Consider the following 70,227-nt stretch of genomic DNA (forward strand, 5'->3'; position numbering starts at 1 on the left):
GAACAAAAGTATATAATAAGCAAGCATGACATCCGCCTGAAAGGCACTCACAGGTACAGATTATCCCCTTTATCTCGTTATATGATCCTTGGTCCCACATGTTGTTATTGCTCATATGTTACCTGCTTTCATTGTATTATTTCCATGGCTTACATACTCGGTACACTGTTCGTACTGACCCCTTTTCTTCGGGGGCTGCGTCTCATGCCACGCAGGTCGACAGGTTGACGGGATTGACCCCTAGGAGCTTTTCAGCTGTATCTCGAGAGGCGCTCCAGTTGTTTCGGAGCTTCTATTTTGGGTACTACTTTTATGTATATATTTGGACACAGCAAAGTCAGTTACTTGTAATTATATGTATCGTGTTTAGAGGCTCGTAGACAGATATGTACAGGTAGATGTTTCACAGCCTAGTTGTCTTTGTCACCATATGATATGTCAGTACAGTTGATATTGCTACTCGTCTACATGTATGCTATTATCGACGATGTTGTTAAGGAAAAAAAAATGTCAGTGTTCATACGGCCCACTTAGTAATAAGAACAAGACATATGATAGGGGGTGCTCGGTACAAGTGTCGGGTGCTCGTCGCGGCCCCTAGTTGGGTCGTGACAAGACCCGTTGGAGATTGGGCCAAAAATGGGCTTAATAAGTGTAACCCAACGGGTTGACATCCAATGCAGCCCAACAGGTTAATCAGTGTAACCCTCAGCTACTTTAACTCTCTCCACCTCTTCCAACTAGGTTAAATCACTTTTTTTTTCTCAATTTCAACGGATTCCCCTGTTTTCAATTCTCTCTCTGCTTGGAACATGTTGCTTCTTATAGGTATAGCAATTAATCATAACAATATAGTTGCTTCTTATACTTAATAATCAAGTATATGAATGAATTTTTCTGATATGGGTTTTAGTTTCTTGCTAAAATAATATGAAAATTTAAACTTTATATCTTATTTTTCTGCTTTTTTGATTTTCATTTCGTATATACTTTGAGTTTTTCTTTTTTTTTTTTCTTTGCTTCCAGTATGTTCTTCATAGCAGTGAGTCAGTGACCCTCTCCTTTTCCTTTTTTTCATGAATATATATATTTTTAGTTTTTGATTTCTGGTTCTGATTAAGAATTGCTTTTCCTCTTTTTATTCTCTTGGAATTGTCCTTTGCTCATAATTTTTTTGCTTGTCTTGTATATCAGCAATCCTCGAAATTGATGGAACATATAGATGAAATCGAAGAGTCAATTGAAGTCAGCTCTACAAGTGTATGTAGGAAGACTTCTAAGGTATGGGATCACTTTTGGAAGTTACCACTTGACACTAATCCGAATAGTAGGTTGAGGGCAAAATGTAAAGAATGTGGTCAGGTATATTTGGCAGATTCTACGGCTAGAACTTCAAACTTAAAGCGTCATCGAGCTAAACGCCATAGCCATGTGTCAGAATCGGGTCGTTATCCAGTTGTGAATAATGAAATGTTCCGTGAATTGATGGCCAAAGCTATAGTAAGGCATAATTTACCTTTTGCATTTGTGGATTATGAAGGGATAAGAGAGATACTTAGTTTCTTGAATCCTATAGTTTCTTGAACCCTACTGTCAAGACTATTTCAAGAAATACTTCAAAGGTTGATGTTTTAAAATTATATCAGAAGCAAAAAGAAATAGTTCATAATGAAATTGCAAAAATTCCTAGTAGAGTGTGCTTGACTACTGATTTGTGGACATCAATTACCTTAAATGGTTACTTTTGTTTGACGGCTCATTATGTTGACTTGAATTGGATTTTACAGAAGAGGATTCTGATATTCCGTCATGTGCCTCCTCCGCATACTGGTCAAGTTTTGGGGCCAATATTGATTAACTTTTTGAAGGAATGGGGAATCGAGAAGAAAATATTTTTGATAACCTTAGATAATGCAAGTTACAATGAGAAAATTGTGGATAGTTTGAAAGAGAACTCAAACTTGATGGATTCTTTGGTATGTGACGGGGACTTTCTCCATATTCGTTGTGCAAATCATATCTTAAATCTGATTGTGAAAGCAGGTCTAAAGTAAATAGAGGCTCCCATCTTTAACATAAGAGAAAGTATTAAATATGTGAAAGGTTCCGAGTCGAGGATAATAAAGTTTGTGGATTGTATCAAGAATCTTGGATTGAAGTTGACCGGGAAAGTGCGTCAAGATGTGCCTACGAGATGGAACTACACGTTTCTTATGATTGAGAGTGCAATTCCTTATCGTCGGGCCTTTTTTGACTTTAAATTACTTGATGTGAATTTTAAATGCTGTCCTTCAGAAATGGATTGGTATAAGGCAGAAACAATTGCCAAATTCCTAAAACCTTTTGATGAAATCACTACTTTGTTCTCGGGAAGCCAATATCCAACGGCCAATTTATTTTTTCAGAAAGTGTGGGAAATTCATTTGTTGATACTAGAAGAGAAAATTAGTCAACACTCTGATATCAGGGAAATGGCGGAGGAAATGGAAAAAAAAATTTCAAAGTATTGGGAAGAGTATACTCCAGTTTTATCTTTGGCAGTCGTTCTTGATCCTCGATACAAGTTAAAGTTTGTGAAATTCTGCTTTTCAAAGCTTGATTTTTTGACTTGTAACGCAAAAGTGAAGGTTGTTGTCACGCCCCGAACCATGGCCTGGACGTAACAAAGCCCTCGGTGCCTTACTGCATGTGACCGAGCGAACCACATGGCTTCTTTGAATCATCATGAGGCATAACATGAGCGGACTATAACGTGAATGCATGATGAGCCTTTATAAAATGCAATAAGTCATAATACTTAATCAAAATACTTGTTTAAACATGAGTGCGGAAATAACATTAATGAGCCAAAATGGCTATACGACTCCGAATGTCTGACATACCATAAATGACTTGTCTAGTCTATGAAACCTCTAACATAAGTCTGAACATGGAAAACATACTCGCTGGGACAAGGCCCCCAGCATACCTTAGATGCATAGTTAATCATAAAACAAAGAGTTGACCAAACCCCGAATGAGATGGGGCGCACCAATAAGCTGATACGAATGCTGTCCTACTGAGCAGATGCGTCGTCCTGTAAATCGACTGCATCGTGAAATGGAGCCCCGAGCAATACAAAGGGGACGTCGGCACATTAAATGTCTTGGTATGTAAAAACGGCGAATGAAATAACATGGGACATGGGATAACATGATAAGAAGCTAAAGCGAAAACTGGATATGAACATGAGCATGAGTACATATATATATATATATATATATATATATATATATATATATATATATATATATATATATATATATATATATAACATAAAAACATGATAAGTAGGGAGAGCATTTCAAACCGACAACATGATATCACCACGTGGATACGTGAGTACGGTACCTCGGGACCGGCGGAGCCCCCATACCTTACTCGGGGTATAAGGTGGTAACATGCCGATGGATCCATTCGGTGTAAAATTAAGGAATCGTCCTAGCGGGGGCGGAGCGATCCTTGTCCTACGGTGGCTACGCATAGTTTCGGGCTATACGAGCCTTCTCGGTAATTCGTGCAACTCCCAAAAATATGGACATGATATAATTGGTGAGAAGCCCATGATTTTCGTGAATTAACTTGTACTTGTCTTGTAATCATGATTTCACGAAATAACTTGTAAGCATGGTTTCATGAAATAAATTGTAAACATGGTTTCATGAAACAACTTGTATTTAGCATGTATGTATCTTGAGTCATGGCGTGAAGATAGTTATATAATACAATTGCATGAAAACTTGTAGACATGTAGGATATTCATGAAATAAGCATTTTTATTAAAAACATGCATGCAAGAACCCATGGAATACAAGATATGGGTTTTCATGGATTACGGACGGATTCTCAATAATCATAAAGAAATATTAAGAACTCAATGATGGAATTATAACAATTCATACATAATATAATCATGGACATAGACCTAGGGTTATCATGAGCATGGTATAGAAACCCTAGTTTTAGTAGAGAATCATAATTTATGGATTATGAGGCGTGGGGAAGAACAATGATGTTCCCACACATAGATAGTAACTCTACATACCTGTAAACGCTCCAATCTAACGAACTAAAATTGCTTCTCTGATGAAGAACACCAAAACTCTAGCTTTGAATCGCTTGAGATGGATATACCTTGGAAATCCTATGTTTTGGTTGAAGAATCATGTTACAATTCATGAATTACTGTTATAATTACTTAGGAATCGTTAGAGCGGTCTTACCTTGACGTGGGAAGATGAGGAGAAAAGAAAAGTAATTGCTTAGGGCTTTAGAACGAAGTTGGAATGTCTAATAACTAAAATTTCGAGTTATGTGTTGAATTTATGGCATGGGTCATTTTGGACCCCCTGGCTCACCGAGCGCGGTCTATGGCTTTCCCCTGCCTCGTTTTGGGCCTCGCTCGGCGAGCTCCCTTGTCCATTTTACACTTAGACAAATTTTTTTGACTTTGTCCCACTTTTGGATCCCTACCTCGCTGAGCGCGGTCCAAGGCAAGCCCTTTCCTCACTTTGGGCCTCGCTCGGCGAGCTCCCCTGTCAATTTTACACCAAGTCGATAGCATTTAGTAAAATGGGCATAACTCCTAGCACAGAGCTCCGTTCGGGCTTTATAATATACCGTTGGAAAGCTATTTCAAAGGGCTACAACTTTCATGTTTTACATTTTCTCAAATTATCAACGTATCTTCCGTAAATTGGGCTGGAAGGCAGACGTATCGAAAACTTAGTCGATTCTACCGAATCTGAAGAACCTCTCTATTAGCCATTTTGAGAAGATCATATCTCCTTGGTCCAAACTCCAATTGACCTGGTCCTTATATGCCTGGAAAGGTATTTCTATGCACTATAACTTTCATTAAGGAACCTTTTACAAATTCTCAATGAATCAAGGGGTTATGGGTGCCCGAATTAGGCTTGTCAACCACTTTCGTAATGCGTATAAACTTTCAAATTTCCTCCGGAACTCTTACGATATGAGTCTAACCTTTATTTTAAGATATGGGGTGTTACAGTTGTTGATTTTGCATCGATTATTTAAGGAGTATGTGAAATCTCCAGCAGCTAATAGCGCATTGGTGGAAAGTATTGTTGATGGATGTGATAGTGAAGTAAGAGATGTAATGGATGAGTATGACTTGTTTGAGAGTCAGTCAGAATCTAATTCGGAAAAAACACAATTAGATTTATATTTGGAAGAGCCTGTACTTGTCCGAAGGGGAAATGAAAATCTAGATGTACTTAAATTTTGGAAAGATAACATGATTAGATACCCTGAGCTATCAATGATGGCACGAGATGTTTTAAGTATACCTATTAGTACTGTTGCGTCTAAATCAACGTTCAGTATTGGAGGACGAGTAATTGGGAAATATGAAAGTTCAATCTTACCAGAAATTGCAGAAGCTAAGTTGTGTGCTCAAGATTGGCTCTACGGAAATGGAGGTAAAATTTATTCTTATTGATCTGTATTATGTCAATTTTTTGTTCTTACTCTTTCTCTATAGTTATCAATTCTTTTTTTTAATCTATTTTTAGTGGCTGATGATTCTGACGAAGATGATATTGAAATTGATGTGGAGAAGATTGTCGCTAGGTGCTGATAACTACTATGGCATAGGTAAACCAAAATAGAGACATTGTTGCTTGCCATCTTCTTGTGTATTGTTCTACACTATTTTCTGGATTATCCACAGAAAGAGTGGATTGTTTGTCGATTTGCAAATCTAGAACAACTGAGAAAAACTGATATCAGTGTGGCCAACTTATTAACAGAAAAACTGCAGTTTTACTAAGTCTATCTATCTCCTTAGTTTCCATTAATATTGCATTTATTTTTTAGGGAGTAGATTGTATTGTATATGTGACAATTATATTTTAGGGAGTAGATTGTATTGTATATGTGACAATTATATTTTAGGGAGTAGATTGTATTGTATATGTGACAATTTTAGGAAGAGTTTGCCCCTTAATGAACTTAGACTTGTCAACAACTGGAGATGACTTTAGCGCAGATGCTGAGGCCATTTTCTTGGTTTTACTTTTTCCTCAAAAGTTGGAGTAGTGTTACTTACTACAAGTAACTTATCTCAGCGTTCTCTTCAAGTCTCTCTTCTTGCCACACAAAATTGTCAAGCAGTGCCAAATTTATTTATAAGTGTGCTAAGACTGCAAGTGTGTTTCACCAAATTAAGGATATCTCATTTGAGGTTGTCGTGCTTTGAACAATGTCCACTTGCTTATTTCCTTTTTGGTGCAATTCAACTGGTTATGATATATGCATTATTTCCACCTCGTAAAGGATTTCCCATTATGCTATCATGGAATTTTCAAGTTATTAAACCTGAATTTTTCAGCATCTGTGCTAAATTGCATTAAGGAAAATTTGTCCTTGGAGCACAAGATTCCGATTGTCTCAATAACTGATTTAGTTAGGTGAATCATTAACGTATGTTCATTCCATTTCAGTAGCCCATTTCTTTCTTTATTCCCTTATTTCTGCATACTAGTGTTGAGAAGTTAGACTGCAGTTTCAGATGCCATATTTTCCTATTGCAGCCTTCAATTTGTACTCAGGCAAACACGGCCAACTTTCTTATTTGTTTGTCATATTTTACTGCTTGCAGATATAGGAGAACGAGGGAAAAGCTTGTTGAAAGAACTGCAGTATCACGTTTACCAACTAAATGGGGATTATTCCAGGCTTACTGCTACCGTTCAAAGCTTGATGGCACAGTTTGTGAATTGTTTGTCGATTTGCAAATGTAGAAGAACTGAGAAAGTGTTGCAGGAGACATGGAAAGAGGCACTTGAACTAAAGAAAATTTCAAGACATTGAAGAAATAGCAGTTATGTAATTCTATTTTAAGTTTTGGAGGAAAAACCTTTGATTTTTAATGTACTGAAAATGTATGAAATGAGTTGAATTTTGTTGAGGTATTCCGTGAGTTATGTTGACAACCAACCTTAACTTGCAAAGGTTCTTCTGATAAACATATGATGAATTACGTACTAGATCTTAAACCGATCACGACATCACGTACGCATATAATTTGATATACTGTTGTGTTGATAGGGTATGAATTCAAAGTTGAAGAGAAAGAAACAAAGGAGGAAAAAAGGGTCAAGTTGGGCGGGTTAGGTTATGACCCTTTATTTGATCCATTTTGACCCAACTCATTTTGATTCACACAAATTTTGGGCGGGTTGGGTCTTGACCCGTATGTTGCTTTGACCCGTTTTGACCCGCCCAAATTTGACCCAACCCGCCCAATTGCCACCCCTACTTTTTTACTACCCGATTCATTTCAATTTATGTGATCTTAATTATTATTTTTTTGAGTTTGTGAAAAAGAAATGACATTGTTTAATATTATGGAAAACTCTACGTACATTGTTAAAAAATATTACTCTCTCCATCTCAAAAAGATTGTCTTAATTTGACAGCACAAAATTTAAGAAATAAAGAAAGACTTTTGAAATGTGGTCCAAAATAAGCCTTAGATATTTGTGTGGATGTAAATCATCTCAAAAAGTTAAATTATTTCTAAATATAATAACGTGTCAATCTTTTTTGAGATAAACTGATAAAGAAAGTAAAATAATTTTTTTGGAACGGAGGGAGTAACAAAAAAAGATTGTCATCAAAATTTCGGGTCAACCTCATGCAATGATTGTCTTTGACGGCCGCCAAAATATCCTTAATTAAGTGGATCTAACTCCACTGGAATCATCCAGAATACGACCACTATACTAGCTTAGACAACGTAAGAGCCCCAATATCATCTAGCGCTAGCTAGTGGCTTCCCTTCTCCATGTCCACAACTCAATTTCTCCAGAAACTTCCCTGATCATCACTGTCAACCGTTGGATCAAATAATATTGGATGCCACACAAAATCCAAAATTTATCTGTCGATTGCCTTCCTACTTTCACTCTCCTCCATCTACTATTTTTAGCTAACAGGGCCCTATATATACAGCAGCATTGACCCCAAACATTTTTCCTCAGACCAGACCGACCCAAAGAACTTAACTCTGCGAAAGCAAAAAAGCTCAAAGGCCTCTCTGCTCTCTCATCTTCTTCCACACAAATCCTTCCTTATTAACCCTACATTTATCTTTCGTAATTTCCTTGCATATATAATCAAAACAAAAAAACTATAATTTCTTGTCCAAATTAATTATGGCTCCGGAAATTGTGTCAGTGAGCGGACAAATGGTAAAACCAACGATTCTAACCAATAATAATAATGCATCAAATACTAAAGCATATGTTACGTTCTTAGCTGGAAATGGGGACTACGTGAAGGGAGTCGTTGGTTTGGCTAAGGGTTTGAGGAAGGTACAAGCGGCGTATCCGCTCGTGGTGGCGGTGCTTCCCGATGTGCCGGAGGAGCACCGCCGTATATTGGAGGCTCAAGGTTGCATTGTTAGGGAGATTGAGCCTGTTTATCCACCGGAGAATCAAACTCAATTCGCCATGGCTTATTACGTCATTAATTATTCCAAGCTTCGTATATGGGAGGTACGTCGAATTTAAATTTAATAAGTTAGCCATAATCACCCATTAGAAATTGTTAATTAAATTTGAATTTTCTTTAAGAAGAAATTAGTATTTTTTTCATATATATATATATCTCTAACTTAGTCAACAAATGTTGAATTAATTGAACATGCATGTTATCTATACTTATCTTAGCTAGGATCATCTTTGACCACGTGTTAGATTACTCCTTCGACTATATAATCTATTAGAATGTGTGATACTGGGAAATTGATTAAAAAAAAAAAAAAAAAAAATTAGAATGTGTGATCATCTCATCTAAAAGCTTAAATTATAAATTAGAGACGCCTTCTTAAGCAAGAATATTCTTTATAAGGAGATGAGCACGTGAAGTATTCTTTTTGATATATTACGTGGTGGTTAGCTTCGAATTCAGGATGTTTTGTTTGATACCATATTAGAATTTGTGTGGTCGTGTCATCTAGTAAAAGATCAAGTTGTCAAACTTTTTATTATTATTTATAACTTAATTATGTCGTCGACATTGATGGGTAAATGGTTTCTTAGATGTCAACAGAAAACAGATGAGAATTTGGTCTATTATTATTTGATCTGTGATGTTGATTAATTAAGGATGTTTTATTTTGGTGTTGGTGCAGTTTGTGGAGTACGAGAAGATGATATACCTAGACGGTGAAATACAGGTGTACGACAACATTGATCATCTATTTGATTTGCCTGATGGCCACTTTTATGCGGTGATGGACTGCTTCTGTGAGAAAACATGGAGTCACACACCTCAATATAAAATAGGCTACTGCCAGCAATGCCCAGACAAAGTTAAGTGGCCCAATGACAATGAGGAATTGGGTCAACCACCTTCCCTTTATTTTAACGCTGGCATGTTCGTGTTCGAGCCCGACCTTGACACTTACAAAGACCTCTTGAAGACCCTTAAGATAACTCCTCCTACTCCCTTTGCTGAACAGGTATATATATATACTTTTTCACTCCTTACTATCTTCGGGGAATTAGTTGAGGTGCATGTGATTAATTAACTTGGATGCCTTGATTATTCAAAGAAAATGTCATTGAATTCGTTAATGATCAATTCATATATATACGCTTATACATTTTATTTACTGGACATGATGAAATATTGCAGGACTTCCTGAACATGTATTTCAAGAATATTTACAAGCCAATACCTCTAACTTACAACCTTGTCTTAGCAATGTTATGGCGTCATCCAGAGAACGTTAAATTGGACGAAGTAAAAGTTGTACATTATTGTGCAGCGGTACGTTGTATCCTACTTTACGTGCAATATCTACATGCAGTCACTAATATCCCGTGTTACATTTAATTAAATTGTTAAAGTTTGATGAAAGAAAATAAGCACTTATTTCTTCTGTCACATGTGTGACACGCTTACTCTTTTAGTTTATTTAAAAAAAAAAAAAATCTATTTTAGAAGTAATATAATTTAAAACTTTTCATTTTAACTTAATGACATGATGTTATGGTCGAAAATGTCTTTGACATAATTTAGACCTCATATTTCAAAATTCAGTCTCTTTTTCTTCTTGAGCTATGTGCATGTGTTAGCCAAACACTTTCACATAAAATGAGTGGGACGGAGTAGCTGATTTTGAATTTGTTATGATGATGGTGTAGGGATCAAAGCCATGGAGGTACACAGGGAAGGAAGAGAACATGGAAAGGGAAGACATAAAAATGCTGGTGCAGAAATGGTGGGACATTTACAATGATGGGTCCTTGGACTACAAGAAGCCGGTCAACCAAGGAGCGGATAATTCAGAACCCATAAATTTGCAGCCATTGATTGCAGCAGCTATGTCTGAAGCTGGTGCAGCGCACTATCTCACTGCGCCCTCCGCTGCTTAGGCACGGAGAATATATAGACCGGGATTTAACAAGGTTAAAGTTCCCCGATTTTTTCTCTTGAGAGGTAAAACTTAGGGTTGATTGCAGAGAGCATGCAGTTATCTTCCGATATATATTCTGTAATTTGAGTGACATACCTGAACCGCAGTAATGTATTAGATATATGTTCTCTTGAATGAAGAATATTTATGGATAGGAATGGGAAACGTGGATCTTGATTTTATATCGTTTTTGTTTTTTGAGTTCAATTTTGTTTCCGAAGAATTCTTTTTACTATCCCTCCATCCCATAATAAGTATCACTTTAGCAAAAAATACCCATATTAAGAAATCAATAATCCAATGTGAAGTTTATCAAATTATTCCTATATAATAAAAACAAATTACTTTTACTTATTGATTAGAGCATGCGCAAGAAGTAACCCTTTTAACATTGAAAATCTAACAATACCAAATTACTATGTGACTTTTTCAATCATCATTTAGATATTACTTTATTGTGGAAAAAAATTAGTCAATATATGTCTTAGTTTCCTAAAATGACACTTATTATGGAACAATTTTTTTTTTGACCAAGGTGATACTTATTATGGGACGGAGGGGGTAGCATACAAAGTCGTAAAAAATAGTTTTATGTTGAAAGAGAAGTGAACAGATTTACTAGAATAAGAACAAGAAAGAATCACTGTATGAGTATACTGATCTATCGGGAAAGACTAGATTGCACAACGCTTCACTCAGTGATCAACGAACATATGACATTAAAATTAAGGTGTAGCACTCTGTAAAGTACGAGGGACTAAGCTACAACTTTCCTAGAAAATTATAAGATTTCCAACTTATAACTCAACTGAAACCACAGGTACACGGTAAGACCAACTTCTTTTATTTTTCGATCTTGACAACACGTTCCAAATAAAAAATGGACCTTGTTCCATAACTCGAAACATAACATGGCCATGATACATAACTAAATATTATTAAACATTTTAACGTCAAGCTAGAGGCAGCTCAAGGAGTTGATAATGAAGAGGCAATATCAGCATGCCCTCCCACCATCCTCTCTGCCTTTTCTCCCCGTTCTCCTGTTACAGTGTACCATATATGGAATCATTACAAGGGACAAGTTTTGACTTCTATGAAGGAGATGAAATTCAGACAAATCAACCTATATATATCATTTATAAATTCAAAAGGACTACCGTCAGAAAGACTTTCTGCTTACCAGTGCGAACTCTTATCACATCACATATAGGAATCACTGCAAAAGAAAAAAGAAACAGAATCAATAACTCACCACATTTTGTAACATCTCCAACAAGCAAAGGTTCCCGAAAATCCAATTGGATGATGAAAAACTAACAATAATATCCCAATTGATGCCAAACTTTAATAGCCAATTTGAAATTCATGGTCTCTTTGACTCGTTTAAGATTTTCTTTGCAAGGACAAGCATGTCATGTTTAAACATTAGAAAGATAAAAAATTATGGAATATAGTTACTAAAGTTAGATTGTGTGCAGAAATGCTATTCCAATCCCCGGAATGCTGCTTTACCATGAAAAATTAAGAACTGCAGAGGAAAATATCGGAAGACTCTTCAAGCTCCACTTTCCTAATCAACTAGGCTTCGCCTAGTGGGCCACTTTTGACTTATTTCTATCTCGACTAATAGCACATCACTCTAATCCATATCACTTCCCCAGGGTGCAAAATTATGAAGATGTTCTTAAAGTTAGCTATGTTAATATAAGATAGTTAATGTCTTTAAATCTTTAGTTTTCTTTAGTTATGTCCAGAGACGGATCTAGAATTTGAAGGTGTCGGGGTGCCATACTTTTCTTCAATGTACATCTGGCTAGGAACGTGTTGGGTAGGGTTCATCTTTTTTTTAGTTTATTCGGATCAACTTAATAGGCCTTTTTATTATTTGCAAATATAAAATTACATCTCAAAAATCAAGAAACGAACATAATTAACATCTTAAACAAGGAATCACACCCATTAATAACAAGATAAAATCAACATTTTCACCAAGGGACTTGCATCTTTTATGTATATTAAAAAATAAACTTGCACAAGTAAAATAACATCTTCAATAAGGGAATTACACCAATCAAAATAAGAAAAATAATAGAAAAACTCTTCAATAGGTAATTACACCCCATAAGTAAATGTAGAATTAGATAAACTACAAGTTTTCAAAAATAAATCATAAATTTCATGTTTTTTTCTAAGCAATGCTTGTGAAATTTCCATCACAATTTAAGTAGTAAAGTGATTTAAATTGAATTTAACAATTATAGAATAGCACAATTTTTTACAATACACTTCCTCCGTCCATTTTTATTTGTCCACTATACTAAAAATATATGTCTACTTTTACTTGTATAGTTTGAAACATCAAGACATAATTTACCATTTTATAGCTATTTTACCCTTATTATTAAGTACTCCAATTCATTTCTCATTTTATTTATTGCTTATTAAGAGTGTCCCAAGTCAAATATAGATAAGTAAACATGAACGGAGGGAGTAATAAACAAAAGAAATTATAAAAAATAAAAATAAATTGAATTTGGATCTCAATCCAAAATTCCCATTGAGACCCAAGTTTTCGATTTAAATACTCACAGATTTGAGATTAAGAAAAATACTTAATTTAAGGGATTTTGAAGTTTCTATTTGTGTGTTCTCGCTAGAGATCACAGATAAAATAATAGAATAGAGGAAAGACAATTTAAATAATAAAAAGATAGAAGAAAATTGGGAGAGCCGAAAAGGGAATTACTGGTACAAAGAAACTAAAAAGCACAAAGAAAAACGAGAGTCGAAAAATGTTCAAGATAGATTCAAACTTGTGTCTACCAGCCATGACACCTTTGTCTAATTTGCGACTGGGGGTGGCAGGATCAAATATTTAACCTAGTTTAAGCAAATTGCAACATAGGTATATAAAAAATTTATCATTCTTTAGTTTTCTTTCTTTTTCTCCTCAGCTTCATTGTGGGAGGGTGGGGGAGGGGGTTCATTGTAAAAAACTAAATAGAGACTTAGCCAAAAGCAACGGAACCCGGCAAACACATACATGGGAACTGGTTACCACTGGAAACTTTAAAAAAAAAAGCGTTTTATGCTCTTTGATAGTTTTTTTCTAGATAGATACTTGTATCTTTTTAGTTTTAACATTGGAGAATAATTTTGGCCCATTAACTGACCACTTGCTAATCAATCTGGCCATTAATTTGAGCACACAAACAGCTCTTCTAGCGTCAGTATCCAATCCAGGCTTGGCTTGACATTTTCGCGGAATAAAATGAAACTAAGAACAAAGATAGGCTTCTTACATGAGAAACGCACTCACCAAAAAAGCCTTGAGAGAAAACATAGAAGAGTACATGTGTGTGTATCGATAGATCATAAATGTATGTAAGTATCTTCATAAGCTAGAAACTGAAATCATATTTTCTCACAAGGTGTTTAAATATTTAAGAAAGTAAGCATCGAAGCAAAGGAGAGATCAACGGATTTGGGCTTCAATTAAACTATTGTGAACAAGTCACCGATGGATTTTCTGAGAAGAAGATCAACGGATTTGAGATTCCTGCAGCCTTTTATCTTATTTTATCAAGCAAAAACTATGACTTAATAGTGGAATTATTAATATTCCCATGTAGGACCCTGGTCTATAAGTTCGACAAGTTTAAGGCTTTACTGAAATTCATCATTTTAAACCAAAAACCTGCATCAAGACAGAAATCACGGAAATAAAAAAATTTAACATAAAGTTCTCCATCTCCTCGATATCTAAGCAGTCACAAATAAACACGTAAGCCTTCTGATATGTTCGACAAACAGGTTACTCCTCTACTTTTGAAGGCTAATATTTTCTTGAAACAACACACCAAGTTAAAGATTATGTGTTACACCTTACCCTGTACTAAGGATATGTCATGAATCATGATAAGAAATATACAGCATACTCATTGAGGAAACATTAACTAAATTGGCCTTAAGCTTGGTTGGAGAATTTACATCAAATTAATATTTATATTAACATAACTACTGACAGAACTCCAAGATCATGAAGAGAAAAACTTACAGAAGATCTTTCCATCACCAATTTCACCAGTTCTTGCCTCTTCAATTATCTTTGCAATGACTCCTTCAACCTAATAAGACAGCATTACAGGGTAGATCAGAACAAACATGTAAATAACACAGGAAGGGTATAATATCCCAAAAAGCAACACTTACATAAAACTTGTATATACATAGGAGACAGAAATGATACGTTAACCATATACTTTTATAGTTTACACATATGGTTTTGAATTATAGTGCAGAAAACTTGATCAAGGCCTTTTAAATCCAAAAACCTGGTCTTTGCTGACAACAATCTCCATTTTAACTTTTGCTACAAACGTGTCCTCGGAGAATTCAGAGCCTGCAAGCAGCAGATAATTTTAAAAAACCCGAGGAAGAATCTCTTTTTAATTGACAAATATCAAGGATAACCTAAATAATCATTTAAAATTGATGAATGTCTCCATACCAGCTTGCCTCTCAGTCAAGCCACCTTGGGCGCCAAAACCACGAACATCCGAGACAGTGACACCACGAATGCCCATTTTCAATAGTGCCTTCATATTCAGAAAGGATGAGTAAATGATGGCATCTTTTGGTTTTCAGAAATAGAAGTATTGAAATATCTACAGGAAAATGTTTGCCTTCAATCGGGTTTGTGAAATGGAGTTCAATAGGTCACCACATAATACCTAGATTCCAATGTCTGGCCTTCAGCTTCACAATATTGTTAAATGTTTCTAGCGTTTCTGGAGGATTTTTTTTTTTTTTTTTTTTTTTTTTTTGTTTGTGTGTGTGTGTATTCTGCGAAGAATAGTTAGACTGTATACAAAAAAGAACAAGGATGAATTGCAAATAAATGTGAATCTTCTTATTTATGCTGCATTCTAGGTAGACATTCCTTCAACAACTGTATCAATGACACAGAGTCACAGAATAAAACCATAGTTCTGATCATTTGTATGTATATGCTTTACAAAGAGTTCGACAAACTGCAAAGAGGATCTGGAAAATAGAGATTAACCTTAGACTAACTATAAATCTATACCAAACTTCTCAGGTCTCGAAACCTGAATGGCATCAAAATTACAGAAGTGTGTCTATCAGTCAAGTTTTTGTTCTTACGTGTGCGTGGACATATTCCATGGATTTCTTGATACATATACAAGGTCTGGACAAAAGTTACTGCATTCACGTGAACCCATAAATAGTAACGCAGATCCGCCTTCGTTAAGAGTTGAGGAATGAGGCAGTCAAGAATGTCCGAATGTACCTAATACTAGTTACCAACAATTATGCAACTATAGAAATTCTATCATGGTGAAACTTAATGCTCATTGGCTTTTCAAACATATCAGTGCTGATATTAATAGAGCAGGCTAGCAGCATTTTAATTAACCCCTGGGCTCTTTATAACTTTGATCACAACTGAGATTGAAGCCGTGCTGTAAAAGTATTTTCCACAATAGGCTTTTCTCAGGGCCATCTCAACAACATTGGGGGCCTAAAGCCAAACTTCAAACAGAGCCCTAATTTTTTTTTTCTTTTTTTAAAGCAAAGATCATCTATATTTTTATTTAACATCTACTTTTCTAGCCTTTTCAGATGCAAAGTCATTAATTATTGTTTTATAATCGATTTGTTCTAGCAATTCCTTTTCAATTGATAATACATCGAATCCATTCAATCTCTCTTGAGACATTACTGATCTTAGATAAGATTTTATCAATTTTAATTTTGAAAAACTCCTTTCGGTTGAGGCAACAGTTTATATATAAAATACATCTTTAAGGAAAAAAGGGGGCCCAAAAATATTGGGGCCTCAAGCGATTGATTTATTGGCCTTTTAGTCGAGCCACCCCTTTCTATAATGTGATTAAATGTAAAATTGGGGTCGAGTAAAAACCCCAAAAAAAGGGTCTGGAAGTGAAGGAAATAAAGAGCCATAATTTAAGCAATCATGTGGGGATGCAACCTTAAGGATCACAAAAAGAAAAGATTCAATATTTCTAAAAGTGGAGTGGCTTACCGAAGAAACCTGTTGAATTCTCCAAGGTCTAGTGCATTCCAAAACATGAAAGACACAAAATTGAATCAGTCCACAGAGTAAAGAAAATGAGAAGAAGTGGATTAGCTAGAATGTAGAGGAAAAGTGATGGCACCTTAGAATAGCTTCGACTTTGTAAAACTTGGCATCGGCGACGAAATCTGAAAAAACAACCGACCCACCCACCATAAGAGAATGACTAAATCAAAACAAGACATGGAGGAAATTAAATACTATATGAAGTGGGTTTAAGAGAATTGTTGTGAAAAAGAACCTGGAGAGCTTTGGGCTCTGATAATTGGGGCATTTGGAAAGCGTTTGATGGTGAATTGGGATGGGAAGAAGCGAGGGAGCTTGGGTGGAGTGGCAATGCAAGTGAAATGAGGCAATTGTGAAGAAGAAGAAGAAGAGAAGGAATGAAGGGAGAAATTGGATTTGGAAAGTGAAGCAGAGGAGGCCATAATTGGTAGTGAAGAGACGAGGGAAGCAAAAGTTGTTAGATTAATCGATGATGTCTGTGCTGAAGGGAACTGACGCATTAATACCAGCAGTACCAGTACCACGGGCCATGCAACTAACCCTTAATGTATGGTTTTATAGAGACGTTCCATTATTTTTAAAATTATGTGGAGTATTGTAAAATTGTAATTTGTTATAGATTATTTTTATCGATGATTTATGATTTTTTTACGTATTTCATTTCTCCATTATACCTCACCCTACTCCCACCCTATCATGACCTATCCACCTTCCCCCACCCTCCACCATCCAACTCGCGTCCATCCCCGCGCCCCACCCTCCACCATCCATCCCACACCACCCCCACCCTACCACTCACCCCCACCCTACCACTCACCGCTCTACCACCCACTCCCATCCCTAACTACCGCGCGCCCCACTCCTCTCGCCACCCACCCCAACCACCACCCATTATCCTCACCACCGCCCAACCCCACCCCACAACAACTCACCCTCACCCTACCATGTAATTAATCCCTAGCACTAGCACTGTTCCACCACCCCCCCCCTTGGATAATTTTAAAGTTCCTTCTTTACCGAATTTTTCTCAATATATATATAAACCTAATTTCTATTAAGGTTAAGGTATTTTAGTAAACTTACAAGCATTGGTAAATAAACCAAACAATACAAAATGTTATTAAACCACAATAAACGATGCTGATTATCAAACATGGTAAATTCGTTAATACGATAATACAATACAACACACATCGTACTATACCATATTGTACATTAATATTACTAGAAACAACCATATTAAAAATTTTTCCTTGGATAATTTTGCCTTCTTTATCTGAGCGCGGTGTAATTCAATGAACTTATTAGCTTTTATCCGAATTATATATTTGTATTAAAATTTTTGTCAAATATATATAAATTATTAATGAAGAATCCAATAACTTTAAGAAATTAGAATTTCCATAAACTCACAAAACTTCTTTTTTTTTCTCTTGTTATTAATGGAAAAGTAATGGTTTAATGTTTTGCATTATTCTATCTGTCTCAATTTATGTGAAAATAAACGATTGACACAAAATTTACAGTTTAAAAAAAACGACTTTTGAAAGTTATGATCTAAAATAAATTATAAATAATTATATATTCATAAATTACCTCATAAAAAAGAATTATTACATAAATTTGAATGAATAAAGTAATAATTTTCCAAATCAAAAAACAAGGTGAAGAAAATCGAGAATCCTTTTTTTGGTAATCATTGTGGAATTGTGGAATTACTATTAATAAACAAAGAATTAAGAACAAACTAAGGAGTTTAGTTTCCTCCAATATCAAACTGCGAAAAGTTTTATTATGTCACCAACGCGATGACGTTAGTGATGCGAGACTCTTTTTTTGAGAGATAAAAGAAATCGTATTTCGCATATCTTACACTTTTGGATCGCACAATTTTGAGTTCACTTTTGTTAAAAAAAAAAACTCACACTAATGTCAGTTGTGTGAGGCACATTTTAAAATTTTCCCCAAACTGCTATCCATGTTAGCCTTGTGAGTCCAAATGCTGGAATCAGACTTTATGTAGACACCAGGTACCCATTTCACCCATAAATAATTTTTTCTTCATTGCTAGTTAAGCTTTCCAACTGAAGTTATGTTTCAATGCCCACAACCATTAATATTGAGTTCTTTATTTTTTTAGGGACACAGACTCTACCCCAATATATCATCGCGACCATCCTCTTTAACTACCTCATAGATATTTTCTACATTTTCGGTCTACTTTCTTCACTACACCTTGAGGCAAGATAAATAAGAAAACAAAACTGTAAATACCATATGAAGTCTGCCTGCATAAGACAATTGCCTTAAGTAAGTGATTTTGATCTTCACTGTGATCTTTTTAGTAAGGAGGTGATATTCTAGCTTACTCCATTTTTTTAGAAGATAGGAGCAATTCTGAGCACCTAATAAGAAATTAACCCTTAACTTGAGAGAGAATCTAGTTAAAGAAAACAAATGCTCCTTCATGGAATCTTCCATGCCTACTAGGAAGATGTGTGATTCGTCCATATTTACTCTCTTCGGTGGCTGCACAAGATGTGCCAAAGCTTGTTTTATTTTTTATTTAATAACTTTTCTTCTTTATTGCTTTATACTTTAGACAACTAACCAAAATTTATGTTAATACTTTCTTTTTATCAATTAATTATTGCACCTAAAATCTGTAGAGTTAAAAATGTAAGAGTTAGAATCTACTAATTTATGAAACAAAAATAAACCTCAAACAACTTATATCATTTGAGCATAAAATAAAGTTTTCCATTAAGAGAAGTGAGAATACACGGTTTGAAGTTTGAACAAGGGGTCGTTCGCACAAATGTCCACATTTTCGGGGTGGTCTTTAATTATTGGCCTTCAAATTCATTGTCTTTAATTTTTGCAGTATTTTGGCACGGTATACAATTAGATTTCCCTCGAAAATTTTATATTTAGCTTCGGCACATGTATCATAAAATTTCACAAGTTATATCGGACCAGACAAAATTTACATTTAGCTTGGACATAGCTATCATAACATCCACAAATTATGTAAAAAAAAAAAAAAACTAATATAATCACGAAAAACTGCCACGATTTATACGCCAAGATAAGCTTAATTCGGAAACTTATCTTAAAGCGACAAAAAAGTTCAGTTTCCAATGATAAAAGTATTACGATACTTATACCGAGCAATCGGGTATGAATATTTTCATTAAATGAATAGTAAAAGCAAAAAATTTAAGACAACATATATGATATCCAAAAATTAAAGACCAAAGCGTTTGAAGGGCCATCCAACAGAAAAGTCAGACAAGTTGTGGAAGAAACAGTCACGTAGGGCCCCAGTGCCTTTAGCGTGTGCGTTTTGCTGAACGAACCAAGACCCAAAAGTAGGCACGTACACGTGTCCACCTACTCCTACAGACTTTTATTTAACCGCCGGTTCAATGTTTGGTCTTTGAAGTTTCAACACACGAAATAGTTCCCTCTTCATACTTTCATTTCTAACCACTTTGACTAATTTCGCCCAATTCAGTTGTTGTTGTCTCTTTGTGTTGTGATATCAAACTTTAAAGATGGGAGCTGAAGCAGAGGTTATGGTACCAGTAGTACAACAGACAATAACCGTCTTGGATGTCCCCTGCTCTACTGATGTGGTCCGTTATTCTCTTACTTTCCCCTTTCTTTCTTATTTGTTGTCTTTTTTACGTTTTCCAGGATACCCATCTTTTAGGTACTCTTGTATGGGAGACTTCCTTGTTTCATTCCGTGTAAAGTTATCTTGATTGAAGAGATTTAATCTTCAAAAAACATAATTCAACATCAGTAAAACTTTGAATAAATAAAACCATTGAAGGGAAGCAATAAAAGAAGAACCTATTTGGCTCGTCTCAAATTACTTAAGCTTGATTGCTGCTGTCAAGTGTTGTAAATCTTACCAGTTGAGGTCTTGGCTTTAACTGTAAACATTTATGACTAACTTAGGAGCTTTTTTTTTACCCGAAAGGGATTAATTTAGGAGCTCTCATGGGGAGGCATTCTTTGTGCATAGTGGTTATTGTTATGATCAGGTTATTTATGGAAGCTGGAATGGTTGCTCAAGTGTTCCTATAGGTATTATGACATGATATTGATAATTATAGTTAATAGTGTGCCTGAGGACTGTGGTGCTCATTGGAAAAGTTTCCAGTGGCATTTAGAGGATGGAAACTGCGCAAGCATAGAATGTTTCTTTGTGTTCAATGAAGAAAATTATCTCTAGTATATCCCTTCCTTCCTTCCTAGGGAAAGTGTTTACGCTATGGTAGAGCAGCCCATAGTTAGAGAGGTTTTTTAGGAAAGACCTTCGGCTCAAGTACATATTTAGATGCTCAATGTGACAATAAAAATGTGTGGTTCTACTTATTTGGAAAAAATAAAATGTATAGGTCCAGAACTTGTCGAGTGGCGTTCCTCTGGGTGTTAATTAGGCAAATTGGTGTCAACTTTGTACAAAGGGGACCTTGGGCCTTACAGTAAACTAGGGCAATTTATGCAGTAAACTAGGGCTGAATTTATGCTTAAATGTACCTTGTTGTGAAGCTTTCTCCTGAATTATAAGTGTTTTTAGGCCAAGTGGTGATAAGCAATTGTTGCTTATATAAATGGCTCCACATTGTCTTTGATAAAGTGGAGTTACCTTCTTGGATGCTTAGATGTTGTTTATAGCTCATTTGCTGGCTTTATTCCTTCAATTACTCATGGAGATTATTCTCATTCTCTTAGTTGAACTGTCAGTGGCTCTATAATGTATGTTGAAGTCAGAGCATTTTTTGTGCAATTGGTCATAGTGGTGATAAGCAATTGTTATGTTTCTTCTCATTTCTTATATAAAGGCCATCTTTTTATGTAATGAGTGTTTCGAAGGAGGAGAGAAAAAGTTATAGGATTTGTTACAATAAGATTCCACATTTAAAGTAGCTGGTTTTGATACTCTTTGATAAATTGGAACATGCCAAAGACATTGTTGACCTATCTTCCCACAATAGCAAAAATGTGCTTAGATGTTTAATTGTGCATCTATACTGTTCAGTCACCTCCCACTTGGATATGTGCAGAATGAAGCCTGTTATCGACCAGTTAAATATTTATCGACAAGTTAAATATTCTTTTCTTTTTGAGTGGAGGAGAGAAACCAACTCCACCTTGTGGACTTAAGTATATTTGGCTAATGCGACTTTTTTTCATTATTTGACAATTTTCATGCTAAATATGTACATACAGTTAGTGCCTGGTATTAAACTCTCTTTTCATCTGTGTAATGATGCATCATAGTGCGTGGTATTAAACTCTCTCTTTCCATCTGTGTAATGATATATCTTTATCAATTCTTTCTTTCTTTCAGGTTCCTAATTCCCCAGATACTACAATTTTACAATTTGTTCCTAGCATTCGCTCAGGTAGCTTTGCAGATATTGGCCCGCGGAGGTTCATGGAAGATGAGCATATAAGGATAGATGATCTTTCTGCACATTTAGGCTCCCTAATCAGGTTCCCTAAGCCTTGTGCCTTCTATGGGGTAATTGTCAATTCTGGCACAGGTTATATATGGTCATTGGAGGGTTTGTCTAACTGATTCGTGTTCATTATTTTATAGATATTTGATGGTCATGGAGGACCTGAGGCAGCAGCTTATGTGAGAAAACATTTACTCAGATTCCTTTTTGAGGACACCAATTTCCCTCAGACATCAGAAGTTGATGACACATTTTTAAAAAAGGTGGAAAACTCTCTAAGAGAAGGGTTTCTTCTCGCTGACCTTGCTTTGGCTGATGAGTGTAGTGTGAGTAGTTCTTCTGGAACTACTGCATTGACAGCGCTGATATTGGGAAGGTAAACTTTTGATTCTTTTGTATGTGCTTGAAAGTGTTTCTTCTTTCTGTACAAAATTGGTCATGCTCATGGTAAGAAGCGGATGTACTACATAAGTTATGGGTTCATCGAACCCAATAATTTTGGCTTAGACCCTGTTTATGTGATAAAAAAATTCACTAAATAAATACAAATAATAGATTTTTTAATCCAATAATTGAATGAGTGGCGATGAATTCCGAACTCGAACTCATAATGTTTAATCCTCCGCTCATCGTCATGATTGCCTTTAAGTCTCACTCTTAGCCCTATTATATGCTCAATTCTATATCTTGGCACTCTATGACCGCATCATACTGCTTTCAATTCTCTAAAGTGGAATAAATAAGTTAACTTTCCTTACTCAAAGTATGTTGCTCGATGGATGAGCGTCAAACCTGTGTTTATTTTTGAATTCTGCATAATTTCTTTCCCTAGTATTGAACCATAGAACACTATACAACTTAAGAAGCTTCAGGGAGGAAAGGCTATAGGAGTTGATTCTGTTTTATGGAATTTTTGGAACCTGCATTTTTTACTATATTCTTGTTAACTAAAGTGCTACTCTGTCCTGTTGCAGGCTTTTAATGGTGGCAAATGTGGGAGACTGTCGTGCGGTTCTTTGCCACAAGGGAGAGGCAGTTAATATGTCCCAAGACCATAGACCGAATTATGCATCGGAGAGAAGACGTGTGGAAGAGTTGGGTGGATTTATTGACGATGGCTATCTCAATGGTGTCCTATCAGTGACTAGGGCCTTAGGGGACTGGGACATGAAAAAGCTGCCTCGTGGCTCCACCTCTCCTCTTATTGCGGAGCCTGAATTCAGACAGATCCTCTTGACCGAGGATGATGAATTCCTTATAATTGGCTGTGATGGGATCTGGGATGTTATGTCAAGTCAACAAGCCATTAATCTTGTACGCCGTGGTTTGAGACGGCATGATGATCCTGAACAGTGTGCTAAGGACCTTGTCATGGAGGCCTTGCGTCTCAAAACCTTTGACAATCTTACTGTGATCATTGTTTGCTTTACTGCTTCCCTTGATCATCCTGATCAACCATCACAATCACGACAAAGGCGATTAAGATGCTGCAGCTTCTCTGCAGAAGCCTTGTGCAGCTTACAGAGTTGGTTGGACAACAGTGGAAGCCGTTGAGTTTACAGGATTCTTCTGCAGAAATAAGTGGTAACAGCTGTTTGCAGCAGCTTTATTTGGTGGTGATAAAAAGCCAACCTCTGTGGTTGGGATGTTTTTTCTTCCTTCCTGCTGTTTTTGGGTGGGTTTTCTGTACGTACAATTAGCTGTTGAAGAGGAGGGGTCAGTTTGGTGGTTTTTGTCGTATGGAATTCTCATGTATCTCATTTTATTAGCTGTACATAACAACTAAATTCAAAATTACTAAATTTACCATTGAAGCATTATCGGTCTGGTCTTTTCAAGATACATAAAGTGTTCCTATATATATGAGGTAAAATTTGATGTTCTAATAGACAAGCACTAGGACTGCTATATGTAGTCCAGAAATATGTAATTTCTGTCATTTAGTTAAGGAAATTGTTTTGCACTAACCAAACTCCAAAGTATACAATAGGTCGTAAGAAGTTAAAAATACTATAATTTAGACATCCAAAACCTTCATGTGGTAACTCCTTGTGTATTCAAGGTTTTGAGTTTAATGATGCAGGTCTTCTTTCTGGGGTTTATTATTCAATCCTAAGGACAAGACAAAGGTGCACAAATAATAATATATGCTAAAGGTTGTCCAATGTCCACGACATATGTTTAAAGATCTTCGCATGCTATTATCTAATCTAAATTCTCATGTTGTATGCACGAGCTCAATCCAAAAGAAGAGCGCCACAATATCGTTACTTGGAGCTACCGTTACATTAACTTGTAGTTCAACGATTTTTCTTCATTTACTCACTGTTTTAGTTCTCACAAATAAAGATTTCAGGTCTAAACATTATTATTTAAAAATAAGCAAATTTAACCATCCACTGCGACTGGAGCATTTAAATTTCTATCCTCTTAAGTCTTTTTTTTGTGTAACTGATGGTGTGCTTTGTTGTAATAGTTGGTTCGCTGGAACTAAGACTGTCTGGTTCTAGCTTGAGACTGCTTTACATAACTCACACTTTGGAAATATGACACTATCCACTGCATGCTCCGATGTACAATGGGGTCACAAGGAGAAACAAAAAACAATGAAGGCATTTATTACTGTACTTCTCTGGAAGCAAATTTGTGGACGAAAAAAATTAGAGAATTACCTACCTATAATTAACAGTGTGGCTGGTTACTCCATTATACTTTCCAGGTAAGTTAGTTCATCTCCCACGCTAGATCTAAAAGTGACCAACAATTGTTAAAATTGCTCCTTCAACTTTACATGGAATTGATTATCTAATAGGTGATTTAGCCTTGAGCGGAGCGACCATCTACTTTTAAGGCTGCAAATCCAATTAACTATTCAATTCTTTTATACTTTCTTTTCTGCTTTTTTTTTTTTTTTTTTTAATGGGAAAAAAGATTATAATGTGAGGATTCGAAAGGTGAAAGGTCAGGTAGCCAATCAACTGAGCTACTAGATTCCTACTATACTTTCTTTTCTGATAAACATTTCTATCAAATAACTTTTCCACCGATTGTTTTAATACTTTCGCTGCTTTATTGATATACTCTGAGTGCAAAAATAAGAATTACTGCTCCCACCGGCTCAAAAAGAGTGTCCATTTAGTCATTTGCACACTTCTTAAAAAAATACTAATTCTTAGGCAAAAAAGGTAATTTAACTAAATTAACCCAAATTAAATAGATATTGAGATTTGATCACTTAACAGTTAACACTTAATAATGACAATTTTGAAAGAGTAAGGTTAATAATTTCTTGATTTGGTAAGTGACCACTCTTTTTTTTTTAAGGGTAAGTGGACACTCTTTTTATCAGGAGAGAGTATCATCTTAAATTTTATGTTAGTTGAATACTACTATTATATAAAATAAGATAAATAAACTAATAATGTTGTAGATATAAAGGATACTTGGTTAACCTTATGGGGTCGTTTGGTAGAAGGTGTAAGCTGGGATATCCCAGCACTAATTTTATATCATGTTTAGTTTGTATAAATTTAGGTATAAATTTATACCTCGTACCAAACATGTATATACAAAAATTAATGCGGATATCCGCCTATACCTTCTTATCCCACTTATCTCGAGATTATTTTATACCATCTTTTAGATGGTATAAAATAATCTCAATGATAGTGATAAATTAGTTCCGAAATTATAATCTCGGGATAATTTCGACTATCTACCAAACGACCCCTATAAGTTGGTTAAACTTACTTTTGATCGGTTAACTCAAACGGGCTCATCAAAATATGACTACTACTGATGAGTCTTTTAAAAAAATAAAATGTTATTATTAGAATACATGTGACGAGTTTAATTGAACCAAATAACTTAAAAAGACTAAAATTCTGAACTCATAAGCTTCAAATTTTAAAGCCTAAAATTCTAAACTAATAAACTTCCAATTTTAGCTCATGCTATGTATAAACAGCCCCTTTAATCTCCCGTTGAAAAGAAAAAGGACAACTACCAACCACTCTTTACTTTTCGGTTGTCGTACGCTATATTCAAGATGCCGCCTGTAGGAAAGTAAAACTAATATTGAGGAATAAAAATGGAAACTTCATCTTCTTTCTCCATGCCCTCTCTACTCTACTGATCAGAAAATTCAGTCCAGTAGCTCAGCTGCTGCTGCAACCACTTCAACTAATTTAATATTGAAAAAAGAAATTAAAGAAAAACAGAGATGTCGGGCAAAGAAAGGTTGGGGTTAGACTACTGGCTTCAATGGCAAGTAGGGGTGTGTGCTCTAATCTTCGCCATCCCAACGGCAATCGCGTTGAGGCTCATCAACATGCGAAGAAGGAACACTGAAGCTATCATCATCAAGTCCACTGATCTCTGGGTCCCCTGTTGGAGAAATCTGCATCCACTTTGGCTTCTCTGCTACAGAGCTTCCGCCTTTGTTGCCATGGCCTTCATGCTTTATCAGACTGTTGCCAACTTAGGATTCTTTGTCTTCCTATTCTACACACAGTACGCTTCTTCCTTCTCTTACTTGATTTGTTCAAAATTCAGCTAAGATTATGCAATTCAATAGAATTTACATACTGATCTGATATTCTAAATAATTGTTTTCCAGGTGGACGTTTACTTTGGTTGGGGTCTATTTTGCTGTACGACGCATATTATAATAATCCCTCTCTTCTATGCTGCTGATTATTTGTTTAGTGGTTCAAATTAGCTGATGATAATATGTGGTTGCAGCTAGGAACCATTATATCGGCCCGGGGATGCTGGTTGTATACACGAAATCCTCTTTCCCAGCCCGGAGAGAGAGATAAATTTCTTAAAACAGATGCTGAAGAGGATAACTATGGGCCATCCTCTGAACAACGGCTTGGATTTTGGGAAAACTTTATGCAAATTATTTATCAGGTTAGAGAAAGGAAGGATTTTTCTTGTGATTTCGTTTTGGTTGATGGACTAAATAAATTTGTCGGCCTAACTGCAAGAACAACTGCTTTATTCAGGAGTTGATTTCTTATCAGTCAACAAATAGTTATTATCTCAGAAAATCATTTTCTTTGTTGAAGGAAACTAGAATCTAAGAAGAAAACTGACTTTTTGAGATAATAATGGTTAGTTGAGCGACCATCTGAGAAATTAGAAAACGATATAATACTTCCTGAATTATCTCTGATAGGGTTCTTGGGACATCACTATATGGTAGGTACCAAGCAAAAGAGCGGCTCGATTTGCATTTAAAGAACGTTTCTTTTTGTGAAAATGAAAGAAACAAAGAAGCAAGATAAGGAAATTATCAACTTCTGTTTTGATCTTTAAGCTAATCATCTTTCCAAGTCACACGACAACCCGGATTAATAGCTAAAAGTTGTTTTTAGTTTGATCAACTCACTTGAGTTTACCGTTAGAAATTTGACACAAGCTTTTTATTTTATTTTATAGATTTGTGCAGGTGCTGTTATGCTGACAGATATTGTCTTTTGGTGTCTTTTGCTCCCATTTATGACGGGCGAGAATTTTAAGCTCACCCTGGTGAGATTTAATTATTTGAAATGTTTGCATCAGAATGTCACTCTTCCTCTCACCATCTAAAGAAAACCGTTCAAGTTTCTAGCTTCGATACGCATCTTTCAATGTCAAAAGTTCAGTATAACAATTTATTATGTGTTCCATATAGGACAGTCTAAATTATGAACCAAATCATTGTTATTTATCAAAGGAGTTTAATGTATCGTTTAAAATACATCTCTAACTCAAAGTAAATGGATGATCCAAAGATGCCTGCCCTTAGTTATTAGGAAACAAGTTGTGTCTCCCTTTTAAAATCTTACAGAAAATATGTGAGAGACAAAAGGCCACTGACTCTTAAGACACCCAAAAGTTACAAACTTGTGATTCCTTCTTAGCTCGTATGTCACTTTATGAAGTCAAAGCAAAGGAAATTCAACTTGCTATTATGGTTAATACTGAAATCCGCAAATACTCTTGTGAATAACAAAATTAGATTTCATGCTTTCAATGAAAATGTGAGTTCCATTGTAAAACTTGCACATGCGGCTCTATCGGAAGACTTTGAATACTGATGAGTTCATGCAATTGAGTGCGTGTTTTTTCTAGTCACTGCAAAAAAGTGGATTCTTAGCTTTTTCATAGGGACATTTTTAATTGGAAGGGGTTCAAGTCATTTTCAGGTTGCAGTTTATTTACTCAAATACTTATTCTAATTGTGAACTTTTGTTGGCATGGCAGCTAATTGGATTAATGCACTCTGTAAATGCTATATTTCTTCTTCTGGATTCAGTCCTGAGCAATCTTGTAAGTGCATCAGTTTCTCTTATCCCGTTTCCGGAGTCCCTAACAAGGCTTGCTATATGTAGTCAAATCCTGTAAGTCTAAAAGGAGACGGCTGTTTTGTGTTTCAGCAATTTACTTGGTTTGGTTTCACATATTTTATCCTGTGGAGCTGTTCTTATGTTGTTTTCCAGTGGAGTCTACACGCGTGCTGTTTATCTTGGTAAATAGACATGTACCCATCATGCACACTTTTCATATGTAAATGACATTTTTTTGTGTGATTAATTGAAGTGCCCTCTTGTGCAGGTGGCCTTATCCTTTCTTGGAACTTAACACTCCATGGGCACCTTTGTGGTAATTAAAAGGATGCCTTTTATGTTACCTTCTCGACTCCTTTACAATTTGAATATCCTAAAACGGGAAGTTGGTTTCAGGTACCTTGGCTTGGCTCTGGTCCACATCCCCTGTTACGGAATATACGTTCTGCTTATCAAGGCAAAAGGCCGAATATTCTCGAGATTGTTTCCACAGGCATTTCTTAGGTCGCATTACTGAGCTTCCTGCTGTTTCTAAGAAATTTCCATGTTCAATCTCTAAATCTTCAAGGATGAAGTTCTTGGTTATATACGAATGATATAGGATAACACGGGTACATGTTTTTTAGACCAGAGATGTTCACGATTTAATATATATGCATAAAAAGATAATTTTTTTTCTTATAAACACAATAACTTTTTTTTATTTACTTAGTGTCATTTTCTGATGTTCAAATGTGCCCTCTTCATTCTATGTGGCTATACCACTGGTTCAGACTTCATGGCATGACCACTTTCATTGGCATGTGGCGAGCATGCCCTCACAAATGCACCTTTTTTTGCTAATGTATCCTCCATCCTATGGCAGTGGTGCTGAGATTGCAATGGAGAAGAAGCTTACTTGATGCAGAATATAATGAAGAAGCCTGATTTCGAGGTAGCTGTTGTTGTTGTATGTATAAATGGAACTGTAATGCTTAGATGAGCTCATTTTCAGGATTGCTGTTAAACAAACTACCTCCCTTGCGATACTTCTGAATATATTTTAAGCAAAACAGAACAAATTTACACGCAACAAAATGTGTTTAATCAGAAAATAATAAAAGAACTTCTCTTTCATTACTTCCACTACGTACGTAAGCCTAAATAAGATAGAAAACAGCGACCGACATTTTGTTGATAAACGTGATGTGTATTTCTTTTTCCTTGGGAACCTTTACTTCTAGGGGCAGTACTATTGTTAGCTTCATTTGCTTTTTCACTTGTTATTCAGTTGTCATATTTTTCTCGATTCATGCTTCAAAATTCTTTTCTTGTCTTTCAAGCCGAGGATCAATAGGAAACAACCTCTTTACCCCCACAAAGATAAGGTAAGGCCTGTGTACATCTTACCTTCCGCAGGCCCTACTTGTGGAACTAACTGGGTATGTTGTTGTTTTAACCTTTGTTTTTGTACGTCTGTTTAACTTTAAAAGGCAAATGGCAAAAAAGTAAAATGCTCCAGTTTGCCTAAAAAATTAGAAGCAAATATCAACCGACTTCTGATGTAAAGATAAAGGTCTCATATGGACGCAAACCAAAGAAAACAAACAAAGAATGACCACCTTAAGAATATTGTTTATAAGAATTTTTACCTTTATTTTTATCTTAAAATTTGAAGGGAAAAATTTAAGATTGCAAAATGTCGTTAGTTTGTAGCTAACATATGTTGATTTTGTTGAAAATTTGAAATGAGCCAGTTTTCGACCCATAAATAATTTAATCCTTTTTAAAAAAAAAGATTTAAACGTGTAACTAACCTCGTAAAGTTTCACATCTGTATTCTGAAGCGAACATGACCCATATAATAATAAATTTAACAGTAATTTATGGGTCCCAAGTCACAACCACCATTATAAATTCCATGTTGACACCCCCACCCGCTTTCACAAAGTAAGGAATTCTCGATACAAATCTCTTTCCATGCTCTAGTTTGGCCTCAGAAAAGTAGAAGGTGATGATGATGCTATGCTGATTACCAAGGAGCCAAATAAAACTGAAATACAAAACAAAGATTACTTATCATGGTTATTTAATAGGCATTCTCGCCTTATTTTATAACTTAACCATGGTAACTTATTAAGTTTGACGTAATCATCAAGGACGGATAAATATATCTTATGTTTAAGTTCATATTCATAGCATCTTTATAGGTAATATGTCCCGTGCATAACTCCTGTAACACCTCTATTGGAGCTATATATTCTTAAATCTCCTTTGTGTCTACTTCGTATGACATAAACTGCTTATACTCCTTAGTAAATCACAGGTAGAGTCATACTAGTAGCGATTGATAAGGTGACAGTTGAAATAAAATTATTCAACTAAAGGAATGTCCAACCCCGCTATATATCATACAAAATGAATAACGCTGCAGTTCCTATGAAAAAAAAATTGAGCTTGTGAAAATTAAAAGAAGAAACTTTGTAAAGATTTAGTAGTTCAGTTGGTTGACTCCTTGAACTTTCACCTTGTTGGTGAAGTTTAAAGTCCTCACATTATATCCCTTCCCCTACCCCCTATGTAATTAAAATAAATAAATTAATAGTGCTAGTACAATACATTAACCTGATTTGCATTTTTAAAAAAAAGTCAGTGCGGCAAATATCTGGATTTTGGAAACATGTTCAACTTCAACAGTCTAGCTGCTACACTGATAGATAAAAGAAGAGAAAATTTCATAAATAACTATAATTTAGAGCTTAATTACGAAACGTAGCTACAATTTGCGTATTTACAGAAGCTGTATCAGGCAGAAGAGCTGTATCCGGTGGGTATCAGACAGGTAACAGTTGAAATCGCACTAAAAAGATCTATCAGCGCATACTATATCAGTATATCAGCTGAAATCACTAGCGCATACCCTATCAGCGAGGGGCGGAGCCACGTAGGGCCGAGGGGTTCATCGGAACCCCCTTTCGGCGAAAAAAACACTGTTTATACATGATGTAAATTATTTTTTATGTATATAGTAGATGTTGAACCCCCTTTGACTTCTTCACATGTTTATTTTTTTATATTTTGAACTCCCTTAGTGAAAATCCTGACTTCGCCACTGATCACCCTTGATAGTTAGGTTTTCGTAAATACAGTAGCTACATATCGTAAAAATTTTAAACTACAACTACGTTTCGTAATTACAATCTAAATATTTGCCACGTTAAGTAATTTTTTTCTTAAATGAAATAGAGTTGTAGAAAGCAATAGGAATTGCAGAAAATCAGAATATTCTTCTACATTTTTTCTCAGCGGGCCTAAACCCAATTGCATGACTGACGGGCAAAAGGTGCATGAGCCAGGCCCAAGTAATTATCAGCAAGCAACTTCCTAAAACCCTAATAATAAACCAGTACTATGGCAACTCTCCTTCCAGTGTATATATTAACAGAGAGAAAAAAAGGGCGACTGGCGGCTGACAACAACCCTAATCCCATTTCGCCATTGAACCGCGAAGATGCAAATCTTCGTGAAAACCTTAACAGGGAAAACCATTACCCTTGAAGTAGAGTCCTCCGACACTATCGACAATGTGAAAGCAAAGATCCAAGACAAGGAAGGCATTCCACCAGACCAACAGCGTCTCATCTTCGCAGGAAAACAGCTGGAAGACGGACGAACCTTAGCTGACTACAACATCCAGAAGGAGTCCACTCTCCATTTAGTGCTTCGTCTCCGTGGTGGAGCTAAAAAGAGGAAGAAGAAGACCTACACCAAGCCTAAGAAGATCAAGCACAAGAAGAAGAAGGTCAAGCTTGCTGTGTTGCAGTTTTACAAAGTTGATGATTCAGGAAAAGTTCAGAGGCTGAGAAAGGAATGTCCTAATGCTGAGTGTGGTGCTGGTACTTTTATGGCTAATCACTTTGATCGTCATTACTGTGGTAAGTGTGGCCTCACCTACGTTTACAACAAGGCTGGAGCTGATTGATCAATTCTTCTGTTTGCCCAATGTTTTTGTGATTTTACCGTGCTAGTTATTTTTTGTTTTGTGGAAACTTTACTGAACAGTATTTGCTGGATTTTACTTGGTTTTGCATTATCAATATCAATTTAATATTCCTAATGTATGTTTCTGGATTTGTCCGATAACTAATGTTATTCTAATTGCATATAGAATGGTCAATTTGGGAAAATTACGCTCTATGTCTACTGGGAGAAAATATTTACACGCTTTAGCCCATATTTTGAGTTTGTTACCCGGTTTAGCCCATATTTGTGTAATGCCCCCCCCCCCATGTATAATGTCCCCCCAGTTGGGAAAATTATATTTTTTTACTGTAGTAGCTGTTTTTTTTCTTTCATGGAGACTGTACTAAACAGTGTTTGCTGGATTGTTCTCGGTTTTGCATTATCAATATCAATTTTTATATTCCAAAATATATGTTTCTGGATTTGTTCGTTAACGAATGTTAATTACAGTTGCATATGGAATGGTCTATCTTTTAACTCCTGTGGCAACATTCTATTTACGAAAATGAATATTTGCTTTTAGATTGCTAGCTTTTCTCCAGGAAATGAACCAGGAGGTCCTGATTAAATGTCCTTCAAGGGTGCCTTTTGACTCACTTTTGGTGATTATAACATGACAAGAGAGTTAGATTCATTCTTACTGGTTAAAAGAGCAGCCCTTTGATCTTAAACCTAGAATATATAAGACATCACTGAAATCTCTGCTTTGAAGGCATCTCTCTGGCCATTGAAACTTCTTTTCTGGACGCCTATTAGTAAAAAGTTAAGAGTAGTCTATAGACAACTCTTTCTCACTGGAAAAACTGCATTTTTGGGTCCTCCTCCTCTTCGTCCAATTTTTATCACAGTGAAATGACGTCTCCTGGCTTTCTATCAACCATCCCTTTTCCCGATTTCGTCTTGATTTTGCCCTTCAAATTAATTAATGTTTTCATAGGAAAACACATTTTATAGGCTGCAAAAGGACAAACAATGAGCGTCGGGTTTTAACCTTAAAAAGGAATAAAAAAGATTATTTGATTCCTTTCCATGTCGGCATATTCCTGGAATTGATCTTTACTAATCCTTCTTTACTTTTCTTATTAGTTTGTCCCAAAAAAATTGGTACAGTTTTATATTTAGAAATAATTTAACTTTATGAGGTGATTAACAGCTATTTGGATCACAAATTTCAAAACTCTTTTTTATTTTTAAACTCCGTGCCAAGTCAAACTAAGACAATCTTTTCGAGACGGAGGGAGTACAAAGGTTGAATAGTAAACTAGTGCCAGCACATATTCCTGAAGGACCTAGTTGAATTCTGTTTATATAGAATCATGATTACAACTGGTTGAATAGTAAACTAGTGCCAGCACATATTCCTCAAGGACCTAGTTGAATTCTGTTTATATAGAATCATGATTACAACTGGTTGGTTAACTCCTAAGGAGGAGACTACAACTCTTCTTGGACAGCAAGCTCAAGTAAGAAGTTGCTCTGCTTTCTCATCGGTATCATCTCAATATATTGCAAGTAACAATCCCTCTTTGTTAGAGAAGGCTACAAATTAGGCTTTCTCAATTTAAGGCTCTGAATTTTTGTCTGACGTTTTGTTTTGAGACCAATGGTGCAAAAATGCAAAATTGAAGGCCACTAAATTTTAAATGTAAAATATTGAATAGTCCACTTACACCATTTGGGTCTTCTCAGTTTTTCTCAGCACTTACCTCATTATTTTTGGAGTTTGGCATTTTACAATTTCAGTTGTAATCCTCTTCCATAACTAGGATGGGCACAAAATTCTAAATGTAAGATATTGAATAGTCCATTTAGACCATTTGGGTCTTCTCAATTTTTCTCAGCACTTACCTCATTATTTTTGGACTTTGGCATTTTACCATTTCAGTTGTAATCTTCCATCACTAGTATGTGTTTAAGAGCCCGTTTGGATTGACTTATAAGGTGGTCAAACCAGCTTATAAGTCATTTTTTTTAATCTTATTTGAGTGTTTGGTAGGATAGAAAACAACTTAAATTAAGTTAAAAAGTGTTTAAAAAGTTGCTCAACCTCAACTTTTTTTTTTTTTTTTGTGGGGGCTTAAAAGCCATTTTGGTTTGACCAACAACTTTACCCTTTTATCCCTTATATTTTCTGTTAATTTGAATATTATCCTTACCTCTAAAAACCCTTTAAGAGCTTTTATCCAAGTACGTAACTGCTTATTTATAAAATAACTTTCAGCACTTAAAAAGTACTTTAAGCGCTTATGCTTAAAAGTCACTTTTTTTCAGCTAATCCAAACGGGCTCTAAACTTTGGTATTGGGGATTGTTCGATGAATTTGTGGCTTCTCTTAATATCAGCTGTATGGATAAAGTATAGATCAAATACAGTGTGGCCAAAAATTTGATTAAATTGAACGTATTAACAATGAATCTACATTGCCTTCTCTGAATTCATACTTCTGGACGGCCCTTTAGAGTAGTATATGTATGAGAATTTGTGGTTCCTGCTTCAATTAATCACCAAACCGGGAAAAGTTAAAATGTGATAGCTTTATGGCGTCATGTTAAAAGTTTCTGTAGTTGATTCCGCTCACCTGAGTGCATCGTGTTTTCTTCTCTGTTACTAATTAGTATTCTAAGGCAAATATTTGAGGTGGCATGCCGAGCTTTTGTTGGATTTGATAGCTATTCTCTGTGGGGTAGGGTCATTATTTGTTACTTACATTAGATTTGAACTTATCCTAATTGTTGTAATTATCATATTGGTAGTTATTTGAACAAGGTTTCATTTGGTTCCTAATAGGTTCTTGGAATACTTGCAATCCAGGTCTTTGATCTGCTTGCAATTTCTGGTGGCGGCTGCTCTATGGTTTTCAGATGCAAAAACCGAAATTAAAGAATAAAGAAAGAGCCCATAATCCAAAAAAATAACATAACAAAACAAAACAAAACAAGAGAGAAAAGGAAAATAACTATACCCGTGATCACATATTTTGCAGCATGCATTATTGCTCAGTGTTTACTTAGGTCATATCAATGTAATCATTGGTTAATTTTTTTGAGAATGCAAATCAAGTGATAAAGACTTATGCAAGCACATCACTGATTTGGTGTAAAATATTAGGTGGAATGTGAAATATCTCCACGTGTGACCATTTATTGATTACCTGAATAAGCGTGAAGCCTAATACGCTGCTAGTGGATTTTGTTTGCTTTCCTTTGATATATTGCTTTTGAATCGGGTGTAGTCTAATGGTTTTTTCAGATTTTTTATTTGTTTTTTTCAGATCTCTTATGTGTAAAAAATAAGATCTCTTAGTTATTAAACTAAAAAAAATTTGTAAAAAGCTAAAAAAAAAAACATTGTCAAAGGTAAAATCGGATCTAATTCCATTTCCACTACTGTTAATGAGAATGAGGACCCATTATGAGTGTAGTGCTAAAACTAAAGGAGTAGATAAGGCTTGAATTATTAATACGTGAACAAGGGTCCAACAACTTAACTAAAAGTTGGAGCGTCTATTGTGGACTTTTGAGGAGCAGCTTGCGACTAAACAAAGATAACTATCATAGTTGTTTGCTCATCTGTAGTTTTCTTCCTAGGCACTTTAAAACTTTTGTGAGTATCAGGAAACCTTTTTCTTTCCCATTGGGTCAAAACAAAAACAAAACAAAAGAACAAGCGTCATGCCTTCCGTCGTCGTTCTCAAGCACTAGCTCAGATTTCTCTATAATAATGGCTACCATTTCTGGTCTTCAGAGAACATCAACAATACTATGGATTCACAGTCACCACATGGTACTATTATCTTCTCCACGGTTGGCAGAACCAATTACGGCTTCGATATATTTTCCCTCAAATCTCCCTTTTCTTTCCTCAATTCTCCCCCTTTCCATAGTTCCCAATATCCCACCGAGCACCGCCTTACCGACGGTACCTCCCTTAATTTCAATGGCCAGTTCATTGACGAAGATCAGACACTCGTCTTCGTCTCCGAGAGATCAGGTGCTCCTCGCATTTACTTGCAACGTCCCTCCGAAGTACAAATCGAACAACTTCCTGCTTCCCCTGATAGCCTATTTCTTGACCGTCCATTTCTTCGAAATAATCGCCTCTATTACATCTCTGCTCACCAGCCACCCCAGCAAATTTTCACCAGCTGGTCCGCTCTTTATTCCACTACTATCGACGACGGTAAGATCATCCGCTTGACTCCGTACGGCTTCGTTGATTACAGTCCTGCTATTTCGCAGTCTGGACACCTCATCGCGGTTGCATCCTATGGAGACCGCCGTTGGTCTGGTGAATTCCATGATCTGAGCACGGATATTGTTGTTTTCCCTGAATCCGACCCTAACAAGCGGACAGTCGTGTGCCAACACGGTGGCTGGCCAACTTGGTCGGGCGATTCGACCATCTATTTTCACCGCCAAGCTGATGATGGTTGGTGGAGCATTTTTAGAGTCGATTTGCCCGAGGATTCCTCCAATTTGGGTGCTGATCCGGTTCGAGTCACTCCTCCTGGTGTGCACTGCTTTACTCCTGCAGCAGCCTCACACAGCTCAAGAACAATGATTGCTATTGCCACCAGAAGACCGGGGAAGAGCTATCGCCACATTGAGATTTTCAATGTGGAATCGCACAAGTTCTATCCGGTGACCGAGTTGCTTAACCCTACCACCCACCATTATAATCCATTCTTCTCTCCTAAGTCTACGCTTCTCAGTTATCACAGATTCCGGGGCGAATCATCATCAGGAGACACAACAATTCCTAATTTAGACCCGGTAAATTCTCCAGAGAAAGGACTAACAATGCTGAGACTTAATGGATCATTCCCTTCCTTCTCTCCCTCGGGTGACTTTGTTGCATTCAACCCGGGATTCGCAGGCCTCAAAATCATCAAATCAGATGGTTCCAAGAAGTGGACATTGTTCAAAGGTCGTACAGCTTTCGGCAACTCCTGGTCTCCAGCTGAACCAAATGTGATTTTTACATCAGTCGGACCTGTATTTGACTCTGTAAAAGCAACAGTGCAAATCGCACGAGTTTCATTCAACTCATTAAGCCTTAATAACGACGACTGCGGGGAAATTCCAGTAGAAACAAAAGTTCTCACAGAAGAGGAGACTGGAAATAATGCCTTCCCTTCGTGCTCGCCGGATGGGAAGCACGTCGTATTCCGTTCAGGCCGTTCGGGGCACAAAAATCTGTATATTATGGACGCTGTTAAGGGAGAGCTGGAGGGGGGAGAAATCCGTCAGCTAACAGGGGGACCATGGATTGATACAATGCCAAGCTGGTCACCCGACGGAAAGCTGATTGCATTTTCTTCCAACAGGCACAATCCGGATAACATCAATTGCTTCAGCATCTACGTCATTCATCCGGACGGCACAGGTCTCCAGAGGATCCACGTGGCAGGGCCGGAAGGATCTGAAGAAGTGGATAAGGAGAGACTAAATCATGTATGCTTTAGTAAGGACTGCGAGTGGCTCCTATTCACGGGCAATTTGAGCGGAGTGACAGCTGAACCGGTGTCGGTGCCGAACCAGTTCCAGCCGTACGGTGACTTATATTTGGTGAAGTTGGATGGGAGTGGATTACGACGAGTGACGTGTAACGGATATGAGAATGGAACTCCGGCGTGGCATCCCTTTGTTGTGCCTATGACTATGGGGGACTCAGAACGGAGCGTACTAGTAGGAGACAAGTTAATGGGTGAATTTGATGATGTACTATGGATGAATTGTTGACATAGATACAAATAAAATCTAGTTTAGCCGTCCCCTATGTCTTTTGCTGCTCGCTCATGAGTTCAGATATCATGTTGTATGGGCTGTAGGATGGAATAAACATTAAATGCAAGCTTTGTAATAATAATAAAGACTGAAGATTTTGAGGTATTTAATTATCTCGTGTGAGGAAAAGCCAAACTAGCCTCGTAAGTCATAATAATGCTTAGGAGAAAATATATGTTGCAGTTAAACATACGTGAAAAAGCCAGGCCGAAGATTACTGCTAATGGTTCCTGGGAGATGGAAATGGTTTGGCATAATCCTTTACGATTTGGATAGAAGAAAATGATCTTCTGAATATTTTTTGTGTTTTATTTTCAGATCTTACATGTAATTAAACATCTCATGGAAGATTTCTGAAAATTTCGAATGTTTAGTTTTCAGTGATTTGTTATATTTGTATTTTATTTTCTATATTTGTGTCCATGCATATTCTCTACCGATGGTAATGTCCATGCTTTCAATGCTATTTCAACTGAAGGGAATTAGAATTAGATTTGATTTTCATTAATAATCTCTCTGAATGATCACATTCAGCGGAACAATTTGTAGTTCAGTGAATCTACTTCTGCAGCTGAGATGGTGGAAGCAGCAGTATTCTTGTCCTTAAATCACTCTTTCCAGTTTAACCTTAATGTTAAAGTCCATAACCCAATCGATAACCACAAAACTTAATACAGCTCGATTCTTTTGGGTTTTACTAACAGGTGAAACCACAGCTGCATACCATGACTATTAAGCATTACAGTAGTCATCCTTATTCATTTAAAAGTCAGGATAAACCTTATTGTACGGCGCATCAAAACGACTTAGATTTCAGCCGTCCATAAACATCTTATATTTGCATTGCAGTATTCTTCATTTTTTTTTTAGCAAAAGTTCCAATGAAACATTAAAGCATCGCAGCAGCCTCATCCATATCTAGTAAATTCAATTTTACCTTATTGTGAATCCAATCTCATAAAATACAGGGAGGGGCGGACAGGTGGCCTAGTTACTAGGTCCTGAACAGAGCGGCTCACTAATTAATCGAACAAAATAAATATGTTAATCGCTAGAAGGCACATTCATACAACACATTAGACCCTACGTTTTACATAGATGCATATGTTGCAGGTACAAGAACTTACCGTACTATCAGATTCATTGGGGTAAAACCAGCTAGATCCATAATCCAACATTTCCCGCCTATAGGGAGGGAATATGTACAGAACTTCTGGTGAACTCTTAAAGAGGAGAGCAACACAAACACATACCCACCAAGGGAATTCCCCAAACGTATGGAGTAAATTACCAGATCTTCACATGGTAACGACTTCCCCTGGCCGAGAAAATCTATTGCCCATATTCGGCGATCACGACCAAGATCCTTTAGGTGCTTTCATAGTGAAATGAACCGACACCAAAACCAGGAAGAAAAATCATTGCCGGGGAATTAACATTTTGGCACCCTGATTTCTCATAGAAAATTCAATTTTGGCTTCCATTCCCAATAACAACTGCTAAAGGGAGCAGCATAATCATCTTTACTCTCATCCGGCAAACCAGGAATGATAACCTTGGGTAAACTGCCAGCACCGTTCACATCTGGAGTACCCTCTTTTCCATCAACTACATAAGAGTTATAACTTTTACTCAAGACATGAAGGCACTTGAATCAAAATTCTCAAATTCCTTCAATGCAGTGATAGGGCAGCAAATTTGGCTCTGATTGGCAGGTCGGCTTCCGGAGTTTGAGTCTCAAGCTGGGGATCACCACTTCCTTTTGTCTCTTTATGCTAAACTAATCAGCACCAGAATATCTGAGTGCTCCACGAGAAGGTTTAAAAAGAACATAACGCATTCTTTCCTTTTTTTAAGTATGGAAAACTTTGATTGATTTGAACAAAGATATCCCCCAATAGCTTTCCCTCTAACGTTTTCAACGTACTAAAATGATGTAGAATGGCAAGAGAGAAATTCCATTCCTGAATCAACTTTCATGTCATACCAAAACAAAAGAACTATTGGAAGAGCTTGCTAAGAAAGCTGGAAGCATATCTATAAATTCTTCAGTACCCAACAAAGTATTTTGCTACAAGATGAAATTTCATTTTAAGAAGTCCAATTTTTTATTAATAAAACATCAATAAATTATCACATTAGCAGTTGCAATATCATCTTTTCTTTTTATGCTATGACTAATTTCCTAAAATACATCATAGCTCTAAAGCCACTACTAATTTTCCCTTACTTTACTCTACTCCCTTTCCCACTATACTAGATGATACTACTCATTCTTCTTTCTGCTTTTAGAAGGTTCCTCCTCGCTTTCAAACTCATGCCAAGTGCTATTATCATTGTACAGATATTGGTATTTGTATTTTGCAGTTTTGAGAAATTTGAACTCTGAGGGTTTTGCTAGTTTATGTATTTATAGATTTCTACTTTAGCTTTTCTTGCCACATCTTTTAGTAATCGATTCTGCATGCTATTTTACCTTACAAGACTTCTGTTTAGTGATATTGTTTTTTGGCAGAGAGTCTTCTCTATCACTTTTTCTCCCTTTTCTTGAACTCTTTTCTCTCCCATTTCTTTTCCACTTATGGCTGGGGACTATGTCAATGATAAGCTCATTTAAGAATGTAAGCTAATAAACTTCTTACAGGTTCACTATTCTTGTCCTGGTAACTTGAGTGTACCCAATCAAGGGCCAAGACATATATATACACTTAAGAACAGGGGCGGATAATAAACATAATAAGAAAAACAACAGTGAAGAGAAATAAGACAGCCAGTCTTCTGTATTAGCCCTAAAAGGAGAGATTTCATCGTTATACACTATGTTCCTCGGACTCTTCAAAAATGTCAACCGGTGCGTGTCGGATTCTTCCGACACGGGTGCGACATCGAAAGTGAAGAGTCCGCGCAACTTAGGTTATACACATTGAAACCGCAAAAGATTCATTATTCAAACAGAAAAAGGCGATTCATTTGATTTGGACAGGTTATGATTATGAGCTCGAACAAAAGCATGCAAAAAGCTATTATCTACTGTCACTTTCTGAGTCTTCAAAAGAACCGGCGAATAGTGCCAGACAATACATGTTTACACCTAAATAGAGAAACTTTTGGATCATGGAGTAACACATGAGGGAGTAGAAATCTCCTATATCTTTCAACTCTCGCAGACCAACCCTTTTGAATGAGGACTTTGAGGTGTCTATGAACCTTTTTTTTTTAATCATTCCAGAGTTACAGATTGGAAAATAACTAGTTCACAACATATGATTTTGGGGACACAGAGAAGCATGAGAAGTCTGATTAAGAGGTTAAAGGAAAATAACTAGTATACAACATATGATTTTTGGGGACACAGAGAAGAATGAGAAGTCTGATTAAGAGGTGAAAGGAATATCTTTCTGTAGGCTCATCAAAAACCAACGCCTTAAAACCAGACCTGAGGGGCCAAGCAAAAGCAGAAAATAGAATTACAGCATGAAAAGGCAAACCACATTCCAGCAGCAAAAGAGATGAGATGTTGTAGAAAATCAGCTATGTTATATCTTACACCTATAGGAAAAGTTTCAATAGACAGATCAGAACAAGCCCGAAAAAGAGGGCATATCCAGTGCAGTATTTGCCTCAGAACAAGCATGAAAAAGAACGCATATTCAGTGCAATATTTGCCACACAATATTCATTATTCGGTGAAATATCTTCCACGCAATATTCAAGTTGTCAGTCAACTGACATTACGCAATATTCAAGTTGTCAGTCAACTGACATTCATTTGATGAGAGGACATGACAAACCAACTAATTTATAAGGAAACTTTCTTTTTTTATGACAGTGGTTTATGGGCTAGCTTGTGCGTATTTCAACAAATTTCATCAGGTATCTAGTACCTCCTGAGCACAGATACCGGATAACTCTGCTTACTAAGGCTTAGACAGATGGAAAGAAATCCCGACTGCTTTGCCACCGCTGGAACCTAAACCTGAGACTCACGGTTCTCCCCCAATTCATTCATTGATCACTAGGCCATACTCTTAGTTGCAAGGAAACTATCCATCTTTTGAAACTTTAGATCAGGGAATTCAGCTACTACACTCGGTTTGAACTTTGAAGAAGAGCTTCTTTCATCTTAGCTCATAACTTCGAGAAGGCAACAAGCGTATCGTTAAAGTTCACCTGTGCAGCATGCTTGCCTTTTCCCTCACTCCTTTTTCCCTCCCTATTGTCCTAGGGGGTCTTCAGGTATTTAAAAAACAAAGCAGTAAGTAGTAGTATTTGATTGTTTACCTAAGGAAACCATTGTTGTTAAGGTTATCGGCAAGCAGATCTTCAATGGTGATTTCACGCTGCAATACCCAGTTGGCAATTCTCCTGTGCCTTTTGTCAATCCTTGCCTCTGCCAAATACAAGAAAGCCCGTGCCACCGCAAGTGTGGAAAATAAAAGCCAAATTGAAGCAAACAACCTTCCAGGTAGAGTCTTGAAAGCCTTGTCGCCATATCCAACAGTTGTAACAGACATTACCGACAAGTAAACTGAATCGATCCAATCCAAATTCTCCTGGAAATACAACACGAGTGGCCCCAATCCGATGCACAAAAGCACAGCACCCAGAGCCAAACCCACTTTCAATCTGATTCTCATTCTCCCCTTGGCTACATCGACTATGCAATCCATAAATCCGCCACGCCCCTGGTCGACGTGGCTAGCTAATTGTCGTTGCCTGCCGGTTAATATCAAGTTCTCCTGCAAGTCAAGTACGTAATTGACGACCCCACTAAGCAAAATGTCGATGAAACCAAAACCCACAAGCACAAAGATACAAGCAAAGAGTTTGGTGAAAGGAGTAACTGGAGCAATATCACCGTAGCCAATGGTAGGCATAGTCTTGTCTCTTCCACGAATAAATGAACCTATAACTACATATTCTATATTTACAATTCTTGTAACTAGATTTTGGAGCCTATATTTATCTAGTTTTTAAATATATAGTCGGGTATACCAAAATATAGCATAAATATAGCGGAAATACGGACGCGAAAAGAAATTTTCAAAACAAACTTTAGATATTTATGTATTATAAATCATTTCATTAAGAGTGCTATATTTATGGAAACAAAATCTAAATTTCAATTTTAATTAGAATCGGTTATATTGTTCGGTTATATTGTTCCAAATTATATCACATAAACGGACGGAGGGAGTATATGTTTTTGTAGATTATTCACGCAAATATCCTAACAACCTATAACCCATTCCATATATCTAGTATTCCATATCTCATTCAAACGCTATATTTATGGAAACAAAATCGTTTCAATTTTAACAAATTCAAAAAAATTGAATTCAAAAATTTGAACAATCATATTTTTAACCAAAAATAAAAAGGTTGAAAAACCTTTGAAAAATAACAATATCAAAACAGTGAACATAGCTTGATTATCACGACGAATATATATTTGATTTCATCAAGTTGAGTTCATAATTGAGGTAACGATTTTTTCGCTGCAAACTTTTTTTTTTTTTTTGTTCGTCTTTTCCGAAATTGTTTTAGCTAAATTGAATTTAACACATTCTTTGTATTCGAAAACAACGGGATAATGACAAGCGTAAGCTGCGTTGATCGTCATTACGGTTTTTGGAACGATCGGAAGCTTGTTTTGTGAATTACAAAATTGATCTTTGTTGTGTTCATTGATAATTGCAATTACGATGAGTTAGTTTGTACGATTATAAATCAATTAGGCGTGGATCTCTGTTAGGAAAACTATTTCAATAAAATATACTGTTGAAGGCGATTTTCAACCAATTGAAATACACAACGATATGGGAGTTCGTGTGTACGTTGAGCTTAAGAGAGAAAACAGAGTTTTGGGGATGTATCCAATGTGCGTTAGTATTCATGATTTGGATGTTGAGGATTGTGCAAGCGGTAATCGTATTATTGGAGATGATGTCTTGCAAATTGGATATAGCGAGAATCGGGATGATATGAAAGTTTGTGATTCTCGTAAACAACTTGTTGTTTTGTTTGGGAATGATAACAATTTGATAATTTCGAAACCGGAAGCGAAAGGAGTTTTTGTCGATCAAATTTACCGGGATAAGGAAACTTTGAAAATTGCGATGACGAAATACGCAATTCGTGAAAGATTCAATTTCAAAACGAGAGAGATCGAATGCTATAAGGTATGATGTATTACGGTATCGAAAGTGCGGATGTATTTTTGTTATATTTGTCTTGTATTTATATGATCTGTTAACTTATTTAGCACCTTTGTTAATTTTAAAAATGTTTGATGCAATATATTCGATATATTTTTTTATATATTTATCTTGTATTTAATTGATTCAATATGTACTATTTGAATTGTATTATGTAGCTACACTACGGCATCTTTGGTCGCGGAATGTAAATGGAAATTCGGAGCGTCGAGAATTGGGGATTACGAAATGTTCGGGGTTAGAGCTTTCGATGACGAACATACATGTCCGTTGAAGGACAAGGTGTATTCACAAAGGCGGGCAACAAGTTGGTTTATTGGAGAAGCGGTTGTGAAGGCGAAAATAACTAACCATAAAAGGAAGGTCACACACAGGGATATAATAGATGATGTTAAGAATGAATTCGGCGTAGATGTTTCTTATATGATGGCATGGAGAGCTAGAGAGAAGGCTATAAAAGATTTCGAGAGGTGATCGATTTGATTCATACAAGAAGTTGCGGCATATATATACATACTTGATAAAACGTATCTGGATCGCTCGTTAAAATGCATAAATCACCGGAAAATGAGTTTATGTATTTGTTTGTAGCACTCAAAGCATTCATAAAGGGATTCGAGTGTTGTAGACCAATAGTTGTAGTGGATGGTGCACACCTTAAATCAACGTATAATGGTACATTTGTGTCGGCAAGTACTTTGGATGGAGCAGGTATGTGTAATTCTATTCTACGAATGTTTTTTTTTATAAATACAACATTATGCATATTGATTTGCAAATAAATTTTGCTAAAAACATACTACGGATGTATTCTTGGTGTAAATTTGTGAATATTATATGATGAAATACCTTGTAAATATGAGGTAAATATATTGTAAATATATCTTGTTGTTTTATAAATGATGGTGCTAAAAATACGGTGTGAGATCAAATTCGGTTGAAATATGTTTTGAATATAATATAAATATAAGCTGATTTTTGTAGGTAATATCCTACCACTAGCGTATGGTGTGATAGATTACGAGAATAATAAGTCGTGGACGTGGTTCTTTGAAGCTGTTCAAGCGAGGCTTATGGTGTTAGGCAAAATATGTGTGTCGTGTCGATAGACATGAAAGCATAATACACGCGATTTCTAAGGTGTATCCTCTTGTTCCTCATTTGGCTTGTGTATGGCATTTGTGGAAAAATGTGACAAAGCAATACACAACAAACGGTGAGGTGTTGAGTCCTATATTTTATTCACTAGCGAAAGCATACGAGCGGGATGAGTTCGATAAATTGATGGAGAAGATTGGGAATGTTGATATTCGGGTAAAACGATACCTAGAAGATCTTTGGAAGAGATAAATGGTCTAGGCTTTATTCACTGTTAATAGAGGATGGACAATGACTTCGAATATAGCCGAATGTATTAATGGAAAGCTGGTTCTTTGCAAGAGAGTTACATATTTTTGATTTCCTTGAAGAAGTGAGGAAGATGTTTGGTAGATGGAATTGCACAAATAGAAAAAATGGTACCTATACATTCACAACAACGATGAGGCGGTATCAAGAGATGTTGTCGATCAACGAGTACAAATCAATACGAATGAGGGTAACTTTGTTTGCAACACAAAAATTTAATCTACATTTTTACTATATGTAATGTATATTTATATATATTCCTAATATGGTAAAACTGCTCAGGTAATGCTTGTTTATTTGTTAAATGGTTCTCAGGTTGAAGCGTCTTTGAATATGTTTACACGGTGAATGATGGACCGAGGCGTTTCATAATAGATTTGAAGAAGAAAACTTGCGGTGCACGGGATGTTCCAACTAGACGAGATACCGTGTTCTCATGCATGGGCGGTATTGAAGAATAAAAATTTGTTCTTGATGTATATTGTTCGGATTTATTCAAGCCGGAAACGATTGTGAACACATATAATGTGCCGATTGATCCTCTTCCCGATGAGACCGAGTGGAATGTTCCTAAAAGTATATTAGATGAAGTTGTTATGCCACCGATCTATAAGAGACCCACTGGGAGGCCAAAAAAGAAGAGGGACAAGCCATTACGGGAGTTGATGATTGGTAAACGCGAGAAATTCGTGCGGTAAATGTGGACGTCTTGGTCATAATAGGCGTTCGTGTGATAATCCGCCGCTCGATAAGAAGAATAAATAAGTCCATTTTGATTTTATTTGTTAAGACAATTCTACTTTAAATTTCTAGTTAAAAATAAAAAATGAATTCATCTTGAATTCATATTGTTCTAGTATGATTGTATTTCACATCGTTGAACATCCGATGTTTTTCAATGTAATGCTATATTGGTGGTTAAATGGTATTTGGAAAGTCTACTCTATGTTAACTTATTAGACCTTTTGTTTTGGATTTATGATTTAATAGTTGTATTTCGTATATATTTTGGCTATATTTTAGTTGTATTTTGTATGATACGGTAGATAATACTTATTACTTGAAATATTTTTTAATTAGAAATATTTTCCCAGACTTATACAAGTTAGTGAGTAGGAATTTTCTTGTTAACTATATTTGATATATATTTTACATATATTTGAAGTGTATTTAGATGAAATTTTAAATTTTGTAACAAGCTGCAAAAAAATGATGTTAATTTTAAAAATGATCTTATGGAATATATCGAGTTATATTTTACATATATTTGAAGTGTATTTAGTTGAAATTTTAAATTTTGTATATATATATTGTATATTAAATGGTTATATATACTACTTTGTTAAATAATACATTTCACGAGATAATGAAAAATGGAATTTATGCATTGAAAAGATAACATACTTGAAAGAAACAACAATATAAAAACCATAAGGTGGTGTTCAATATTAATCATCCTAAAAAAGATTTTTGCACATGAAACAATATGTCCAAAATGAAAAAACAGCAACAAAAGTCGCAACCAACTATGCTATTGTTCAACATGAAAATGAAAAAACACAAATGAATTGGTGGCCTAATCAAGATCCTCTTTATCAAGCTGCATCGTAATCAACTGCTGGTCTAATTGGTCTTGGAGGCTGCTCGTTATCACTTGACGCATTGTTGTTTGACTTATCCCATGCATAGTCGCATAAAAGGGCGCCGTATCTCATACGGAGTAACTTTGCATCGAATTCGGTTGGGATGGCGCACTTGAGCTCAAGTATTCGGCGAAGGCGGCCACATACACACCACGATCCCTGGAACAAAAATGATCAAAAAATTTACTTATCAAAAAACCACGAAAAAAAAAAGATGTATTTATTGTGTTTTTTATTGGAAGAGATTCTTACATGCTAGATGGAGCTTGTTGCGGGAGATTGTCTACATTCACAATGTCAAAGTTGTCGGTTTGTTCTCTATTTACGTAAGAAGGATGTGTGGCAAAATCTATATCCGCCTTCTTCTCATAGAAATCGATCATTTGTGTTGTGTGTCACTAGAGTAGCCAACATTTTCACTCCGACTCTAACGACGACATCATGCCTGCGACTCGGTATGAGTTGTATACGTAGATGGACATGTTTGTAAAAAGAAAAAATAAGAAAAAAACAAACATATAAAATTTGTAGAAAAATGAATGATCTTTTCATTGGATGAGGCCGGACATTTTGTCGATGAATGATATCACAACCAAAATCCGGTGATTTTCCTCTTTTATGTTGACGGAATTAGTACGTTGTCAACGGTATACCATGGTACATTAGCCAAAGCACATGTGCCCGTTAATGTACTCACACAGTTCATCTTCCTTACTGGCGACACATGTGGATGAATCAGGGTTTTCCCAAGATTTGTAAATTTCAGCAACTAAAGTGTGAAAAATACGGTGGCAGTGGTGAATCTATAGTTGTTGTTATTGTGATACTTCCCCTTCTTGCGTAGGTAGTAGAAAATAACATCAATATCTTTTGTAAAAACATCAATTCGGTGACTATAATCAACACTATGTTCAAAACAAATATTCTTGTATATATAGTAAATATAGTGCAATATACTCTTATATATAGTAAAAATACAATTACGTATACACAGACGATCTTGTCTTGAACTAGTAAATTAATGTACGTATATTAAATATAGTGCAAGTATAATGATGACAATATTCTATAAATACAAGTTGTGACAATAAGTACCTCAACCTACTCCCTCAACTTAAAACTATAAAAACATGGTTCAAATGAATTTAAAGGCATCAGCAAAACAGATACACATATACACATATATAGTACTGCTTTAAAAGTTAAAAGTTTCAGTTAAATATAGAGAAAATATATGGTAAATATGCCTGAAATATATTTTTTACAATATATGTCAAATATTGTAAAAAATATACTCTAGATACATCACATTGTAATTCTATTATAAAACATAAAAAAATTAGATAACAAGCGAGAAAAGATATCAAAACCTCATCGGTCCAAAGTTGCCCATCCATAGATAACAAGTAGAACCGATTTTTGTCGGCTACGGTTGTAACGCCTAAATGAAACCGAAGTTCGGCATCCGCGAGATCGAGTCCTTCCTTGTTCTTTACGTAATGATTTTCATTTGGCTTCTGTATATCAACAATGGAAAGAACATACGTTAAGTTTATTGATAATTGAATTACGGCAAAATAAAAAAACAAGTTGTGACAATAAGTACCTTTTGTCATGCGATTTCAATAGATCGTTCTCAAGCCACTTTTGATATTCTTGAAGAAACGAAGTATCTAACGGGGCATTTATAGGGTGGTCAACAAATGGGTGTTTTTTCGATAAATGCAGGAGCGATATTTTTGGCGAGAAGAACCCGAGCTAAAATTGGGACAATAAGGGGACAGGTTATATTTGCTTGGTTTCCTTTCTCGGGCAGCACCTGGATGGACAATGATCTGTTTTTCAGAGTTTGAAAACTGTGCAGTCTCACCACTTGAGCTTTGGCCCGCATTTGGTTGTACGGGAACTTGTTGTCCGGTTTCATCACTTGAGCTGTGGCCAACTATCGGTTGTACTCCAACTTGTTGTTCGGTTTCATTAGTTGAACTTTGTCGGTTGTTGGTTGTACTCCAAGTTGGATTGGTATCGAGAATCGGGAATCATTGAGACATGGTTACGGGTTATTGTCCACATTCGAGGAGTCCTTAAACTTGACAAATCGGTTTGATCATCGCGTGGTCTTGGAGGAGGACCGAGAGGAATAACACATGCTAAAGGGCGAGTTGATTAGCAAGTCCGCTACCATTTCCTCGATGCGGTAAATTCGGCATTAGCATTCTCCATATCGCCGATTTCTTTGAGATTCTGAAATAAAAAACAAGAAAAAAACGGTGGTGTTTGTCAATTATTGCTTATCAAAACGACATTTCAGTACTTAAAAGCCACATTTCAGTACTTACATCAAAATTTAAATGGATTGGTGTTATGGGCACTCCATCTGTTTGTGCATCACTTTTAACTCTGGTTTCTTTATCCACATCAACAACGAAACCGGATCATTAATTGGCAACCCAACTCCCTCAACCTAAAACAATAAAAACATGGTTCAAATGAATTTAAAGGCATCGACAAAACGAGATACATATATACACATATATAATCTTGCTTTAAAAGTTAAAAGTTTCGGTTAAATATAGAGAAAATATATGGTAAATATACCGAAATATAGTAAACGAAACGAGAATAAGTAACATGAACATAATAATCAAAATACAATTAAAATACAGCCACAACATATATGAAAAACTAATATTAAAATATCAATCCAAAACAAATATATACTTTGCTAGTATATATAAACACAATCATAACAAAAATAGCACAAATAGATACATCAAAAAGGACACTACTAACAAATCACCATGTGAAAACTATATATGTAAATACACTATAGGTAATACAAAACACGGCTAAAAATCAATATTTTCACTTTGAATAATATCTTGCAAATATAGAAAAGTGAAAGAAAAAATGAGTACCTTGGATGACTCCTCTGCGCGGAAGTGGCACCACCACCTTGATTCTCTTTGGTTGAAAGCTTTACTGTACCGCCACTTTGATTGCCTTGATAAATCCCACCATCACTATGTAAGTCAGCTTTTAACATTGTGTCGCCGACCTTTAAAATTTTCCAAAAGAAAATATAAAGTCTTCCAATAAATATATCAAAATAACTTAAAAAGTAAATAATTTCCATTTTTAGTGTTGATTTTTACCTTATACGGTGTTTGATTGCCCTTTATTGCATCTAACAACTTTTTGAAGTAGTTATCCATGTAGTCAAACACCTACGGTTTTGAAAGATAAAAAATAGAATTAGAATCGTTAATTACTTGACACAAGCAATATGAAGTAAAAAAAACATATTGAAAACAAAACGCCTACTTCTTTCTTGAAAATCCGAATCTCTTCCCTTATCGAGTTAAACTCATTGTTCGGGGTCTTTGTAGGTGCATCTTGTTTCCTTGTCCCTTTTATCCCAGATTCCTTCCGTGATGGTTGTTTCTGGAAGGAGGAACGGCCCCAGAGCTGCGTCCGTTTCTTGCCTCGCGGGGAATCGAATTAGCACTCCTTTGTTCTTTGTTTGCCCTTTGGACGGATGCGGTGGTGTGGTACTAAAATCATCGTAATCATCGTCTACCAAATCGGTATCATGTACACCATCAACTCCATGTTTGACGTACGGTATGTCATGTGCAACGGAGGCAATTTAAGAGTTTCCAACTCATGGGGTGTTGGCACAACTTCCTCAAATCTACGGGGATCGTGAACAACAAAATATAGAAACTATATTACCGTATATATCTACATTGGTAACATACTAAAAAAATGAGGAAAATATAGTCAAAATATATTGATCACAAATGACTTATTTCATAAATATAGACAAAATATAATCAAAATATAGCATGTAAAACAAACATATTAAAACGGTTAAATGGTAAAAGACACAAAGCTGTTAAAAAGGCGTTTTACCGGATTTTTATCGTCTACGAACATGCCATCCATCAATTTCTTGAATTCGGTTTTCCTTCCGTAGTTCGCCGAGTTCAAAATTCTAGGAATTAAATTCCCCGTCTTAAGCGCAATGGTGGACGGGACTTTTGAGCAACATTCATACAACCATACTTGCATAGCAAGCGGCAAACCATGAATCCTATAATATTTCTTAAAACCAGCATATTTCTGCCCGATGCTTACAACCAACTCTCTAAACGAATCTTTACCCCAAGGATACTCATTATATCTCCCGTCCTCTACAACATCAAAATGGATCCTTGGTATGTTTGTTGAGTTCGGCTCACCACAATGTACCCACGTATTTATGAAATACAATATTGCCATCTTAACTGCGTCATCCCCTTTATCATCCCAGACAGTCTTGTTGAAACACTCAATAAGCTCGTGTCTTTTAACTGGCAATTGATTCTCCTGATTTCTACCAAAATAGTCCACCATAAGCCTATTCGGTTTTGAGTTATCATAAACAAAATCATTTTCATCAGATACACAATCTAGCCCGATTGATCGGTGCAAATTCTCTAAGGCCAAAACGCAGAACTTTACCATTTATTTCAAATGTAAAGCACCTATATCTTGCCCCTAAGTTCTTTGACCATAAAGCAGAAAAAAAATGTGCTTGTACATCCATTTTTGCATTACGAGATATTTACCAAAACAAGAATTCCTAAACATATCCATCGTGGATCTGTTAGTTTGCCTCTAATATCTTGCATTACATTAACATTCGTGTATCTACACATAGATGGTGCCACAGCAGGGTGCTTGGTAACCAAAAATTTAGATACCTGAAACAACATGCCAAAAAACAAGTATGATTAACATATATTGACTAAATGTACTTAAAAATATACACAAAATAACTGTCAACAAAATAATAACTGAATGTACTTAAAAATCTTAAAAATCACTGTAATAACTGTCAACAAAATATACACAAAAATAACTGAATGTACTTAAAAATCTTAAAAATCACGATTATGGTGAAGAAAAATACGCACGAAATATCGAAGAAACAAGTGTAAAAAAAACAAAAAAATATACTTAAAATGCACACAAAATATAAATATGTTTAATTCATAGATACGTAATAAGCGAACAAAAAAAAAAAAAGAACTAAATATACTGAAAATACAACAAAAATATACCTCTTCATCATCATCCTCATCCACATTACGTTTGGCTTTAGCAATTTTCTTGCCCTTAACATTAACAACATTGTCACTTGACCTTTCTCTTCTTTTGTTTCTCCATTTGAGAAACATTTTTCAATTTTCTTGTTGTTTACTCTTCGAATCAACATATTCCTTATAACGCCTAGGATCGTTAATTCTTTTTGAACGATTCTCGGCATAAGAACTGCAATGGAAGTTTCATGTTGAGAAATTCCCAAAGAAAAATTAGGAATCGCACATTCGGGTTCTATACTGTATTTCTCATCGGAGTAGCTGACTTTTTTAGTCATTCCAATTGAATCTAAGAAAAAACAACCAAGAACAAACAACGATAGTTACTTACTTAGACTTGCATTCCCGATTCAAACGAAAAAAAAAACACCCAAAATATAGGTTAAATACAAGGTAAAAAATAAAAATACGTATAGAATCTTACTTTATTTTGGGAATTAGATTTGAAACGTGAGAGAAATCAATGAGTAGTTAATTAGAGATAAAAAAGGAAGTTGAATAATTGAAAAGCGATTTGAAATTGGATGAAAGTAATGGATATGGTGAATAATGGCGTCTATTTAGGATGAAGGAGAGAGACACGTTTTTTTTTTTTAAATTTAGGGGAGTGGGAAGTTATCGGATGAGTGGTAAAAACATGGTAGCTATGTGAAGTAAATATGATATATTTTAGCTACTAAATATAATTATTGAAAAGTTTAGTTATGTTCAATAAATAGGTAATAATGGAAATAGGTTAATTTAATGGAACCTATGTATAGCCAATTAATATTTTACCTCATTGCATAGAAATGTTTTCTATGCAATGAGAGGCTTGGTTTGCTAAATGTGGTTATTTTTGCATTTAAATTCTAGCCAAAACGTTTTAATTGTACTAGTTAAAAAAAAAAAAATCACTTAGTATAGAAAATCAATTAGATATTCCAATTGTGAACAAATTTGAAGGTAACTGAAATTAACTTAATTAATTAAACCTCTTGACTTAATGGAGTGAAATATTTATCAATTTATTACTGTTCAGTTTAAACAATTAATTAAATAACTGTTCTCACAATTTTAGCTTTAAATTCTGATAAATGTGTTTAAAAATCACAATAAATGTCTAAGAATTTGAAAATGATATACAATAATAAACTGGATGATATTTTGCCAAATGGAATGGCAAAATATTACGAAATTTTTTTTGTAAAATCTTTTTAGTTTAAATAAGTGCATATGTCACTCCATTTGTAATTCAGGAAGTTCGACTAGTTAAAAAAAATTCATGAAGGGTAAAAATTAGGTGTCAACAACTTCATTACGAAATCATCAGGTCATCATTCACCGAGTTAGAAGCTTGGATGGTCACTTAAATTTGGATAATTGGCCACCATAGTCACTCAACTTTGTTTTGTTTTCCAAAAGTCATTCAACTTTGAGATAGAAGCTTGGATGGTCATAATTCCAAGAGATAAAAATCAACTTTCATTTTTTCCTCCAAGAACCAAAGAGACACCTGATATAAAATTTTCCATGGTCATTTTAGCGGAAATAAATTTTTATTAAACATTTAATGAGTGACATCTATAAATAATCTAATAAAATGTTTAAAAAAATTAAAATCAATATTTAATTATGTTTAGGGATTCAATTCATCATAAGTAGTGTATATAGTACTAAATTTTAGGATATTATTCATCATTAATACATAAAAATAATGAACATATAAATATATAAAAAATTTAGATTGAAAACACAACATTTAAAAACTATTAAGTAAGCGAATTAATTAGTGCATATAGTACTAAATTTAGAATATTATTCATCATTAATACATATAAATAATAAACATATAAGTATATACTTATACGAAATGTCGTAAGTAATATAGTAAGGCACAAATAATAAAAAAAAAAATTATTCTATAAATAGAGAATTCTATTAGATTAAACAACTAAGCCAGCTGCCATTGCCTCTATCATGATCGAGAGACTTGGAAGTGCAGCCATAAAAGATCTGACATCACCAAAGAAAATGGCGTTGCACTGTCAGTACATGTAATTTAAATCATTTTTACTAAACATTAACCATGTTCATTTCCAAGAGATAAAAATCAAGAGCCTTCACAATCCTCCAAGAACCAAAGAGACACCGATCCTCTCTTTTGCGCAACTCTCTTTGGCCACCCTTTTAAATTTTTATTACCCTCCTCAAACCCCTCGAGCCAATAAAATTTTAATCTAATAGAATTTTACATTTTTAAAATAAATTCTTTTATTATTTATGCCTTAAAATATTACTTGAGACATTTCTTATATATACACAGAAAATTACATAATTAATGGTTGAATATTGTGAAAAGCTAGTCTTTTGGCGAAATTTTAGAAACTCGAGCAAATCTTAATATCTCGTAATATTTAATACAATTGTAAACTATGATGAGAATTGAATAACATATATAATTAAGATCATAGGATGCGGTGTCACACAGTGTATTATTAAAATGTAATTAACAAGTCATTTAAGTAGTAGTATGACTTTTTGTATACGCTTATTTCTATATAGGCTCCTTGGCGGAAAAACAGGAAGATGTAGGAGGGTGATTCCATTTTGACCATTGGTTTGAAGTGTGAAAAACTTGGTAATCTTGGTCATCAACATTTCTTGTTCCTCTCCTAGGCTGGTGGGGCAGAAGGGGAGGAAATGAAGAAATATATATATATATATATGAGACGAAGCTGGGGATTTTCTTGAAATGGATTTTTAAACGTGAAATTTTTTTTTTTTTGGAGCCCGATGACATAGCGACCTATGCTGAAATATTTAGGCATGGAGAAAATGATTCATCAATTTGTATGTCAATCGGCAAGATTCAATCCAAAGGGTCCATCTTCTCCCACCGCGATAACCCTTTAGATTACTCAGTTCCTCTCTTACTTGCGCAACTCTCTTTGGCCACCCTTTTCCTTCTCTTGGCTTCTACCCTCCTCAAACCCCTCGGCCAGCCTACCAATGTCATCCAAATTTTTGTAAGTCATTCATTCCTTATTTTTTTTCTAATTATGATCGCACCCATCTTGTAAATTAGACAGGAATGCATATAGATATCATTTTCAAAAAAAAGTTGATTTTAGGTTTGAAGTTTGATAATGTCTATTTTTCTTTGTGTGTGTATATATATATACACACACAAAACTTCTATCGACGTACTGAATATACCATTTGTCTTACTGTGTATGACCACATAAAACTGAATTTTTTTTCTTTACTTCCTGCAATAAAATATTCACATAATGCATTCATACATGCTAGAATTTTTTTTTTATATCTTTATAATTTTTACTATAAGAAAATCCAAAGTTTGTCCACTAAATATTTTTGTTGTTTGTCTAAAATAGTATGTTTTTGTTATTTGAAAGAAATGGAGTATTTGATTTCAGATAAAATTCAATTAATTTTTTTTAAAAGTTATTCTTTCTATGGATGATGCATATTCAGATGTTTTAAAATGAACATTCTGTCTGCGCATATATATATATAACCTAATTAGAGTAATAAAAAGATGAAAGATGCATGCAGGGTGGCCTAATACTAGGTCCTTCGTTTCTGGGACGAATTGATGGGTTTGTAGCGCTTTTCTATCCTTACAGAAGTCTGGTAGTGATTGATGCGGTTGCTCTATTTGGGTATATGTTCTACTTTTTCTTGATTGGAGTGCAGATAGATATTTGGATCCTGAAGAGAGTTGAGAAGAAGGAGTTCATCATTGGCGTATCAACTGTGGCGGCTGCTCTTGTGCTAAGCATCACCGCCTCTTTTATTCTGCTCAGCTTTAAAATAAATGTTGAGCCATTAGTGTCTAACTCACTCCCGGTAGTAGCAACCATGTCTTCGGTACTCGGCTTCCCAGTCATCGCCCACTATCTCACTGAGCTTAGGATGGTCAATTCTGATTTCGGAAGGATGGCACTTTCTTGTTCCCTTGTTAGCAATATGTTCGGGTTTTTAATCATAACTATCACCAGCCTGTCAAGTCAACCCTCCGTGGAAAAATTCATCATTCTGCAAAACATCACATCTGGTATTGGCTTTACCATGGTTATATTTTTCGGTGTGAGACCCCTAATCATATGGAGCATGCGAAGAAATCCTCCAGGAGAGCCATTAAAGCAAAGTTTCATTTGTATGGTATTTATCGGGGTCTTGCTATCTGGATTTTGCAGCAAGGCTTTAGGCCTACACATCTTCTACGGGCCATTACTTTACGGTCTAGCCATGCCTGCCGGACCACCACTAGGCTCTGCCCTGGTGGAGAAGCTTCAATTCATCGTTTCATGGCTCTTTATGCCCATCTACTTCGTCAAAACCGGTTTGGTTATTGACATATTTTCTGTCAAACTCAAGAATTATTTGGTTCTACAATCAGTTATTCTCGTTGCTTGTTTGGGAAAATTCCTTGGAGCACTCATCTCTTCAATCAACAACCAAGTTTCCCTCCGAGATGCAATGTCAATTGGGCTCGTAGCCAACGTCCAAGGTGTTCTAGAGCTAGGCATGTTTAAAATGTTGAAGCAAAATGAGGTAAGGAGTATATATTTATGGTTCGTTCTTTTTCCTAATAAGAATTAATTAAGGTTAGTCTTAAAAGGAGTATTTCTTAACTCGCTAGCTTGCTCATGAATTGATACGTATGTTTTCATGTATGGAACACAGGCAATAGCAGATGAAGCTTTTGTTGTCTGCTGCATATCCCTGTTAATTGTAACTGCAGTTGTCACATCAATACTGAAGTCTGTGTGATCCACATAAAAGATATGCAGCACACAAGAATAGAAATATCCAGCATATGAAGCTCCACTCTGAACTTCGGGTGCTTGCATGTATACATGATCAAGAAAACGCTCCTGTCACAATAAACTTGTTGGAAACACTTCACCCCACGAACCAAAGCCATATAGATATCGCCATGCTACATTTAATAGAGCTGGTCGATCGTGCGCATCCGCTTCTCATAAACCACAAACTCCCAATGATGAACCATGCAAACGAGGCCTCAGCTTCGAAAAGAATCATCAATGCTAAAGTGTTCGAGCAGAACTTCCGTGAGACAGTAAGCATGCATCCCTTTACAGCTATATCTCCTTATGTAATGATGCATGATGAAGTGTGCACAATGGCGCTTGAAAGGAGGACATCTCTCATAATGATTCCTTTCCACAAGAGGTTTAGTTCTAATTCCAGCTGCAATCAGAAGATCACGGGATCCAAGGTGGGCATTAAGACCATGAATGACAAAATCCTGCGGACAGAACCTTGTTCGGTTGCAATAATTGTAGACCGGTCACTTGTCAACACATCAAGGCCCATACTAGATGCCTGGTCATTGTACCGTGTTGCTGTCCTTTTCTTGGGAGGACCAGATGATAGGGAAGCACTCGCTCTGGGAGAGCGCATGGCTGGAAAACGAAATATCAGCCTCACAATAGTCCGGTTACTATTGTAAGAAGCAGCGAGCAGTGATTATGACACGATACAGAAGACGATGGACAATGAAATGGTAAATGATGCAAGGAGCGGTATGGCAGGAAATTATTGGGTCAAGTATATGGAGAAGATGATAAGGGATGGAACAGGGACAGCTGCTGTGATGCGATCCATGGAGGTTGAATATGAACTAATTATTGTTGGTAGACGTCATGACACGCAATCTCCCCTATTACTTGGCCTTTCTGATTGGGTTGAAGAGTCTGAGTTAGGCCCAATAGGAGACACGTTTGCTTTAGCAGATTCCCAAAGTAGTTCCACAATATTAGTTGTGCAACGACACACCGGATCGATGATCCAACATTAATATTATTCATGCCGCTTTCACATTCAATTGAGTTTATTTAAACATTACATTCCGTCACAAGTTCTTCCTTTAGTACAGGAAGAGTATACAAAATAAATGCTTTATTCTTTAAGCTCGGCGATAAGTGGTATACAGTTGGGTCAGTACAAATAAAGAAATTCCCCCAAAGCATGATATTGCCGCCCTATATCTGCCTTTATCCAGCTGGTACGGACCGGTAAAATTTTGGGCTAATACACACGACGGGTCTCCAAATGAGGGTCCTCGATGTTTGGACTAAATAAATGGAAAAATAAGCCGCGCCCCCGTGTAAGCCATCCGCACAGGTCCCCAGCCCGTTTGGTACGGACCGGTGAAATTTTGAGGCAAACAGAGCCGCTCTCATCCGAACTCGCAGAATTCAAAGGCTAATACACACGACGGGTCTCCAAATGAGGGTCCTCGATGTTTGGACTAAATAAATGAAAAAAATAAGCCGCGCCCAACCCGTGTAAGCCATCCGCACAGATCCCCAGCCCGTTTGGTACGGACCGGTGAAATTTTGGGGCAAACGAGCCGGCTCATCCGAACTCGCAGAATTCAAAGGCTAATACACACGACGGGTCTCCAAATGAGGGTCCTCGATGTTTGGACTAAATAAATGGAAAAATAAGCCGCGCCCTGCCCGTGTAAGCCATCCGCACAGGTCCCCAGCCCGTTTGGTACGGACCGGTGAAATTTTGGGGCAAACAGAGCCGGCTCTTCCGAACTCGCAGAATTCAAAGGCTAATACACACGACGGGTCTCCAAATGAGGGTCCTCGATGTTGGACTAAATAAATGGAAAAAATAAGCCGCGCCCTGCCCGTGTAAGCCATCCGCACAGGTCCCCAGCCCGTTTGGTACGGACCGGTGAAATTTTGGGGCAAACAGAGCCGGCTCATCCGAACTCGCAGAATTCAAAGGCTAATACACACGACGGGTCTCCAAATGAGGGTCCTCGATGTTTGGACTAAATAAATGGAAAAAAAATAAGCCGCGCCCTGCCCGTGTAAGCCATCCGCACTGGTCCCCGGCCCGTTTGGTACGGACCGGTGAAATTTTGGGGCAAACAGAGCGGCTCCGAACTCGCGAGAATTCAAAGGCTAATACACACGACGGGTCTCCAAATGAGGGTCCTCGATGTTTGGACTAAATAAATGGAAAAAAAATAAAACCCGTGTAAGCCATCGCGCACGAGGTCCCCCGGCCCGTTTGGTGTAAGCCTTCCGCACAGGTCCCCAGCCCGTTTGGTACGGACCGGTGAAATTTTGGGGAAAAAAAAAACGACCCGTGTAAGCTCATCCGAACGTTTCGCCGGTGAAATTCAAAGGCTAATACACACGACGGGTCTCCAAATGAGGGTCCTCGATGTTTGGACTAAATAATGGAAAAATATGCCGCGCCCAGCCCGTGTAAGCCATCCGCACAGGTCCCCAGCCCGTTTGGTACGGACCGGTGAAATTTTGGGGCAAACAGAGCCGGCTCATCCGAACTCGCCGAATTCAAAGGCTAATACACACGACGGGTCTCCAAATGAGGGTCCTCGATGTTTGGACTAAATAAATGGAAAAATAAGCCGCCGCGCCCTACCCGTGTAAGCCATCCGCACAGGTCCTCAGCCCGTTTGGTACGGACCGGTGAAATTTTGGGGCAAACTGAGCGGCTCATCCGAACTCGCAGAATTCAAAGGCTAATACACACGACGGGTCTCCAAATGAGGGTCCTCGATGTTTGGACTAAATAAATGAAAAAAAATAAGCCGCGCCCAACCCGTGTAAGCCATCCGCACAGTCCCCCCCCGTTTGGTACGGACCGGTGAAATTTTGGGGCAAACAGAGCCGGCTCATCCGAACTCGCAGAATTCAAAGGCTAATACACACGACGGGTCTCCAAATGAGGGTCCTCGATGTTTGGACTAAATAAATGGAAAAAAAATAAGCCGCGTCCCCCGTACGGGACCCCCGTGTAAGCCATCCGCACGGGTCCCCGGTCCCGTTTGGTACGGACCGGTGAAATTTTGGGGCAAACGAAAACGGCTCGCTCATCCGACTCTCGCAGAATTCAAAGGCTAATACACACGACGGGTCTCCAAATGAGGGTCCTCGATGTTTGGACTAAATAAATGAAAAAAAAATAAGCCGCGCCCAACCCGTGTAAGCCATCCGCACAGGTCCCCAGCCCGTTTGGTACGGACCGGTGAAATTTTGGGGCAAAAAGAGCCGGCTCATCCGAACTCGCAGAATTCAAAGGCTAATACACACGACGGGTCTCCAAATGAGGGTCCTCGATGTTTGGACTAAATAAATGGAAAAATAAGCCGCGCCCAGCCCGTGTAAGACATCCGCACAGGTCCCAAGCCCGTTTGGTACGGACCCATCCGCAAAAAATAGGTCCATCCGAACCCATTTCAAAGGCTAATACACACGACGGGTCTCCAAATGAGGGTCCTCGATGTTTGGACTAAATAAATGGAAAAAAATAAGCCGCGCCCGGCCCGTGTAAGCCATCCGCACACGTCCCCAGCCCGTTTGGTACGGACCGGGCTCATCCGAACTCGCGAGAATTCAAAGGCTAATCATCCGAATCCGAGAATTCAAAGGCTAATACACACGACGGGTCTCCAAATGAGGGTCCTCGATGTTTGGACTAAATAAATGGAAAAATAAGCCGCGCCCAGCCCGTGTAAGCCATCCGCACAGGTCCCCGGCCCGTTTGGGACGGACCGGTGAAATTTTGGGGCAAAAACAGAGCTCGCCGCTCATCCGAACTCGCGAATTCAAAACACACTAATACACACGACGGGTCTCCAAATGAGGGTCCTCGATGTTTGGACTAAATAAATGGAAAAAAAAATAAGCCGCGCCCCGCCCGTGTAAGCCATCCGCACAGGTCCCCAGCCCGTTTGGTACGGACCGGTGAAATTTTGGGGCAAACAGAGCCGGCTCATCCGAACTCGCAGAATTCAAAGGCTAATACACACGACGGGTCTCCAAATGAGGGTCCTCGATGTTTGGACTAAATAAATGGAAAAATAAGCCGCGCCCTGCCCGTGTAAGCCATCCGCACAGGTCCCCAGCCCGTTTGGTACGGACCGGTGAAATTTTGAAATTTCATCCGAAACGAAAATTCAAAGGCTAATACACACGACGGCTCATCCGAGGGTCCTCTCGCGACTAATTCAAAGGCTAATACACACGACGGGTCTCCAAATGAGGGTCCTCGATGTTTGGACTAAATAAAAAAAATGGAAAAATTCAAAAGCCCGCCCGCCCGTAAGCCATCCGGCCGCGATGTTTGGACTAAATTTGGTACGCCGTCCCCAGCCCGTTTGGTACGGACCGGTGAAATTTTGGGGCAAACAGAGCCGGCTCATCCGAACTCGCCGAATTCAAAGGCTAATACACACGACGGGTCTCCAAATGAGGGTCCTCGATGTTTGGACTAAATAAATGAAAAAAAATAAGCCGCGCCCTCCCCGTGTAAGCCATCCGGTCCCCGGCCCGTTTGGTAGGGACCGGTGAAATTTTGGGGCAAACAGAGCCGGCTCATCCGAACTCGCAGAATTCAAAGGCTAATACACACGACGGGTCTCCAAATGAGGGTCCTCGATGTTTGGACTAAATAAATGGAAAAATAAGCCGCGCCCAGCCCGTGTAAGCCATCCGCACCGGTCCCCAGCCCGTTTGGTACGGACCGGTGAAATTTTGGGGCAAAACGAGCCGGCTCATCCGAACTCGCAGAATTCAAAGGCTAATACACACGACGGGTCTCCAAATGAGGGTCCTCGATGTTTGGACTAAATAAATGGAAAAATAAGCCGCGCCCAACCCGTGTAAGCCATCCGCACAGGTCCCCAGCCCGTTTGGTACGGACCGTAGAAATTTTGGGGCAAACACACGACGGGTCTCCAAATGAGGGCCCAACAAATTTTGGACTAAATAAATGTAAAAATAAGCCGCGGCTCATCCGAACTCGCAAAATTCAAAGGCTAATACACACGACGGGTCTCCAAATGAGGGTCCTCGATGTTTGGACTAAATATGGAAAAATAAGCCGCGCCCAACCCGTGTAAGCCATCCGCACAGGTCCCCCCCCGTTTGGTACGGACCGGTGAAATTTTGGGGCAAACGGAGCCGGCTCATCCGAACTCGCAGAATTCAAAGGCTAATACACACGACGGGTCTCCAAATGAGGGTCCTCGATGTTTGGACTAAATAAATGGAAAAAAAATAAGCCGCGCCCTGCCCGTGTAAGCCATCCGCACAGGTCCCCCGCCCGTTTGGTACGGACCGGTGAAATTTTGGGGCAAACAAAGCCGGCTCATCCGAACTCGCAGAATTCAAAGGCTAATACACACGACGGGTCTCCAAATGAGGGTCCTCGATGTTTGGACTAAATAAATAAAAAAAAAATAAGCGCGCCCGCCGTGTAAGCCATCCGCACGGGTAAGCCATCCGCACGGTCCCCAGCCCGTTTAGTACGGATCGGTGAAATTTTGGGGCAAAGCGAGCCGGCTCATCCGAACTCGCTGAATTCAAAGGCTAATACACACGACGGGTCTCCAAATGAGGGTCCTCGATGTTTGGACTAAATAAATGGAAAAATAAGCCGCGCCCGTCCCGTGTAAGCCATCCGCACAGGTCCCCAGCCCGTTTGGTACGGACCGGTGAAATTTTGGGGCAAACAGAGCCGGCTCATCCGAACTCGCGGAATTCAAAGGCTAATACACACGACGGGTCTCCAAATGAGGGTCCTCGATGTTTGGACTAAATAAATGGAAAAAAAATAAGCCCGTGTAAGCCATCCGCACGGGCCCGTTTGGTACGGACCGGGACCGGTAAAATTTTGGGGCAAACGTAATCCGCCATCCGCTAATACACACGACGGGTCTCCAAATGAGGGTCCTCGATGTTTGGACTAAATAAATGAAAAAATAAGCCGCGACCCGTGAAATTTTGGGGCACAGGTCCCCGGCCCGTTTGGTACGGACCGGCTCGGCTCGTTCCGAACTCGCGCGAATTCAAAGGCTAATACACACGACGGGTCTCCAAATGAGGGTCCTCGATGTTTGGACTAAATAAATGGAAAAATAAGTAGAATTCAAAGGCTAATACACACGACGGGTCTCCAAATGAGGGTCCTCGATGTTTGGACTAAATAAATGGAAAAATAAGCCGCGCCAAGCCCGTGCAAGCCATCCGCACAGGTCCCCAGCCCGTTTGGTACGGACCGGTGAAATTTTGGGGCAAACAGAGCCGCTCATCCGAACTCGCAGAATTCAAAGGCTAATACACACGACGGGTCTCCAAATGAGGGTCCTCGATGTTTGGACTAAATAAATGGAAAAAAAAGCCGCGCCCAACCCGTGTAAGCCATCCGCACAGGTCCCCAGCCCGTTTGGTACGGACCGGTGAAATTTTGGGGCAAACAGAGCCGGCTCATCCGAACTCGCCGAATTCAAAGGCTAATACACACGACGGGTCTCCAAATGAGGGTCCTCGATGTTTGGACTAAATAAATGAAAAAAATAAGCCGCGCCCTGCCCGTGTAAGCCATCCGCACAGGTCCCCAGCCCGTTTGGTACGGATCGGTGAAATTTTGGGGCAAACAGAGCCGGCTCATCCGAACTCGCAGAATTCAAAGGCTAATACACACGACGGGTCTCCAAATGAGGGTCCTCGATGTTTGGACTAAATAAATGGAAAAATAAGCCGCGCCCGCCCCGTGAGTAAAGCCCCGTGAAATTAAGCCATCCGCACGGGTCCCCGGTCCGTTTGGACTAAATAAACGGACCGGTGAAATTTTGAAACAAACAGAGTCGGCTCATCCGAACTCGCAGAATTCAAAGGCTAATACACACGACGGGTCTCCAAATGAGGGTCCTCGATGTTTGGACTAAATAAATGGAAAAATAAGCCGCGCCCTGCCCGTGTAAGCCATCCGCACAGGTCCCCAGCCCGTTTGGTACGGACCGGTGAAATTTTGGGGCAAACAGAGTCGGCTCATCCGAACTCGCAGAATTCAAAGGCTAATACACACGACGGGTCTCCAAATGAGGGTCCTCGATGTTTGGACTAAATAAATGGAATAAGCCGCGCCCTGCCCGTGTAAGCCATCCGCACGGGTCCCCGGCCCGTTTGGTACGGACCGGTGAAATTTTGGGGCAAACGAGCCGGCTCATCCGAACTCGCGAATTCAAAGGCTAATACACACGACGGGTCTCCAAATGAGGGTCCTCGATGTTTGGACTAAATAAATGGAAAAAAAATAAGCCGCGCCCGTGTAAGCCATCCGTGTAAGCCGGACCGGTGAAATCCGCTCATCCGAACCGCGAGAAGGTACCCCGGGTCCCGTTTGTTTGGACTAAATGAACGGACCGGTGAAATTTTGGGGCAAACAGAGCCGGCTCATCCGAACTCGCAGAATTCAAAGGCTAATACACACGACGGGTCTCCAAATGAGGGTCCTCGATGTTTGGACTAAATAAATGGAAAAAAAATAAGCCGCGCCCTGCCCGTGTAAGCCATCCGCACAGGTCCCCAGCCCGTTTGGTACGGACCGGTGAAATTTTGGGGCAAACAGAGCCGGCTCATCCGAAAAAAGGCTAATACACACGACGGGTCTCCAAATGAGGGTCCTCGATGTTTGGACTAAATAATGGAAAAATAAGCCGCGCCCTGCCCGTGTAAGCCATCCGCAGGTCCCCGCCCGTGAAAGCCATCCGCGAATTCAAAGGCTAATACGGGTCCCGATGTTTGGACGCCCGTTAAGCCAACGTTTGGTACGGACCGGTGAAATTTTGGGGCAAACAAAGCCGGCTCATCCGAACTCGCAGAATTCAAAGGCTAATACACACGACGGGTCTCCAAATGAGGGTCCTCGATGTTTGGACTAAATAAATGGAAAAAATAAGCCGCGCCCAACCCGTGTAAGCCATCCGCACAGGTCCCCAGCCCGTTTGGTACGGACCGGTGAAATTTTGGGGCAAACAGAGCTGGCTCGTCCGAACTCGCAGAATTCAAAGGCTAATACACACGACGGGTCTCCAAATGAGGGTCCTCGATGTTTGGACTAAATAAATGAAAAAATAAGCAGCGCCCTGCCCGTGTAAGCCATCCGCACAGGTCCCCAGCCCGTTTGGTACGGACCGGTGAAATTTTGGGGCAAACGGAGCCGGCTCATCCGAACTCGCTGAATTCAAAGGCTAATACACACGACGGGTCTCCAAATGAGGGTCCTCGATGTTTGGACTAAATAAATGGAAAAAAAAAATAAGCCGCGCCCCCCGTGCCAAGCCATCCACGGGTCCCCGGCCCGTTTGGTACGGACCGGTGAGACCGGTGAAATTTTGGGGCAAATAAAACCGGCTCATCCGAACTCGCAGAATTCAAAGGCTAATACACACGACGGGTCTCCAAATGAGGGTCCTCGATGTTTGGACTAAATAAATGGAAAAAAAAGCCGCGCCCAGCCCGTGCAAGCCATCCGCACAGGTCCCCAGCCCGTTTGGTACGGACCGGTGAAATTTTGGGGCAAACAGAGCCGGCTCATCCGAACTCGCAGAATTCAAAGGCTAATACACACGACGGGTCTCCAAATGAGGGTCCTCGATGTTTGGACTAAATAAATGGAAAAATAAGCCGCGCGCCAGCCCGTGTAAGCCATCCGCACAGGTCCCCAGCCCGTTTGGTACGGACCGGTGAAATTTTGGGGCAAAACGGGCCGTTTCCGGTACAAAGGCTAATACACGACGGGTCTCCAAATGAAATTTTGGACTAAATAAATGAAAAAAAAATAAGCCCGGCCCCCAAAGCGGCAGCCCGTTTGGTCCGAACTCTCATCCCAGAATTCAAAGGCTAATACACACGACGGGTCTCCAAATGAGGGTCCTCGATGTTTGGACTAAATAAATAGAAAAATAAGCAGTGCCCAACCCGTGTAAGCCATCCGCACAGGTCCCCAGCCCGTTTGGTACGGACCGGTGAAATTTTGGGGCAAACAGAGCCGGCTCGTCCGAACTCGCTGAATTCAAAGGCTAATACACACGACGGGTCTCCAAATGAGGGTCCTCGATGTTTGGACTAAATAAATGGAAAAATAAACCCCGTGTAAGCCATCCCGTCCCCGCCCGTTTGGTAACCCGGTGAAATTTTGTAAGCCATCCGCGGGTACCCGTCTCCCGTTTAGTATGGACCGGTGAAATTTTGGGGCAAGGCGAGCCGGCTCATCCGAACTCGCCGAATTCAAAGGCTAATACACACGACGGGTCTCCAAATGAGGGTCCTCGATGTTTGGACTAAATAAATGGAAAAATAAGCCGCGCCCTGCCCGTGTAAGCCATCCGCACAGGTCCCCAGCCCGTTTGGTACGGACCGGTGAAATTTTGGGGCAAAAAGAGCCGGCTCATCCGAACTCGCAGAATTCAAAGGCTAATACACACGACGGGTCTCCAAATGAGGTCCTCGATGTTTGGACTAAATAAATGGAAAAATAAGCCGCGCCCAGCCCGTGTAAGCCATCCGCACAGGTCCCCAGCCCGTTTGGTACGGACCGGTGAAATTTTGGGGCAAAAGAGCCGGCTCATCCGAACTCGAATTCAAAGGCTAATACACACGACGGGTCTCCAAATGAGGGTCCTCGATGTTTGGACTAAATAAATGGAAAAATAAGCCGCGCCCTGCCCGTGTAAGCCATCCGCACAGGTCCCCAGCCCGTTTGGGACGGACCGGTGAAATTTTGGAGCAAATAGAGCCGGCTCGTCCGAACTCGCCGAATTCAAAGGCTAATACACACGACGGGTCTCCAAATGAGGGTCCTCGATGTTTGGACTAAATAAATGGAAAAATAAGCCGGCCCGTGTAAGCCATCCGCACAGGTCCCCAGCCCGTTTGGTACGGACCGGTGAAATTTTGGGGCAAACAGAGCCGGCTCATCCGAACTCGTAGAATTCAAAGGCTAATACACACGACGGGTCTCCAAATGAGGGTCCTCGATGTTTGGACTAAATAAATGGAAAAATAAGCCGCGCCCGCCCGTGTAAGCCATCCCGTGTAAGCCATCCGCACCGGTGAAATTTTGGGGCCCCGGCCCGTTTGGCTAATACACACGACCGGTCTGAAATTTTGAATAAAACCCGTGTAAGCCATCCGCACAGGTCCCCAGCCCGTTTGGTCCGGACCGGTGAAATTTTGGGGCAAACGGCTCATCCGAACTCGCAGAATTCAAAGGCTAATACACACGACGGGTCTCCAAATGAGGGTCCTCGATGTTTGGACTAAATAAATGAAAAAAAAATAAGCCGCGCCCCGCCCGTGTAAGCCATCCGCACAGGTCCCCTCTCCGTTTGGTACGGACCGGTGAAATTTTGGGGCAAACGAGGTCCATCCCCCGTTTGGCTAATACACACGACGGGTCTCCAAATGAGGGTCCTCGATGTTTTTTAAATGGAAAAATAAGCAACAACGCCCGTGTAAGCCATCCGCACGGTCCCCGTCCCGTTTGGTACGGACCGGTGAAATTTTGGGGCAAAAAGATCCGAACTCGAATTCAAAGGCTAATACACACGACGGGTCTCCAAATGAGGGTCCTCGATGTTTGGACTAAATAAATGGAAAAATAAGCCGCGCCTAGCCCGTGCAAGCCATCCGCACCGGTCCCCAGCCCGTTTGGTACGGACCCGTGAAATTTTGGGGCAAACAGAGCCGGCTCATCCGAACTCGCAGAATTCAAAGGCTAATACACACGACGGGTCTCCAAATGAGGGTCCTCGATGTTTGGACTAAATAAATGGAAAAATAAATAAGCCCGCGCCCCAGGTCCCCCCGTGTAAGCCATCCGCGCAGGTCCCCAGCCCGTTTGGTACGGACCGGTGAAATTTTAAATAAATGAAAAAAAACAGAGCCGGCTCATCCGAACTCGCCGAATTCAAAGGCTAATACACACGACGGGTCTCCAAATGAGGGTCCTCGATGTTTGGACTAAATAAATAAAAAAATAAGCCGCGCCCAACCCGTGTAAGCCATCCGCACAGGTCCCCAGCCCGTTTGGTACGGACCGGTGAAATTTTGGGGCAAACAAAGCCGGCTCATCCGAACTCGCAGAATTCAAAGGCTAATACACACGACGGGTCTCCAAATGAGGGTCCTCGATGTTTGGACTAAATAAATGGAAAAATAAGCCGCGCCCTGCCCGTGTAAGCCATCCGCACGGGTCCCCAGCCCGTTTGGTACGGACCGGTGAAATTTTGGGGCAAACAGAGCCGGCTCATCCGAACTCGCAGAATTCAAAGGCTAATACACACGACGGGTCTCCAAATGAGGGTCCTCGATGTTTGGACTAAATAAAAAGAAAAATAAGCCGCGCCCTACCCGTGTAAGCCATCCGCACAGGTCCCCCGCCCGTTTGGTACGGACCGGTGAAATTTTGGGGCAAACAGAGCCGGCTCATCCGAACTCGCAGAATTCAAAGGCTAATACACACGACGGGTCTCCAAATGAGGGTCCTCGATGTTTGGACTAAATAAATGAAAAATAAGCCGCGCCCTGCCCGTGTAAGCCATCCGCACAGGTCCCCAGCCCGTTTGGTACGGGCCGGCCGAACTCCGAATTCAAAGGCTAATACACACGACGGGTCTCCAAATGAGGGTCCTCGATGTTTGGACTAAAAAAGTGAAAAAATAAGCCGCGCCCTGCCCGTGTAAGCCATCCGCATAGGTCCCCAGCCCGTTTGGTACGGACCGGTGAAATTTTGGAGCAAACAGAGCCGGCTCGTCCGAACTCGCAGAATTCAAAGGCTAATACACACGACGGGTCTCCAAATGAGGGTCCTCGATGTTTGGACTAAATAAATGGAAAAATAAGCCGCGCCTAGCCCGTGCAAGCCATCCGCACCGGTCCCCAGCCCGTTTGGTACGGACCGGTGAAATTTTGGGGCAAACAGAGCCGGCTCATCCGAACTCGCAGAATTCAAAGGCTAATACACACGACGGGTCTCCAAATGAGGGTCCTCGATGTTTGGACTAAATAAATGGAAACATAAGCCCCGCCCTACCCGTGTATACCATCCGCACACGTCCCCAGCTCGTTTGGAACGGACCAGTAAAATTTTGGAGCAAACAGAGCCGGCTCGTCCGAACTCGCAAAATTCAAAGGCTAATACACACGACGGGTCTCCAAATGAGGGTCCTCGATGTTTGGACTAAATAAATTGAAAAAATAAGCCGCGCCCTGCCCGTGTGAGCCATCCGCTGAGGTCCCCATCCTGTTTGGTACGGACCGGTAAAATTTTGGGGCAAACAGAGCCAGCTCGTCCGAACTCGCAGAATCCTAATGCTAATACACACGACGGGTCTCCAAATGAGGGTCCTCGATGTTTGGACTAAAAAAGTGGAAAAATAAGCCGCGCCCTGCTGCCCGTAAGCCATCCGCACCGTCCCCGGCCCGTTTAAGCCATCCGCAAGGTCCCCGGCCCGTTTGGTACGGACCGGTGAAATTTTGGGGCAAACAGAGCCGGCTCATCCGAACTCGCAGAATTCAAAGGCTAATACACACGACGGGTCTCCAAATGAGGGTCCTCGATGTTTGGACTAAATAAATGGAAAAAATAAGCCGCGCCCAACCCGTGTAAGCCATCCGCACGGGTCCCCGCCCGTTTGGTACGGACCGGTGAAATTTTGGGGCAAACAGAGCCGGCTCATCCGAACTCGCAGAATTCAAAGGCTAATACACACGACGGGTCTCCA

The 70,227-nt window shown here is 38.4% G+C and overlaps 8 protein-coding genes and 1 pseudogene across 12 annotated transcripts; 7 read left to right on the forward strand and 2 right to left on the reverse strand.

Moving 5' to 3' along the window:
• Positions 1-619: 619 nt before the first annotated feature.
• On the forward strand, positions 620-5,713 carry LOC132044046 (zinc finger BED domain-containing protein RICESLEEPER 2-like). Of its 2 annotated transcripts, XM_059434527.1 has the most exons (5): positions 620-828; positions 1,195-1,281; positions 1,363-2,633; positions 5,054-5,483; positions 5,577-5,713. In XM_059434527.1, exons 3-5 carry the CDS (start codon positions 2,214-2,216, stop codon positions 5,639-5,641), a joined length of 915 nt encoding a protein of 304 aa, XP_059290510.1. In that variant the 5' UTR covers positions 620-828; positions 1,195-1,281; positions 1,363-2,213; the 3' UTR covers positions 5,642-5,713. The 2 variants fall into 2 exon arrangements, with proteins under 2 accessions (XP_059290510.1, XP_059290509.1); XM_059434526.1 differs by having other exon boundaries at positions 623-828; positions 1,195-2,633.
• Positions 5,714-7,881: 2,168 nt separating this feature from the next.
• LOC132044051 (galactinol synthase 1-like) lies at positions 7,882-10,724 on the forward strand. 2 transcript variants are annotated; one of them, XM_059434532.1, is made up of 4 exons: positions 7,898-8,564; positions 9,203-9,532; positions 9,709-9,843; positions 10,221-10,714. In XM_059434532.1, the coding sequence occupies exons 1-4, from the start codon at positions 8,223-8,225 to the stop codon at positions 10,449-10,451; spliced, it is 1,038 nt and encodes a 345-aa protein (XP_059290515.1). In that variant the 5' UTR covers positions 7,898-8,222; the 3' UTR covers positions 10,452-10,714. The 2 variants fall into 2 exon arrangements, with proteins under 2 accessions (XP_059290516.1, XP_059290515.1); XM_059434533.1 differs by lacking the exon at positions 9,709-9,843 and having other exon boundaries at positions 7,882-8,564; positions 10,221-10,724.
• A 589-nt stretch (positions 10,725-11,313) lies between these two features.
• On the reverse strand, positions 11,314-17,155 carry LOC132044043 (nitrogen regulatory protein P-II homolog). Its single transcript, XM_059434522.1, has 8 exons — positions 16,858-17,155; positions 16,699-16,744; positions 16,566-16,593; positions 15,006-15,093; positions 14,830-14,897; positions 14,553-14,622; positions 11,676-11,711; positions 11,314-11,535 (listed from the first exon to the last, which is right to left on the reverse strand). Exons 1-8 carry the CDS (start codon positions 17,120-17,122, stop codon positions 11,462-11,464), a joined length of 675 nt encoding a protein of 224 aa, XP_059290505.1. The 5' UTR covers positions 17,123-17,155; the 3' UTR covers positions 11,314-11,461.
• A 2,821-nt stretch (positions 17,156-19,976) lies between these two features.
• On the forward strand, positions 19,977-23,916 carry LOC132044045 (probable protein phosphatase 2C 47). 2 transcript variants are annotated; one of them, XM_059434524.1, is made up of 4 exons: positions 19,977-20,260; positions 21,988-22,161; positions 22,240-22,475; positions 23,074-23,916. In XM_059434524.1, exons 1-4 carry the CDS (start codon positions 20,180-20,182, stop codon positions 23,651-23,653), a joined length of 1,071 nt encoding a protein of 356 aa, XP_059290507.1. In that variant the 5' UTR covers positions 19,977-20,179; the 3' UTR covers positions 23,654-23,916. The 2 variants fall into 2 exon arrangements, with proteins under 2 accessions (XP_059290507.1, XP_059290508.1); XM_059434525.1 differs by lacking the exon at positions 19,977-20,260 and adding an exon at positions 20,530-20,550.
• A 2,185-nt stretch (positions 23,917-26,101) lies between these two features.
• On the forward strand, positions 26,102-29,553 carry LOC132044044 (uncharacterized). Of its 2 annotated transcripts, none has more exons than XR_009412015.1 (9): positions 26,102-26,611; positions 26,718-26,751; positions 26,843-27,013; positions 27,545-27,634; positions 28,352-28,417; positions 28,525-28,616; positions 28,703-28,750; positions 28,831-29,045; positions 29,300-29,553. XR_009412015.1 is itself a non-coding variant. In XM_059434523.1 (9 exons), exons 1-9 carry the CDS (start codon positions 26,322-26,324, stop codon positions 29,334-29,336), a joined length of 936 nt encoding a protein of 311 aa, XP_059290506.1. In that variant the 5' UTR covers positions 26,102-26,321; the 3' UTR covers positions 29,337-29,553. The 2 variants fall into 2 exon arrangements, 1 of the variants encoding a protein (XP_059290506.1); XM_059434523.1 differs by having other exon boundaries at positions 28,831-28,938.
• A 2,326-nt stretch (positions 29,554-31,879) lies between these two features.
• Positions 31,880-32,534, forward strand: LOC132044050 (ubiquitin-ribosomal protein eS31 fusion protein-like). Its single transcript, XM_059434531.1, has one exon. The coding sequence runs from the start codon at positions 31,925-31,927 to the stop codon at positions 32,393-32,395; it is 471 nt and encodes a 156-aa protein (XP_059290514.1). The 5' UTR covers positions 31,880-31,924; the 3' UTR covers positions 32,396-32,534.
• Positions 32,535-36,005: 3,471 nt separating this feature from the next.
• Positions 36,006-38,633, forward strand: LOC132044047 (uncharacterized). Its single transcript, XM_059434529.1, has one exon. It carries the CDS (start codon positions 36,198-36,200, stop codon positions 38,175-38,177), a length of 1,980 nt encoding a protein of 659 aa, XP_059290512.1. The 5' UTR covers positions 36,006-36,197; the 3' UTR covers positions 38,178-38,633.
• Positions 38,634-40,343: 1,710 nt separating this feature from the next.
• LOC132044048 (two-pore potassium channel 5-like) lies at positions 40,344-43,099 on the reverse strand. The gene is made up of 2 exons (XM_059434530.1): positions 42,504-43,099; positions 40,344-41,658 (listed from the first exon to the last, which is right to left on the reverse strand). The coding sequence occupies exons 1-2, from the start codon at positions 43,097-43,099 to the stop codon at positions 41,523-41,525; spliced, it is 732 nt and encodes a 243-aa protein (XP_059290513.1). The 3' UTR covers positions 40,344-41,522.
• Positions 43,100-55,409: 12,310 nt separating this feature from the next.
• Positions 55,410-58,622, forward strand: LOC132044049 (cation/H(+) antiporter 15-like; annotated as a pseudogene).
• Positions 58,623-70,227: the final 11,605 nt, after the last annotated feature.

The sequence above is a fragment of the Lycium ferocissimum genome, unplaced genomic scaffold, assembly GCF_029784015.1.
Source record: "Lycium ferocissimum isolate CSIRO_LF1 unplaced genomic scaffold, AGI_CSIRO_Lferr_CH_V1 ctg3339, whole genome shotgun sequence".
NCBI lineage: Eukaryota > Viridiplantae > Streptophyta > Magnoliopsida > Solanales > Solanaceae > Lycium > Lycium ferocissimum.

Bases quoted from the DNA above. Each gene is read 5' to 3' on its own strand.
- LOC132044046 (XM_059434527.1), top strand. From the start codon at position 2,214: ATGATTGAGAGTGCAATTCCTTATCGTCGGGCCTTTTTTGACTTTAAA. The intron at 2,634-5,053 runs GTCACGCCCCGA...GGGGTGTTACAG, and splicing joins ACGCAAAAGTGAAGGTTGTT to TTGTTGATTTTGCATCGATT. The intron at 5,484-5,576 runs GTAAAATTTATT...ATCTATTTTTAG, and splicing joins TTGGCTCTACGGAAATGGAG to TGGCTGATGATTCTGACGAA.
- LOC132044051 (XM_059434532.1), top strand. From the start codon at position 8,223: ATGGCTCCGGAAATTGTGTCAGTGAGCGGACAAATGGTAAAACCAACG. The intron at 8,565-9,202 runs GTACGTCGAATT...GTGTTGGTGCAG, and splicing joins CCAAGCTTCGTATATGGGAG to TTTGTGGAGTACGAGAAGAT. The intron at 9,844-10,220 runs GTACGTTGTATC...ATGATGGTGTAG, and splicing joins TTGTACATTATTGTGCAGCG to GGATCAAAGCCATGGAGGTA.
- LOC132044043 (XM_059434522.1), bottom strand. From the start codon at position 17,122: ATGCGTCAGTTCCCTTCAGCACAGACATCATCGATTAATCTAACAACT. The intron at 15,094-16,565 runs GTAAGCCACTCC...CTGAATATGAAG, and splicing joins GAATTCAACAGGTTTCTTCG to GCACTATTGAAAATGGGCAT. The intron at 14,898-15,005 runs GTATGGAGACAT...TGCTGCTTGCAG, and splicing joins CTTGACTGAGAGGCAAGCTG to GCTCTGAATTCTCCGAGGAC.
- LOC132044045 (XM_059434524.1), top strand. From the start codon at position 20,180: ATGGGAGCTGAAGCAGAGGTTATGGTACCAGTAGTACAACAGACAATA. The intron at 20,261-21,987 runs GTCCGTTATTCT...TCTTTCTTTCAG, and splicing joins TCCCCTGCTCTACTGATGTG to GTTCCTAATTCCCCAGATAC. The intron at 22,162-22,239 runs GTAATTGTCAAT...ATTATTTTATAG, and splicing joins AGCCTTGTGCCTTCTATGGG to ATATTTGATGGTCATGGAGG.
- LOC132044044 (XM_059434523.1), top strand. From the start codon at position 26,322: ATGTCGGGCAAAGAAAGGTTGGGGTTAGACTACTGGCTTCAATGGCAA. The intron at 28,617-28,702 runs GTAAATAGACAT...CCTCTTGTGCAG, and splicing joins CACGCGTGCTGTTTATCTTG to GTGGCCTTATCCTTTCTTGG. The intron at 28,751-28,830 runs GTAATTAAAAGG...AGTTGGTTTCAG, and splicing joins ACTCCATGGGCACCTTTGTG to GTACCTTGGCTTGGCTCTGG.
- LOC132044050 (XM_059434531.1), top strand. From the start codon at position 31,925: ATGCAAATCTTCGTGAAAACCTTAACAGGGAAAACCATTACCCTTGAA.
- LOC132044047 (XM_059434529.1), top strand. From the start codon at position 36,198: ATGGATTCACAGTCACCACATGGTACTATTATCTTCTCCACGGTTGGC.
- LOC132044048 (XM_059434530.1), bottom strand. From the start codon at position 43,099: ATGCCTACCATTGGCTACGGTGATATTGCTCCAGTTACTCCTTTCACC. The intron at 41,659-42,503 runs GTAAACAATCAA...TTGGCCCCTCAG, and splicing joins AACAACAATGGTTTCCTTAG to GTCTGGTTTTAAGGCGTTGG.